This window comes from Durio zibethinus, chromosome 11 (assembly GCF_047325235.1).
Source record: "Durio zibethinus cultivar Kanyao isolate XHJ-2024 chromosome 11, ASM4732523v1, whole genome shotgun sequence".
Lineage (NCBI taxonomy): Eukaryota > Viridiplantae > Streptophyta > Magnoliopsida > Malvales > Malvaceae > Durio > Durio zibethinus.
The window spans coordinates 21,983,603-22,055,691 of NC_143172.1; the positions used below are offsets into that span (position 1 = coordinate 21,983,603).

Here is a 72,089-nt window from a genome sequence, read left to right on the forward strand (position 1 = left end):
AGAAAGGCCATAGAGCTACATAGCAGGTATAATTTCTTTTTTTCTTTTTTACATTAAAAGGTTAAATTCAATATAAAAGATCAACTTGTGATTGTGGCTAGAAAAAATGACTTGTTAGTAACCCAACCTATGAATACTTCCTATGTAGAAGTTACAGAAGAATCATTGGAGTGTTCTTATTGATCATTTAAACTTGTTAATGCTATAGGTGAAGGATCCAAGCTATACCAATTAGAGTTCAATAGAATCATGATCAGTCATATGATTAATAAAGGTTGGAACCCTGGAGTTATGCTGGGCAAAAGTCTGTAGGGGATAAAAAAATTACCAATGATTACAGATAATAGTGAAAAATTAGGCCTAAGGTATGAAGTTAAAGAATGAGAGATAAAGAGGATGCGAGATAATAAGAGAAGAAGAAATACGACGAGAAACATGCTAATGGTTATTCCGCACTTGCATGAAATATTTAGGCCTAAAGGATAAAAGTACCCAAGAGTGAAGGAAAATGCTAAAGAGGAATTAGGCAGTGAAGTTGCTTTCATTAAACTATCCATCAAGATGATAGGCGAAGAAGTTTAAAAAAGAAGAGGTGTTGGTTCATCCATATCCACCAAACTTTGAATTAAAAAATTAGAGTGTCATCCAAATACTTGCTGTCCTTGATGCCTTTTTAATGTAATTACAACTATCAATTGCTTATGCCCAAAAGCATTAGGATGGTCTTTTATGTATAGGCCTCTTATTATCTATTATCTCAATACAAAAATAAGAGTATGCATTTTATTCATTTCTTCTATTCAATCTATATTTTTTTCCATAAAAGCATTTTGTCAATACTTTTCATTTCATTTAATTTCAAGTCCTCAAATGAATATGAAGATAATCATGATAATAATTAAATATTTAATTTTAAAATTTCAATTAATGCTGATGAACTTGATACTAAAGAGGACTTTGAATAATATACTTTACCTCAAGATTTAATGAGATTGATTGAATAAGAGAATAAATCTATTGAGCCTTATTAGGAAGTTATTGAGATGATCAATTTAAGGGATGATGAGAATAAGAAGGAGGTTAAGATCGACACATTGTTTACATTTATTAATAAACAAAAGTTAGAAGATTTATTTCAAGAATTTGTAGATATGTTTGCTTGATCTTATCAGGATATGCCTAGGCTTAGCATTGAAATAGTGAAACATAGGCTACCTTTAAAGCTTGAATTAGGCTTGTTCATCAAAAATTGAGAAGAATGAAGCTTGAAATGCTATTAAAGATTAAAGAAGAGATAAAAAAGTAGTTTAATACAGGCTTTTTACAAGTGACTAAATATCCTAAGTGGGCAACTAACATAGTACCTATTCCTAAAAAAGATGAAAAGGTACAAATGTGAGTGGATTATCGTGATTTGAACAAGGCTAGCCCAAATGATAATTTTTTTCTACCTGATATTAATACATTGGTGGATAATACAATATAACATTCAATTTTCTCTTTTATGGATGGATTCTCAGGTAATAATTAGATAAAAATGACCTTGGATGACATAGAAAAAACCACTTTGGTAACTATGTGGGGTACCTTTTATTATAAGTTTATACCTTTTGGATTGAAAAATGCTAGGGTAACTTATCAAAGGGTTATGGTGACAGTCTTTCACAATATGATGCATAAAAAAATTGAGGTATATGTGGACGACATGATCACAAAGTCTCGAGAAAGAGAAAACCATGTAGTTAACATCAAAAAATTGTTTGAAAGGTTAAGAAAATTTCAGCATAAGCTAAATCCATCCAAATGTACATTCGAAGCCAAGTTAGAGAAGTTGCTAGACTTCATGGTTAGTGAAAGAAGAATCAAAGTTGACTCGGACAAGATATGGGCCATCAAGAACCTATCAAGTACAACAAAAAAAGTTTAAGATTTTTTAGGCAAATTAAATTATATTTCTCAATTTGTTTCCCAACTTACCTTCAAATACGATATCATCTTTAAACTCTTTCAAAAGAACAACTTTAGTGAATGGCATATAGCATGTTAAGAAGCTTTTGATAAGTTTAAGTAATACTTGTCAAACCCTCTAGTAATAGTACCACATGTTTCGAAGAAATCATTAATTCTATATTTGGTCATACATGATAAGTCAATGGGATGTATGTTGGGTAACAAGATGAATCTAATAGAAGGGAAAAAGTTATTTACTACTTGAGTAAGAAATTCACAGAGCATAAGTTCAAGTATTCATCATTGGAGAAAATGTGTTGCACTTTAGCTTAGATAGTTAGAAGACTCAGGCAGTATATGCTTTATCATACCACTTGGCTTATAGCTAAATTGGACCAATCAAGTACATCTTTGAGAAACCAGCATTGTTAAGGAGAATTGCAAGATGACAAGTAATACTTTTGGAGTATAATATTGTATATGTGAGCTAAAAGGTAATCAAATAAAGTGTTATTGCAAAATTCCTTGCGAATTATGTTATAAAAAATAATGAGCCAATGAAACTTAATTTTTTGGATGAAGAATTAATGGCCATCTTAAAAATAGTGGAAGAAAATGACGATGAAAAGTCATAAAGAATGTACTTTAATGGGGCTATTAATGCCTTAAGGCATGAAATTGGGATAATTTTGATATCTCTTGAATGGCGTTATTATCCCATTATAGCAAGGTTAAACGTTACTTGCACCAATAATATGGCTGAATATGAGACTTGTGTTATAGGTTTACAAGCTACTTTGGATAAAAAAAATTAAGATCCTAAAGATGTTTAGAGACTCAGCTTTTGTTATTTATCAACTAAAAAGAGAATGGGACAAACGAGATTTGAAGCTTATCCCATACCATAAGTATATCTCAAAATTATACAAGCAATTTGAGGAAGTCCAATTTGAACATTTACCTTGTGAAAAAAATCAGATTGCAAATGCTTTAGCTACTCTGGCTGTAATAATCGAATTGATGACAACATTAAAATTCAACTTGTTAGGTTGGATGTCAGGGACATGCTAGTACATTAGACTAATGTAGAGGAGAAAAAAATGGAAAGCTTTGGTACTATGAAATCTTACAATACTTAAGGAATCAGCAATACCCAAATCATGCAACAAAGAATGATAAAGAGTCCTGAGGAGATTGGCTATGGGATTTTTCTTAGATGGAAAGGTTCTTTATAAGAAAAGCAAAGATCAGGTGTTATTGTATTGTGTAAATGCAATTGAGGCAAAAAAGATTATTAAGGATGTGCATGATGAGATATGTGAAGCACATGTAAATGGACACATGATGACAAGATAGATTATGAGGACTGGATATTACTAGTTAACAATGAAAAGTGAATGCATCAATTATGCTTAGAAATGTCACAAATACTAGATTTATGTTGATAAAATCCATGCTCTGCCTATTGCTTTATATGTTTTGGCACCACCTTGGCCATTTTCTATGTAGGTCATAGATGTCATTGGTCCCATCACCCCAAAAGCATCAAACATGAATAGATTTATTTTTATGATGATTGATTACTTCACTAAATGGGTCAAAATAGCTTGTTTTACAAATATGACATGATCAATGGTCTATAGATTTATCAAGAAAGAAATAATTTATAGATATAGACTCTCTAAGAGGATCATTTCAGATAATACTAAAAATTTAAATAGTAAGATGATGCAAGAAATATATGCTCAATTCAAAATTAAACACCATAATTCAACACCATACTATCTAAAGATGAATAAGACGATAGAAGTGGCAAACAAGAACATCAAAAGGATTTTGGAAAAAATAACTGAGATGTATAGAGATTAGCATAAGAAATTATAGTTTGTTTTGCATGTTTATCGAACGTCAATACGTACTTCTATCGGGCCAATTCTGTTTCCCATGGTTTATAGGATAAAGGCTGTATTGCTAGTGAAAATAAAAATCCTATCTTTAAGAGTTTGAAGAGAAGTAGGATTAGAAAAAGCTAAATGGATTTAAAAGCGCTATAAGTAACTAAACTTTATTGAAGAGAAGAGACTAGCGACGCTATATCATGGTCAATTATATCAGAAAAAGATAATAAGAGCTCATGATAAAAAGGTTTGACTTTATCAATTTTGAAAGAAAAAGTTAGTGTTGAAAAAAATTCTATCAAGTCAGTATGATAATAGAAAAAAGTGGACTTCAAATTGAGAAGGGTCGTATATTGTTAAAAAGAATTTTTTTGAGAGGAACATTAATTTTAACGAAAATGGATAGAGATGATCTCCACAATCCCATAAGTTTTAATGTTATGAAGAAGAACTTTACTTTAAAAAAAAAAGAGAGAAAAAAAAGAGTCTAAGTCAAAAACCCAAAGGGTGTTTGAACTAAATAGAGGTTTATTTAAGTTAAAAATCTGTAAAGGTAACTTGGATAAAAAGGATACAATATCATTTGGGAAAACCAAAATTGGTATATTTTGAAAGACTTTGAAATGCTGAGGGCATCATATGGTTGAGTTTTTTTGAAGAAATTTGAGATATTATCATGTTTATCTGATTGTTTGTCTTGGAGCATTGTTATCCTAAATAACCATTTCTATATGCCTTTATCTTGTCCCGTTGCCATTATTTGTAATATGCTTCTTCTCCAAATAAATGATATTCATTTCATTCTATTCATGTCTCACTTTTAATCCTTGTTTTTTTTTTTTCTATTTAAATGCTTTACCATGAATAGAATAAATGTATAATTTGCATTTTATATTTTGAAATTGGGATAAAGATTAATAATTGAACAATATCATAAGAGACTATATATTACTTTGGGAGAGTTGAAAGAGACGAGGGTAAAAGATGAAATCTTCAAAGTTTAGTAAAGACATTATTTTTGAAAGTTCCTCCAAAAGATGAAAATAAGTGCCCGTTTTAAATGGATTTGATTTTGTTCCCCTCGTTGGAAATATAAAGAGTTTGGGATACAAAAGAAAGAATCTTGACAACCTTAGTACCACAATCAAAATTTCATTTAGTGACATCTATGTATTGGCATTAATTAGCATTTGCATAAGGCAAGCATTTTTGAATAATCAATGTTATTTGTTACATTTGCATCATTTGTAATATCATCTATTACATACAAAATTTTGAATTTGAAGAAAAGTGTCAAACTTGTGATTTTAAGAAAATTTTTTGCATTATTTTAAAACCTCCAAATAAGATCTGTAAGACGTCGAGGCATGTTTTTTGTTTTTTACCTTAGCTTGGTCCAAGTCATTTTAGTTTTTTGATCTAGTTCAATCTCGATAACTCATTTTTGACCTTGGCTCGTTCCAAGTCACTTTAGTTTTTCGACATGTGGTTGAGTCCTAGTCATTCATTCTCGACCTTGGCTTGATCTAAGTCATTTTATTTTTCAAACCTATAATTTAGTTCGGTCACTCGTTTCAACCTTGGCTCAGTCCAAGTAATTTTTTTTCAAATCTGCAATTCAGTCTCGATCACTCATTTTTTACCTTAGCTCGATCTAGGTTAATTCATTTTTTGAACTTATGGTTAAATCTCGATCACTAATTTTGATCTCAGCTCAGTCCAAAGCATTTTTATTTTCAGACATGTGGTTCAATCCCGGTTACTTATTTTGATCTCAATTCGGTTTAAATCATTTTATTTTCAAGCTTGTGGTTTATTCCTGGTTGCTCATTTTTTATCTTGGCTTGATCTAAGCCAATTTATTTTTCTGACCTGCGATTCAACCCCAGTCATTTACCTTCAGCCATGTTTCAATCCAGAACATTTAATTTTCTGACTCGTGGCTCAATCTCGATCATCTTCATTTATTTTGACAGCTCTAAATCATTTTTTTCTTTGACTCAGTTCAGTTGTTTTTACATTCTAATTTAACTTTGTTTAAATTATTTTAATTTTGAACTTTGATTTGCTTTTTTGATCATTGGTTGTAATGGTTGTCTATGTCTTTGCATCATTCATGTTTCATAAAAATACGTGAAGACAGAAAACTGTAGACACCCATTTTCATTTGGGATATGATCAATTTATTTATCTGGATCTCTTTGGGCTCGTTAGGCCTTGGAAGAATTCATGTTTGGGCTTTTACAACTTTTTTTATTTCATTTAGGCTATGAGCTTAATAATTGTTGATTGGATTCGAGCTTTAGCCCAACCAAATTGTATTATTATTATTATTATTATTATTATTATTATTATTATTATTATTATTATTATTATCATCATTATAATCATTATCATCATCATCATCATCATTATTTAATTATTTTTATTTTATTTTTAAATTTTCTTTTCTTTCATTCATTCACATATTATTCTTTAATAAGAAAACTGAAAGAAAATAAAGGAAAGTGAATCAAATAATTTTTTGGAATCCCGTTTGTGAATTAGGCAAAAAGGGTTTTGGAATCTATTTGCATAAAATCTGGAAACCACAATCAAATGGAAGGCATTGACCTGAATAAAACAAAAATCAAATCCCATGATTTGAGCCTTAATTGAATCGGTAAGCCCTAAAAATTCTATTAAAAAAGGCTATAAATCAAGCGCAAATACACATCAAACGGGGGGAGGAAAAAAGAAAGATAGAGAAAGGCTAATAGAGATTTTTTGCACTTAGGTTTTTGGGAATCGTTTTGATTTCTAGGTTTTTGCTTTTGAATTTGTTTTTTGGGATTAGGTTTTTTGGTAGGTATTTTAGGATTATTCAAGGATTTTCTAAGCTTTGTGTTTGTGAATCTTGTTGTTTAGGATTTAGGTTCTTCGTTTAAGGTTTATGGGTTTTTTTTGGGATTTTTTTAGGTTTTTAGGAAATTTTCAGTTGAAAATTCCAAAAAAAGGTTAAGATTTCTAGTGAAAAGTTAAAGATTTCAGTAACTGAAATTTGAAATTTTAGTCAACTTTTGAATTTTTTTGCCAGTGCCAGTTGAAGCTATAGAAAGAGATTAGAGGATTTAGGTTGGAGAAAGTATGGGAACGTGGAATCTGAAAGAAGAAAAAAAAGATTTGCTTTTAAAAGACCATCAAACGACACCGTTTAACTAGTCCAAGAAATCCCCATGTTTTTAAACAGATAACCTAGAACCTGCGCACCTGTGTGCGACTCGATTCCCTTTTAGCTAAGCCGTGTAGGGATTCAATCACCCCAGCCAAGCAACTAAAGCTTTTTGGTACCTGGAGCTGAGTTGTACTGCCTAATCGCCTCTCGAGCTGACTTCAAGTATTTGTTTTATTTGTTTTCCTTCTATTTATTTATTTATGTATGTATTATTTTTTTAAAATCTATATATTTTTACAGAAAAAACAACATAATTAAATAAAAGCCTTACCAATAGATTGGAAAGTAAATTTTTTAAATAGAGTTTTACCAACATATTGGAGAATCCTATAATTTTATGTATTTCAAAACAAATGGTATAAAAATTAAAAGCCTTACTAACAAATTAGAAGACCAATGCTTTTCAAAAATAAGGCTTTACTAACATTTTAGAGAGTTTTATAATTTAAAAAAAATCAAGTTTTAAAAATAAAAATAATAAAATAATATTTTTTTTATTTTTTTTCATATAATCCTACTAACAGACTAGATGATAATTTTTTAATAAAGAATCTTACCAACAGATTGTAGGATATCTTATGCTATAAAGTTGGTTTATAGTTTGTTTCCAGATGCAAAATTAAATGAATCCAAGACAGTACCTCTTCAAAGCGTGATAAATAATTTTTTTAAATACTCTTAAGGTGAAAAAATATTCTCAAATTATTACCAATATATTTGAGTGATTTAAGGAAATTTTCAATATTAAATTATTTGGTAAATTTTATATATGTTTTAAGGCTTGAATAATTCAAAATCAAACTGGTACCATCATTTGGATAAGCGCTATAAGGACACTATAACATTTCTCAAGAGTAACTGTACTCTCAAACCTAAAATCTGATTTTGTAGATTAGAATCTACTATTTAAAGAAACCTAAGTAACTATTGAGACTTCTCTTTAAATGGGATAGATTCTGTCAAGTGATCAATTACATTTAAACAAAAGATTGGTGGCGACTCCTATAGTCTATATCTAACAGTAAGTCATGGGATCTATACGTTATAATAAATAACTGCAATTTTAGATTTTTGAATTTTTTCAATTTAGAAAGCACTATGTTTATTTATATATGAAACATAGTAAAATAATTAAAATAATAACAAAATAAAATGAATATTTTCATATCAACAACATTTCTTATGTTAAAAACATAATAATTAATATAATATTATAAAATAATATTTATAATACTTTTAACTATGTTTTTTATACCAAAAAATAGTGTTTAATAACTAAGATTACATTTTTGACATAAAAAACATGATCTTTGAAAAGGCCACATTTCTAATATATATGTATACAATTACGTTTAATTAAAGATGATTTAAAAAAAAAAAAAACACACAAGTTTTGACTTTAATCAAAGATTACATTTGTACTATGCTTATACATTTGTACTATATGTATAAGCATAGTACATATATAGTCTTTGATTAAAGTCAAAAACTATGTTTTTTTATCAAAAAAACATCATCTTTAATTAAACGCAATTGTTTAATAAAGAAACGTAATGGTTAGTTGTTTTTAAACACAGTGTTTATTTTCATAGAAATATAGTATTTGTTATAAATATAGCGTTTATATATAAAAAAATATAATCTTTGATTATATTTGATTTTATAATTTTTTTTGGTGAAAGATTGAGTTTATATTTACAAAAACATAGTTTTTGACATGATTATGAAAGATATTATAATAAAAATTTTTTATTATATAATTTAAGATTTTACGAATCAAATATAAAAATTTAATATTATCATAAAAAAAATATCCCTTACAAAAAATTCACATTTTTTTAAAAATCACTCTTTCTTAAAATTTAAGATTTCATAAATTAAACATCTGCGTGACCTAAAAAAATTAAATATTAATAACCCAAATCAAATATTTATATGTATTATTTCAACTCTGGCATTGGTGTAGGTAATGCAGCCAAACAAATAATACAATCTTTCTATTATAGGTTACTTTTTTTTTTTTTCTATCATTTTTTCCCTTACCAAACCTAATAGGGTGGTCCATCTGACATCAAGGTGCAGTTGTTGAAGGACTACCCCCGCTAAAGCAAAGCTGTCGGCAATGGAGCGTGTGGTGGTTTTTGTATTAATTAGTGGAACAATCCATATAACTTTTATCATCAGCCATCCTAAAGCTCACTGTTGGCTTCCTTGAATATACAGAATGCACACCACATCAAACTATCAAGGCATTGAGATAATAATAAGTTTATTTAAGCAGCAGCCTTCACACACACAAAATACCTTGTCGCAAATTTCTTTCACATCAATATTCACTAACAATAAGAAGTTTGGTAGACAAATCTAATCACCCACTCTCCAATCTGAGCGAAGATCAAAGAGAGGCATCTAGTTTCATCTCTCCATTTCCTCCGACACCGCTCGGACTTTTTGTTCGATCTCGAAGGTCCGTCCGTTTAAAGATTTGAATAAAAATACTAAATTTGTTAAAGAATTTGAGCTAAAAATAAAATTCATTTAAAAAATAGGTCACATTTGATTTTGATATTCAATACTTGAGTATGGTGTAATCCAATTCCTTTTTTTCAATTATATATCTCTTTTCTATTTGTTTATCCTTCGTCGAATTTTTGTGAGTAAAAAGATTGATATTAGTGTATTTAATATTAAAATTTTAATTTCATTTTATAAATTACTGTTTCATAATTTTTAATATTAAAAGTAAAAAATTTATGAAAAATAATTTTGAAATATAAAAAAATAAGTTTAAAAGTGTTCTAAAATTGAAAAAAGGCATAATTTTATGACATCTAAAACAAAAAAAAAAAAACAAATAAAGAAAATGATATGGAAGAAGTAATATTATTATTTTTATATTTATGTATATTATATAAAAATAAAATATATAATATTATAATTTGAATATTAAAAATATATTAATTTATTCATGTTTTAAAATTTAATAAAAATAAAAATACTAAAAATTAAATAAAAACTATGTTTTTTTTTTTATTTAAAAAATTTGTGTGAGCAAAGACAACTTGATAGGAATTTAAGACCCTAATTATTGGACTCAACTAAATCTAATCAAACATATTAAATGTTTTTTAGCTTTGGTAATTGATATATTTATTTCGTATAAAATATATTATATTTTATAAAAAATTTATATATTATAATTTATATAAATCAAAAATATAAAATATAAATTTTAAATTTATATAATTTTTGTTAAAATTTTAAATTATATTAATTTTATATTTTTATATCATTTTTTATTTTATTATCATAATATATTGTAGATTGTCTATTGTTGTTAATCCCATATTTAGATGCTAATTTCCTCGCTTCTTTCTTCCTATTTCCTACCTACCTTCAAACTCAACCTAACCCCACTCAACGTACCTGTGACTTTAAAGTTCGTTTGGATCAGCGATTCCTTGCAGTGCGGCACGATTAAAGCACCCAATCGCGCTGAAAACTTGTTTGGATAACAGGATGTTGCGAGATTGAAGCTTGGCCATCGCACTGAAGCTCCAAGGAGCCACTGGACCTCAAGGGATCCGGTGGAAGTTTCTTCTCCAATTACACTCCACTTTTTTCCATTTTTGCCATGTTTCAATTTTTTTCCTCTTTTACCCTCCTCACTATAGTGTTGTGACAAAAATATCCTTTTCACTAACCTTTGTTTTTATTAGTTTAATATTATAATTATTTTATTCGTTCAATATAAATATTTTTATTTGTTTAATATAATAATTATTTTATTAATTTTAACACTATTTTTTGTTTTTAATTTTTATTAGCAAAACTATTAATTTATTTTAAAATAATTTAATAATTTAAATAATTTATTTTTTATAAATATTAAATAATTTAATTTTTTTATTAATATAATTTTTTATTCTTTTATCTTTAATAGTCATTCTTTTATTATAATTCATCTCACCATTATTATTATTTTTATATCCAAACACATATTTTATTACTGATTTTAATCTCATTACTACAGTATTCAATCTCACCATTATAATAATTAATCTTATTTCTACTACTATTTTTAATCTCATCGAAATTAATTTTATCCTCTATCTAAATAAACCATTAATTCACATTTAAATCTAAATATCAATTCTAATGAAATCAAATCAGTATAAATTTTTTATTAAAATTTTTTTTAATTACAATTACAATATTTTTTAATTATATTAATAATAAATTTTATTATTATTTTTAATCTTATTATAATCAATATCATCGTTCATTCAAATAAAACCTTAATATTTTAATTATCTTTTCGTGCCATCATTTTCCAATTAGCTCTAAAACCTTTTTTTTTTCTGTACACTCCCACCGTTCCCCTCTCTAAATACTCATTTATTTCACTTTTTATGTCTTTTTCTTTCACGTCACAGTTAATTTTTTTTTTTATTTTAGTATATTTTAATTTTATATTTTTTCTTACTTTCATGAGTTTAAAAAACTGATTTTTATGTTTTTTTAAGTTAAAATTTTAATTTCTAAAAATTTGTTGCTTCATAATTTTTAATATTAAAAAAATAAAAAATTATGAAAAATAATTTTAAAAAATTATGAAAAATAATTTTAAAATATAATAAAACCACAAGTTTTAGATATTAAAAAAAAACATAATTTTAAAGTTTTAAAAAAATAACGAAAGAAAATGAAATTAAAATTCATTCCACTAGTAATAAAAAAATTCTAACATATTTTCGTTTTCGCTAAAAAAACAAAAGAATTTCGGCCTGAGTCTGAAGGGACTGCGAGGGAAGCAAAGCAGGCGCAACTCCGCAAAATCTTTGTTCCCACCAACCATCTTCTGGACGGATTCCCCAAAGCTCTTCTTTTCATTTCCTTTCTCTCCCTAAATCTCCCATTTAGATCTCCCATCGAATTAAAACTACCAACAAAATGCAAAGCGCAGCGTTTTCTTTGTTTTCTCCCTCTTCTATTCCTTCTCTCAAGCTTGGAAAATTCGGCTCCAACCCTAGATTTGATCCTATTCGTGTTTCCTCTTCATTCTCCGATTCCAAACAGCCTGATCTTTCTGCTTCAAGCAATGCTGTTTCGATTCCTTCTTTGCCTAAGCGATCGTGGTCTCTCTCTTCCTCCTCCGCCTTTCCGCGCCGGGCTTGGACCTCGGTTCCTTCCGATTCCAAAGCGAACCTCTTTGAAGTTAAAGCTACGGCGGCGGAGAGTGCTGGTGAAGGTGAGAAGTCAGGTAGCTTGGCGAAGACTTTGGTGCTTGGATTGTTGTTTGGATTGTGGTACCTCTTCAATATCTACTTCAATATCTACAACAAACAGGTTCCTATAAAAAGCAATCTCTGATCTCCTTTTTCTTATATTTAGATTTCACGTTTTATTCATTTTTCCTTGGTTTTCTTTTTTGGTAGTTTTCAATTTGAATTCAATTTCAATTTGAATTTCAATTTATTACTATTTTTTAATTCTTCAAAGTTATTAGTATTTACTTTTGCATCCAATTGCACTTTCTTTTATCTTATTGCTCCTGAAAGCATAAAACCAACAACAAACCGCCTCGAAACAAATTCTGTTATAACTAAGCAATGATTGGATTGAATCATTTGGATGCTTCACATGAACCTTTAAGCTTTCATTGAATTTGCTTTTCCAGTAAAAGACTTCTTTGCACCTTAATTTTCTTTTAAATTTTTCTTCTAAACGAAAATTTCAGGAAATAGTAATAAATTGGGTTTTTTTTGGAGAACAAAATATATAGTTTTACTTTCATACATAGTAATCATGTTAGAAATAGTGTTGTATTCTGGTTATATGTTTATTTGTAATAAATTGCATGGTTTTTCTCTTTAGTATTTGCTTTACATTTTTTACACTTTCTAGGAAGCAACAAAATGCAACAATGCACAAACAAAATGGAACCTCCGGATATAATGAGGAGAATGAGTGTGATTGAATTCTGTTTCTTTGTTCGCAGGTTCTTAAAGTCTACCACTACCCTGTAACTGTCTCTGTAATTCAGTTTTCTGTTGGGACTGTTCTGGTTGTTCTAATGTGGACTTTTAATCTGTATAAGAGGCCGAAAATAACAGGTGCTCAGGTATTTGGACTTTTTTCAGGTTCAAATAGTGATTCTATTGGGGTTGTTGGTTCTTTTCTGAAATGATACTAATTTTTGGATTGTTTCTTCACAGCTTGCAGCGATTCTGCCACTTGCTGTGGTGCATATCTTGGGCAACCTCTTTACAAACATGAGTCTAGGGAAAGTGGCTGTTTCGTTCACTCACACAATTAAAGCTATGGAGCCGTTCTTCTCAGTTGTGCTTTCTGCAATGTTTTTAGGAGAGGTGTGATTTCTTGTTTAGTTATTTTCATCAATATTCTTTTCATTCACATTTTCATCTATAAATTTAAAAAATTGAGATTATAATTTATATCAATGATAAGTTATACCTATTTGAGTTTCTTTTATTATGTAATATCTCTCGAACTTGTTCAAATTGTTGATTTTATTGTTTGCATGAGTGATCATACTGCCTGTTTGAAATCCCTTTTTGTGAGAAAACTGATGCAATTTCTTCCTCTTTTTATTTGGATAAGTAATGCAATTTCATATTATAGATAACTTATTCATTGTTTATTTTTCACATTGGTTGTTCTAACTTCTATTATGATGTTTGGCTGTTACAGCTGCCTACTCTTTGGGTAGTTGGTTCCCTTTTACCAATTGTTGGAGGAGTTGCACTTGCATCTGTTACTGAGGCCTCTTTCAATTGGTAAGAATTGAATATGCTAACATGTAATATCAATATTTAACTGTGGAAACTTTTCTTTCATGTGCTATCCATTTCTGATTCTGATACAGATATCTTGATACCAAGTATTTGTTGAATTACTCTACATCATTGTAATATAACATTCTTTTTACCATAAAGGGCTGGATTTTGGAGTGCAATGGCATCCAATTTGGCAAACCAGTCTCGTAACGTTCTCAGTAAAAAAGTCATGGTTAAGAAAGAGGTAATTTTACTTTTCAATCTCTGGGATTTTGGTTGCTATGGTACTAACATTTGTTGGAGCTGAAATTCTGTTCACTGCTTGATTGATACACTGCAACGTGGTCTTTTACACTGCTAATCTAATTTTAGATTTAATAATGGCACATAACTAGCAGTTATTATGTGACAGGACTCACTGGACAACATTACCCTCTTCTCAATAATAACAATTATGTCCTTTATCTTGCTAGCCCCTGTGGCTATTTTGATGGAGGGTGTCAAGTTCACCCCTGCCTACTTGCAATCTGCTGTGAGTATTCCTGATGAGCTAAAGTTGCTATAATTGCCTGATTTCACTCTTGATAAAAAAAACGAATGTTGCATAAATTTCCTTGTAATGAGGTATACTATTATCTTGTCTAACAGGGTTTGAATGTTAAAGAAGTTGTTGTAAGAACTCTACTCGCTGCTCTTTGCTTCCATGCCTATCAGCAGGTGAGGTTTTTGCATGGTGATGGTTTTCCTGTCTTCCTTAAGAATCTCATGCATGAATACAAAGTCACAGATTACTGATAGAAGTGTGGAGAATGAAATTAAAAAGGGACAAGATTTAGGTAAGATTCTTAGGTCATTTCTTAGGTCAAGTTTGTGATGTTTCTTATTAAAAATAATCAAGAAAAAATTAAATTTGAAAATCAAAACCTATAGATTAAAAGATCTTGTTATATAGATGAAATATACAAATTTTCAAATAATTTGAACATGTTTTGATAATTTATTTAGATGGGTGTTTTTGTTGAGAATCCTAATGAAGTTTTCACCGTCAATGCACATCTATGAAATTTTATGCTTTGATGTTATTTTAATTTAATTTTTAACGTATCAATCTATCGGTTTTAATTGTTGTTTATTAACTTTAATGAGGACCTTAAGAACTTGACTTAAGTAACCTCACTGAAGTCTTTCCCTTAAAAAAGATGAAAAAATGATGGATGCAAGGGGAGTCCAGTGATTATGTTGGAAGTCTGAATGTCTCTTGTTTATTTTGAAAGTAACATCATTTTAAATTATGTCAAATTATTCTAAATGTAGCCTTAATCTTTTTTTTCTAATACATGATACTCAGTGCAATGGTGATTCAAAAAATTATGCAGGTGTCTTATATGATACTGCAAAGGGTATCCCCAGTTACTCATTCTGTAGGCAACTGTGTGAAGCGGGTGGTTGTTATCGTCAGCTCTGTTCTTTTCTTTAAGACACCTGTCTTACCAATTAATTCTCTCGGTAAAATTGCTTTTCAATAATATCTTATTGAAAGATGTCGGAGTTTTCATTCTATCGATATAAAATCTTATTGTGGTGATTTTTTTTTTTTGCAGGCACTGGGATTGCTCTTGCCGGAGTTTTCCTGTATTCTAGGGTGAAGCGCATTAAGCCAACGGCAAAGGCAGCTTAGAGGATATATGTTTCATGCCATTGATTGAAGGACTAGTTTGTAGTTTAGGCAAGAAACTTTAATAGTCAGTTTGGTTTGCATTTTCCCATTTTGATTTTTGTCCATTTTCGTCTTTGGGATAATCTTAATTCCTTTTGTGGAATGACCCTTGATTTTATCAAAGAGCCAATATCGCTGCCGAAACAGTTGTATTGGGCCTGATATATGTTCCAATGGTTCGTTGTACGATTAATTGGCTGTGGTGTAGTACAATAATTATGGGTAAGGAAAGGACAACAGGGGAAACATCCCTGTTCTTTTGAGTTAACGTACATCGATAGGTAGGCAATTTGTAAATAATTATTTCATAGCCCTCCTAAATTGTTACTCATAATTTCTCCTGCCAAAGGGACAGCCAAAAAAGAGTTGAAAATGGAATTTGGTTCCCTAGGCCGTCTACATGCCAGCAAGTCTTACATTAGGACTATAATCCAATCCAAGTCTCTCCCAAAGGAGATTTTCGGGCCAAAACGATATGTATGCTATGAACCCAACAGAAATGCACGGAATTGTGTTTTAGCAGATCAGCGGAATGCCCAGTCCCCACCCCCACGCAAGAAAGAGAAGAAGAAGAAGAAAAGAAGAAAAAAGATCCAACAGTACTGGGTATGCAATCTTCCGTGCATGCCTACATTGACATATACATTGTTACATTCATACATATGTATAAATTAACATGTTTGCATGTTACGAAATTTCCAACAAATTTAAGTCGCTTTATTTGTAATTACTATTATCCTTATTTTTAATCTCTTTCCGCAAATCTGCATGGCATGGCATGCACCTATATATTTTCTGTTGATACCACAATCTCTAACTAAGCCAAGATGTTTCTCATCCCTATATCCCTTAAAATATGCTTTTTTATTAAGAAACACTTGAATCAAAACCTTAAACCTCTTCTAATATGTAGTTTGTCTTTGTACTGGTTTTAGGGGCCCATTTAGATATTAACCTGTTGAGAGATCATCTCCACCAAATCCAGCTCCTTCTTCACTGGAGCCATATCCATCTCAAAGCTTTTCTGATCAGGATGATCAGCTGCATCAGCCACAGGAGCGCAAGGTATTTCTTCAAGAAGAGAGTCAATGCTGCAGCTCTCTTGAAGCAGTTTCTCATCAAAAGAAAACTCAGGGACCTCATTAAAATCATATTCTGGCACCAAACTATCAGTACTAGGGAAAAATTCCAAAGCTTGTGGCTGATGATTTGATGGTTTGCTTAAACTTTTCTCTTCTCTATCATCAATACCATTACAATAGTTTTCTTGGAATCTTGTGCTGCTTGACTCCAAGTTTAAACTCTTGATATATTCCTGCAAAATGGAGCCTCTAGGGTGCTTTGAACGACATTTTCTCTTTGAAAATTGCCTTCTTTTGGTTGCATTCCAATGGTTCTTGATGGAGTTTTCTGTTCTTCCAGGCAAGCTCTTTGCAATTTCTGCCCATTTGTTTCCTATCTCTATATGAGCCTGTATTAGGACCTTGTCCTCCTCTTCACTCCAAGTGTCCTTCTGTAAAGCATCATATAATGTTAAAAATTGAAGTAGAATTGACATTCTCAACTCATATATGTTAATATGTGCATCACGTAATTTACTATAAAATAATACAATAATATTCGAAAGATAAAGAACTACAGTGAACCTTGATATCCGGCCTTAGATGGTTGTGCCATCTCTCTCTGCATTGCTTCCCTATTCTTCCAGGCAAAATCTGAGCAATATGAGACCATTTTCTCATTCCATACCGTTCAACTGATCGAATCAAGAGCCTGTGGAAGCATGTATATGACCCAAGAGAGATTAGTAAAATCTGTTATATCCAGTGTAAAAAGGTTAATACATAACATATATACACTCACAAAAGATAGTCTATAAGTATTATTTTAGATAATCATATTTGAGGTGTACATACTTTTAGATGGTAAATTAGATATGAAAATAACACCATGCTGAACAAAAGGAGTGAATATATAGAAGACATTATATTTTAACGTTCTGATTGATTGAATTATTTGAATTTCATATGATTATATCTAAAACATGCGTGTTTTCAATCAATTTATATACGGAAATAACATTATGAATACTATACATTTTGAAAAAGAAATTAGAAACAAAAACCTCCATACCTGTCTTCTTCAATAGTCCATTGTCCCTTGACTACATTGGACTTCTTAGGACCTTTCCAAGCCCTTCTAGACGTTGAAGCCAATACACTATTCTTGTTCATGTCAACTTTCTTGTAGTAAGCGTTTTCTGCAGTCACGCACGAGACTGCAACTGGCACAACAAAATTCACAGGGTTCATTTCTTGAAAATCAAAGGGCATATAGCCAATATCTGATCCCATAACATCAATGGAGGTCCTCTGAGAAAGGTTTAACAATAATCCTCCACTCTGGAAATTGTCCATAACTTGTCCATGTCCTACATTATCTTCCAACTCCTAACACTCATAAAACTCAACATTATTCGTGGAACAGCCATAAAGGAATGCATCAAAAGGATCATAAGAAGCTGTTTGGACACAACAAACAGGGTTTAAAGATGATCCATTAACATGAATTTGATGATCAAGATGGTGAAAATACTCTTGCAAATAATAATACTTTGACGATGGAGTAGCTTCAAAGGGAAACAGATCATCTTTCATATAGGGTTTTAGAGAGTTCTCTGACAATAACATCGAATGGTGGTCTTGAGGGGTAATGTTTTCCCCAAGTTTTGGATCAAACTCCATGAGAATTGATGAACAAGTGTTTTGGCCATGTCATTTCAACTTTGAGTTCTTTTATTAAAGAATTTTTTTTCTCTGGTATATATTATTTAATGGGAAGATTTAAAAAATCTAATTAATCCAAAACACAATTTAAAGGATCCAATTTGTCAGAAGCTTAAAATATTAAAGATTTTTACATAATAAATGAGCATTAATTTGTAACTGAAAGCTCAAAACATTAAGACACTCATTAAATCACTTTGATTGAGGTAATATTCAGCATCATTAATGATAAAAATGCTAATTCTAATTTTGGTCGCACATAATGAAGGCAGAATTCAACCCATGTTAAAGCTCATCAGATTTTCATTTTTAGTTTTGTGTTGGGTTAAATATTTTCATTAGAAAATAGATACTATTAATAACTATTAATTGTTACATTACAGTCAGGGTAACGCACCCAGTTCCATTCATCTTAAATCCTTGAATTCAATAGCTGTATTTTTTTCTTTAAATTCTTTATCTAGTTTGAACTCTCTATTTTTATTCTTAAAATATATATATATATATATATGTTACACATATAGATTTTTTCGAATTTACAACTTTCAAATGTCATTTCTAATATCATACAATTGATTTAAAGATCAGTTGGAAATTCAAATAGCTGTTCTTAATTACATATTTTTATAGTAGTACTTATGAAATGCTTTAAATAAGTTAAAAAAGAAAAAAAAAGAGAAAAGCCTTAAATGTGTTAGCTTTTTAGGAAAAGAAACAATTTCAAACAAAGTAGTGTTAATGGTCATAAACACATGTATGCAGTGGAAAGCCATGCTTCATTGAAAGCCCTAACACCTTCCTGAAAGAATACTGCATTGCCTTTCCGGTGTCAGATACAATCCATTGCTGAAACAAACAGCAAAAAATTCAATGTTGGTCTTTCCATCTACTACTAGTGACCCGTTATTGTGGTAAATGTAATAAGAACAAGTTTAATCTTAGTGGTGAGTCTTCGGACAAAATTGAGAATTTATTTCTCAAGGGTTTGGTGTGCCTAATTCCCCAAGATGAAATGATTCCATTTTGATCACCCGGTACTCCGATTGCGCACACCATAGACTAGCTTTACCGCTGAAGCTCCCATTTCTGACGCCAGTAAAATGATTGTGTTGCGTCCTATGGATGCCCATGTCAGGCCGCACTGGACCAAGCTCTTGGGCCTTAAAATCTTATTTCAAGCTCGGTCAGTATAATTCATTGGGCCTCAGGTTTCATTTTACGTTCATACTTTACCCTTTAAGCCTGAAAGAGAGATGAACAAAGCTAAAATTTTAAGCATTTCTCATGCAGAACTTCGTTTTACTGATGACAGTGTCTCAATCTTGGTTTCCAGTAAAAGTACATAATTAAGAAGCAAACGTTGGAGTAATAATACCTTAACAACTTACACTTTCCCAACTTTTCTAAATTGTTGCAATATAAATAGGGATTCTTTTCCAACTTAACTTAATAATTTTAAATATGATATGATAATATAATGATTTAAAATTTAATAAAAATCATAAATAAATTTAATAAAAATAAAAATATATATTTTACATTTGATATGTTCATAAAAATTGTGACATAATTTTATATTTTACACATTAAATGTAAAATAAGCAAACGTGAATATTTGAAGATATTTTTATATTGAATAATTATTATTATCTTCAAGATAAAGATGTCTTAAGCTTGATTCTTGAAACTAGCAATGCTCTAATTAGAGTTTGTTAGGATAAAATTGGATTTCTTTTAATATTAAAAAAGTTTGTTGAAATGACATGAAGCATGGACACTATCAAACTCCTCATGTGTCAATGTCTATCCGTGTAGGATACTTTGAAATTTGTAACACGTTGAAATATGTGTTGAATTTAGTTAAATACAACAAAGAAGAAGAAAAGAAGAAAAAGAAAATCTCATGTGGATAATGAATCTATATGTTCTTTTATTGTTGTGTCTACTATTAGATTTTTTATAAGAGTAAATATCTTTTAAACATCAATTCAATATTTATTATATATTTTAATTGATAATTATAATATATAAAAAATATTTTTTATTATCGTATCTTGTTGTGTTTCTATTCTAATTTTTAAAAATTATCGTATCCTACTTGTTTACGTGTTCGCGTCAGTGCTTCATAGCTGATGTGATATGATTGTGGTGCTACTCTTGATCTTTGCCTACATGAATTTAGAAATAAAAAATCCTTCAGGGTTGATGAAGTTTCCACTACCTTTACATCAATTTAAATGGGGACCAGATAAGATAATCAAATCTGTCTTTATGCAAATATATCAATTTGACTCTTCCAAAAGCGAGTCTAATGGAAAGGCAAGCAAATACAATAACGGCAACAGGAAACAGAATCTGAAAGACACTTTGGTGACCCTTTCACTAAATAGCAACACGGTTCAACAAGTTACAAAGCCAATAGTTTCTTCATGTATGAACTAAAATTGGTAAACCAGCGGAAATGAAACTAAGAAATATTCTTCATATACTGGAACTCCTTTTCAAGTATGGCTACTTTACCGGTAGGAAATGCATAGTTGAAAGATGAACAAATAATGGAGTGACAAGACAAAAATAAGAACACACTTCGAGCCCCCCTTGTACAAGTAGCAGAGATTGTGGAACACAGAGTATACTTACCACTACCAAGTGTTCCCTAGCTGCTTAGCATATATTGCCACAGTCCAGTAGTCACTTCTCTGTGAATCATCCTTTATCTCCATTGTCTTCAGACTACGGTTTATGGAAAAAGTGAACAAGCAATAACAATCAATAATACATAGCAGGAACACGATTTAAGAAACTAGTACGGAATTCTAAGTTCTGTACTTGTTGCCACTAACTCATTTCAGCAAATGACAGCAAAAGAACATTCTTTGAAATGAGAGATGGAATTCCCTTGGATTTAAATCGGACAAAGCAGGGAACATTTAGCTAAGACAATAATTGGAAACCTAGAACCTGTTCAGCTGAGAACAGTGTTTGTTGGAAAGTTTACAACTGTTTATTGGATCGCTTGTCGGAGAATTTGATTTTCTCATCTGGCCACATACCAATGATATTTGCAATATTGAATAAACCGACACCCATTGTGCCTGTAATGATGAGATAAGTAATAAACATGCACATCCGGAATAAATGAAAAAAAAATAATTTAAAAGCCTAATAAAGACTATGGCACCTTCAATGCCTGCAGTATTTGCATCTGTACAAGGTAAAAGTGCAAAAAACTAAAGCATATGCTTCCTTTGCTACATTAAAGAGATTCCCACTCACTATTAGAAGACTGGTAGGTATAAGCTTATCTTCATTTGTCTGTACACTTCTGCATTATGAGGACTACTTTCTGCTAAAAAGTGTGCCCCCCCAAGAGAATCTCGATTATAGAGTAGTAGCTCAGAGACAAATGCACCTGTTCTGGCTTCTCTCTGCATCTGTAAAACAATCAATAATGCATGTTGGACCTTTACTTTTCGGCTTCACTTACTCGGTTGTCTTGCATGACTTGGCCTGTCCCTGCAATCTTAAAACTCTATAAGGTTAACCAGGAAAAACAAGCAAAGCAGAAGCACTATTAAAAGAATCTGGACAGTTTAAATTGTCACTCATGCCTGATCATCACCGCATTTTTGAGGTTCCACCGCAAAACTTTTCAAGTAAGAATGGATACTTCACTTGAAATTTTTGACCAAATATTTGCATAATTGTGCAAAGTAACTTCTCTAACAAGTAACGAGTATTAACATTACAAAGAAGATTGACCAAGTAGTGTATCAGTTATCTTCAAGGGAATACATCAGATTATCAGAACTGCAGTAGCAGAAAGTCTCATCATTTTAATGTAATTTGCTATATCTTAAGGTTCTCAAATCGATCTGACAGTCCAACAAACAGAATTTAATGTATGTGTTCGGAAACTTTTCTTTGATATTCTTTCTTTTAAAGCCTTCAAAGGCTTTGATGAAATAAAGTAAAAAGGAAAAATATAAGGAGAAATTCAAGCCAAAATTCGTAATAGTTAAATAAACATATATTCCATTATCGTAAATAGTCCTCTGCCCAGCCTATTGGGAGGCACATGAAAAAAACTGACAAATGACAATCACCCTAATTTTAGACAGAACTGGAAAGCACACTGAAAAGACTACTCTAGCTACATGAACTAAGCACAAGACCTCTCGAGTGCCATTGACATTTAAACTCACCACTAAACAGAATTACAAATGAGGTTGTTTAGCTTGATGATGAACCATGACTGCTTTGTCCAAGTGTAGATGGTCCAGGACTTGGAGTTTGCTTCAATTCAAGTCCCTTTGCAGTCAAGCTGGGGCTTCCTTCCCCCCTCAGGTGACTAATCCGCGGACTATATGCCTTTTGGGAGACTCGTGGGCTGTGAGGTCTTATATCCCCCAGTGAAGACGGAGTTGTACTTGATACCTTAGGACTCTGTGTATGCCGGATTTCTCCACGGCTTCTTGTGATAATTTCATCTAGAATTTCTGCACCATCAATATGAGTAGTCCTTGCTTGGCATTCCTGGTCCTGTCCAGTATACATAACACCGTGCATTAGAATTCTCAGGAAAGATCTAAGATCATGGTCTGATCCGTATATAAACTTGTAAAAGAGAGATCAATCCATATTGAAAATCATGATCTTTCTCAATGCTATCCAAGCATTTGCAACTGTGCATACAGCAGCATATACAAGGAACAACCATACTAGAACCTAAATAGAATTAGCCACAGTGTTCATTCAAGTACACTTACTACCCTTTCAATTTAAAAGATCCTCGAAAAATATGGCAGACGGCAGCTTCAAATCCAGTCCTAGCTATACAGAATTGCAAACTGAGCTACAAACATAGCCATGATAAACTAAGTGAGGTTCAGATAGCATACTTCAAATGTCATGTTGTAGGCAATGGCTGGAGCTTCCTCATATTCTGCAGCATCAAGGTCTTGAAGATGGGCACCTTTGAAAAACTTGGGGAGCAAATATTGTCTCACTGGCACAAGAAGCATGATCAAAAGTGGGAAAAGGACTCCAGCTATTGGGATCCATGTTATGCCAAAGCATAACAGCAAGTAAACCGTCTGGAACAAGGTAAAGGTGGCAATTGTTTTGAAAGGTACAGTCTCAACAAAGGTTGCATGATACTCCTCCAACACCCTGACACATCAGATACCGTAGTTTAGATGTCTAATCTTCAAAGAATAATAATTATAAGTTGAAGTATGGGCATAATAATTGAAAAATGATAGTGAAACTTTTCAGATTATTCATCTTTCATGAGCATTAATGTGAAAAATGACTGTCTATATACATGACAGTTTTTATGATAGAGCTGTAATGTGAAATGATCAGAGCAAAGAAGATTTTAGAGTAGAGCTGAAGACATTATTAACATAATATAAAATGGAGTTTATATCCTATAACCTAGGGCAAGAGTCCTAAAAAAAGAGGAACAAGAGCTAGCTTTGGCTGGCTTAATGAATGCAACCAACAGTACTCAAATAACTGAAATAAAAAGTTAAAAAAGGGAAAAAAAAAAAAAAGAAACATACTTGTATCTTCGACTTGGAGCAGTGAAAAGTAATAATATTCTTTCCCAAAATTGATTCCCAGGCAAGCTTTCAATGGCCATGAAAGCAAAATAACCCCAAAGAACAGAAGTGGGGATCTTCTTAAGAAGAGGCATAGCTGCAACACACCCACCAACCATCAATGCTTGAAGCAGGTTACTGAGACGTTGCTCTTTGACTTCAACAGGTAAAAGCTCATCAATTTCCTTATCCACGTCAAAAATGGTCTTGTCAACAGGTGCATCAATGTAGCCAGTACTTGAGGCTAGTTGGATGGTGGATTCTTTCAGTTCTTTCAGTCCCTATTTTAAATAAAGGTAAGGGAAACCAGGGGATGATAATATAAGTTGTAAATCAAAATGATGAATACAAATTAATCTACCAAAGTAGATGGAAGTTGATAGACAAGTGGAGTCTGCATTTCGTTATACGCCTCTTGCATGCTCTGATATAGTTGACTCAGGTTCGAATTCTTACTTATACTTTTTCGGGCTGTTGATACAAGTTTATTACGCAAAAGCTGTAACCAATAAAACAAAGAACCAATCAAAATGATATACATAAGAAAGCAGAACTAACAGAAAAATGAAAAGGCTATGTCTAAATTAATAGGAAATATTATTAGAAGACAACAAAATATGGTAGGGAACTCAAAATTGTGCTCCCAATATGTAAGAAAATTGTCCAAGCTCCTGTGCCTTACCCTCAGGAGGTCAAGAGGTGGACTTAATTCTAGTTTTTGATTTTAATTTGTGAAAGTTTTTAATAAAATAAAATAAAGAAGGATGGATAGAACAAGGAAACATGAAGAAGAGTTGAGTCAATTTATAACCACATATAGAAGGATGGAAGGAAATTTCAATTAATTGATGGTTGAGCCTGAAACACTGTACATTAATATATTATCCACTAGTACACTATCTATTACCTGATGCTTAAGGGTTGCTAAGCTTTTTGTGTGCATTGGAGATTGTGGAATAACACCATTGGATGGTGGAATGCCAATAAGACCACATAAAATAACCTAGTCAAAACCATATTAACTGTTAAGACCAAAAAAAGACAAAGAAAGAAAGAACTTTCAGCAGAAAAAACCTGCGTTTGCAACTATTATTATAACTTTCTTAATAGGTTTATCATTCAAAAAGAGTATCCCATGACAATGGCGCACCAGAAATCCCAAAAGAAGCAGGTCATAATGGTATGAAGGTGGCTTTTTCAGATTGAACTCTTTCTGTTGAGCAAGTTGAGATGCTACACTGTGGTCAAAATAATAAAGCACGGCAATCATGGTTGCTGGAATAAATGCTCCGACTATGTAAAGAGGGGGCACAATCACCATTTCCTGCACAATCGAAAAAATAAGTCTCTTGGCATGTGTGAAAGGAAATTTAACAAGAATTTAGCTCCCATGAAGGAAAGCGAGTAGACAAATACTAAACATTCGAAAACCACACAGGATTCACCTTGATAACAGTCCAATTAGAATATGCATCAGGAGACCATGGGTTTGGACTGAAAAGACGCCTTGGAATCCCTCTTGGAACATCATTAACAGGTATGTAAGAAATAACAGTCCACACAAGCACCATAAGTGGCACCCCGTAATCAGCTATAAAACCTCGAAGCCCGCCTATCAAAATAAGATGCATAAGTCAGTAAAATGAAATAAGCAATACAAAAGCATCGCCTTTCTCCAACCAGGCAGTTGAATAAAGCGAAAACTTAATTAATGAAAGTAAGAGCTAGGCCACAATTGCATGGTTACTGAACTATTCTTTCAATAGCAAAAACAAAGGTAACACCACGCTCTAATCCCTTGTGATAAGAATTAGAATGCACTAATCTAATACCTGTTCCATAGCGCCAGAATCTTGCTTTACGGCTCCTTAGTGCAGTGAGGAGGAGGCCAAAGGACAGAACTAGTGCAAACATTCCATTGCCAAATCGCCAAGAAGGCTGCAATGCTGTTTGCTCAGGATTTTCTCTCTGGGGAATGCCAAACTCCTCCACAACTCCCTGTGAGATAAAATTCATTATGTACTAAATGATAGTGTTTTATCACAGTCTTGGAAGGGAACATTGGAGAAAAGTGTCGGTACTTATTAATTTGAATTAACAACAAAAAATACTCAAATTAACTGATGCTAGTAAGGCATTTTCATAAACATTTAAATTATCCTGATTATAAGAATAGATCATTTCATTTAATGACATTAGTTACATGGAGATACTCACCCGAATAGCTTGCTGCATGAAGAGCATTGCAATTAATAGACCAAATAATTCACCGGCAACACGTGTAAATCGATTTATTATAGAACATGCCCCTAGAATTGCCAATAAGAAAAGCAAAAGTGCTGTCCAGACACAAACCCTGAGAACCCATCAAAGTAAAGAAAACAGCTCAGTGCCACCAGAAAATCTGTCTGGTTCAGTACTGAAGTATACTGAGAAAAGAAGAAATACCATCCTGTCCAGGCTAAGAAGAGTTTATGACCCAAATCTTTTCGGTCCTTTGCAAAGTTGAACATAAATGTATACATCAATACCGTTGGCTCTGCAACTCCAAGTATAAGCAGGGGCTGTCCTCCAACAAAAGAGTGGATGATGCCACAAAGTGCTGTTGATGCAAGAGTTTGTACAGCAGTCAAACTTCCATCTGAAACAACAACAAGGTATCTCTTAGAAATCATGGCAGACATAGTAGAACATTCAAGCATACATGTATAGTGTCCAGTTCCTACCTGTATTTCTTTCCAGCTGCTCCCCAAAAGATATAACTGGAATTGCTGAAGCAAAGAATATATATGTTGTTGGAGCAAGGATCCTAAATGATCAAAGAGTATATATTGATTACAACTTTAAAAGAAATAACTTATAATGATGTTCATAAACTTCAAATAAATATTTGTTTGGTAAAAATAAATAAGAGCATATTTTATCCCTTACATGAACAGAGATGAGCAATGAAAATCACAAACCTGATTCCAGCACTGAAGCCACCAGTCCAATCTTGCCTGTAGCATAAAAGCCTTGCTTTCAGATCATTCTTGATTCCACGGAATGGAACAAAAGTTTCTTCCATGGTAGCTCAATATTGTGCAAACAAGAACGTTTTTCTTTTCCAAGTTTTTTTTTTTTAGTTTGACAGACAACTGATGTAGACAGAATACAAGACACAACACACAAACAAAGATTAAAGGACTCGAGAGGCCAGTATGGTAACTAAACTTGCATAAGCTAAGCTAAGTTGGGGAAATTATGGGCAGAAGGACAAGAACTGGTTGGTCATTATTAGATTTAAGAAAAAAAAATTATGTGAATTTATCGTTTTTCATATGTATAATTGACCCTTGAAAAGGGCTATAACTAAATATTCAAACAAAAAGAAATTTACATTTCGAAGAATTTGTAAAGAATATTTGGGGTATATTGCTATGACAGGTGAAAGGAATCAAATTAGATACGAATCAAAGCACCTGAAATTCAATCTTTCTGTAAAAAGTGAAGGATGCTAACGAGCAAATTCCATGAGTGAATTTACGCAAGGTCTTAACGGAAAGAAAAGATGCTCTCCATATCTTCAGATCTCAACTAACGATCAAATTCAACAAAACTCAGATTTATAATCACTTCTTTTTACCTCATTGTTCCAAAAAGAGAAAAAAAAAAAAAAAGCTTCTTGACATCAACTAAATCGCGCCAGAAGTAAACCTACAATATCAAAGGCAGTTAGATTTGACAAATTACATGGTACAATGTTACATGCTAAAAACCAGGCAGAAATCTCAGACAAGCTAAAGTTTAAAGAGTTTGAAAGCAAGTACCAGAAAATTAACGAAAACCCATCATCCTAATCTCCATTGGTGATCGTTTAAAACAATTTGAAGCAAATGAGCATTAACAAAATCTAAGAAGAAAGCTTCAAGATCGAAATAAACCAGAACAAACTGGCAGTGGAACAAGATTAACGAGAATCCATAATTAGAAATATACCAGAACAAGTTTAAAACAGCTTTGACGAAAAGGACATTAATCAAACAGAGAAAGGAGGCAAAAAGGACAACTTGATCAAGATTACATTATAAGAACAGAGACCCTTTTCAAGAAAGAACACTAAAACACATATAAAAAGAAACAGACAAGGAGAACAATGAGAGTTATAGGTTGCAGTGACAAAGCTTAGAGGAGCAAGGGGGGCAGAGAAAAATATATAAAGAGCAAGGGAGGGCAAAGAAAAGATTTCAGAAGTAGGCAAGGAAAAGGTGAGCAATAGAATTAAGGAAAGTAATAAACAAAGAACTGGGTAGAGGTTTTTGGCTTAACAAACTGTGACAATGACGAAAGGATTTTTGGCGTGAAACGAGATAGTGTGCTGTGACTAAGCATAAATAAACTCCTTTTCAGGTATGAATAAAAACAAATCACCTTATCATGAAAGAAAGAGAGAGAAAGAGAAAGAGAGGTGAAATGCATTGTGGACTAACGGCTGCTGACTGAACTGGGATTGACAAGTTTTAAGCTTTAATGTAACTATCTGAAAGTAGGGAAAATCAAAATATTACTGAAACCAGGAATCTTTTATTTTGCATTTATGACTTGGTGAAGACATATTTGGAGTCTAGTCCTAATATTGAGAAGAGATTTTCTTGTAACCAAAAAAAAAAGTATCTTTTCTATTTATTAACCATACATTTAATATTAAATCTCCTTTCATCAGACCACCCCCATAAATTTGGTCTACAAGTTAATATATTCTGTTAGCCTCGATTTTATTTCTTTTGAAAGTTGCAGGGTAAAAAAATTTTCTCCAGTAAAAAAAAAAAAAAAAAACCATCTTTCTAGCAAATCAAAATGATGGTAACAGAAAAATCGAAATTTAATTCGTGTCTATAATTATTTTTTAAAAAATATTCTGATAAGAATGAAATTCAAATTTTATATTTATAATTATTTCTAATTTTAAATTACAATTTTTTTTAATAAAAAAATATGTAACATGAAATTTGAAGACGTTGTTTTGAGCAATTTTCTTAATAATCAAAATAATGTGTAATCTGCCTTGAGTTGTTGATCAAATAAGCAATTGAGCAGCAGAAACATGTGATCAGTTATTTTGTCAAATTTAATTTTACGCTGATTTCTGTAAAGAATTCTTGCGGTCTGGTGGAGATAAACGTTTAGGGGCAGACAAAAACAATGATACAACTGCAAGGTTCCTACCGTAATAGAAAAAGAGACTGTAAAAGCCCAGATTTGAGGAACAATTTAGACTCATTGATTTCTCCAAATTAGCCTTTACATCTTAGGGAAATAGCATCACAGCCTTCCCCCTATCCTCTCCGAGCGAGTGCCCCTTTCTTGAATTTAGATCTTAACAAATATCACATTTATTTTATGATAAATATGTATAAAATATAAAAATTATTATATCATAATTTATATTTATATATTAAATAAATTTTTTTTTTTTTATCAAAATTATATATAATTTTTACTAAAATTTTAAATTATATCATATTTATATATTTTTTATATAATTTTTATATCATATTATCATATTAAATCTAAAATTATCTATTTACCAAAACGCCCACTGTCCCTCTTAAAATAAAAATTACAAGTATATCAGCAATAGTAGCACAACTTTTTTGATCAAGTGGTCCAAACTTGGAATTCTATAAATTTAAAACTTTTACGTTACCAGGCTTCTTTATAAGTTATAACCATCAGTTTTACATACATCTTTTAAAAATGGCAATTGAGAATGCTCTCTAATTGAAGTTTCAAACAAGCACCACTTTCGCTTCCCAAATCAAAAAAGAAAGACAACTTTAAAACAGATGGAAGGACAACTTGGGAATCAAAACAGATGGGAAAAGTGGCACTCAATGCAAGGTACTAAATACTACTGATCGGAAAATGCGAATGTAAACTTTTATTTGCTCCCCTTTTTCAGCTGTTATTTGGAAGAGTTAACACGCAAACTAAACTAAAATAAAATAAAATAAAATAAAATAATCATGCCAATAATCAACAGATTTGGGTAAAAAAAATCTTTCTTCTTCTTTGTTTAATTTGATACCTTAAAAAAGTTATATAAAAAAGCTAACCTAACCCTTTGAGGTTTTGCCCGGCAAACAGCAGCTCCGAACAACTTTTCCTCTTTCTCATTGGATATGCATATAAATATTTATAGATTTATATGTGATATATTATTAATGTATATATTTTATATATTATCAATTAATTAAATAATATCATTTCATTAATAAAATTAATATGAAAATATCATTTTATTAATGAATAAAATTTTTTTAAAAATTATTAATTTTTGTATATTTATTTTAAAAATTGATATTTACTAATTAATAAAATAATATCATTTAATTTATTAATTGTATAAAAAATTTATATACTAACAATATATCATATACAAATTCTATATTTATTCTCTTTTAGCTATATATATACTATCATTATCCCCAAACATATTAATGAGCACATCAATAAAGTTAGATTTGTTAAGATTATATTAATTATTTATTCATTTCTGGTTAGATTCGTTAAGATTATATTAATTATTTATTCATTTCTTGTGCATCTTTCTTCACCATCTTAGCTAATTGTACTTATGGTCCCCTTCCTCTTTGAATATTTGGTTAATGTCAACATTTGTTAATGGAAAAACAAGACCTATACCTAAACAAATTCGCTGATGCTTGTATTTTGTTAATGAAGGAAATTCGCTATCTATCATTTTCGAACTTTATACATTTATATGTATCGTGTTTTTTTCTTTTAAAAATTTAAGTGCTTGCATGATAGTTTCTTTTTCTTTTCTTTAGTATATACAAGCTCAGGGTACCCATGCGGTGCCGCAATATAAAACATTTGTGTTATTTTTTAATACCGGATAAGATTAATAAAAAATATTTTTTATTATTGAAATTTAAAAATTAATTAATATATTATATATTAATTTAATTCAATCACACAAAGTATTTACCAAAAGTATGTCAATATAAAAACGGAGTCGAGATCGTAAATAAATTATTGGTCTAATGTCGCAAGTCTGACAATGATCTGACTTAAGTCAAGATTAAATGATTGAAATAATACCGCGAGTCGAAAGGTGACCAAGACCGAGTCGAGGTCGTAAATAAATAACTAGACTGATATCATAAGTCTGACAATGATCTGACCTAAGTCGAGATCAAATGACTGAGATGATTCCGTGAGTCAAAAGGCGACTAAGATCAGTCGAGGTCATAAATAAATGATTTGACTGATGTCGCAAGTCTGACGATGATCTAACCTAAGTCGAGATCAAATGACTGGGATGATGCCACGAGTCAAAAGGTGACCAAGATCAAGTCGAGGTCGTAAATAAATGATTGGACTAATATCACAAGTTTGATTATGATTTGACTTAAGTCGAGATCAAATGACTGGGACGATATCACGAGTCAAAAGGTGACAAAGATCGAGTCGAGGTCATAAATAAATGACTAGATTGATGTCACAAGTTTGATGATGATCTGACCTAAGTCGAGATCAAATGACTGAGACGATGTCGTAAGCCAGAAGGTGACCAAGACCGAGTCAAAGTCAGAAATAAATGGCTGGACTGATGTCGCAAGTTTGACGATAACTTAACCTAAGTCGAGATCAAATGACTGGGATGATGTCGTGAGTCAAAAGGTGACCAAGACCGAGTCAAGGTCGTAAATAAATGATTGGATTGATCATAAAAAATGATCTTGGTTGAGTCAAGATAAAATGAATAGATGATATGAGTGCATGTCTTATACAACTAAAACATCAATTGTGATACTAAGGCTTCTATATTTTCATTTCTGCACACTTTAGCAGAGAAACTATCATTTATTAGCATGAAGGCATATTTTTGACAAAGAAACCATCTTTCATCAGCCTGAAGGCATGTTTTTGGAAAAGAAACTTTTTTCATCCACCTGGAGGCACATTTTTTGTAAAGAAACCTTTTTCATCCACTTGTTTGTTTACCCTAAAGAAAGTCATGGAAGTTAATTTCCATTTTTTTAAGAGGTATTCATCATTCGCCTTTATCTCTTTTGATTCTTCAAGGTGACACACAACTTATTATGATTTTGTTTTATTAATCATTATCCTAGTTTCAAAGTGCAGGATGCAAGTTATGCATTTCTCCCATTCCCGAATAGGTATAAAGAGGAAGAGTAATGTATAGGATTAAAAGAATAATAAGATGGCTTTCATTTATTTGGATAAATAATTACAAATGATGGTATAAAGTTAAAAGAAAAGTATTTAGGAGTAGCTATTTGGGATAGCAATGCCCTAAGACAACTGATTAGATGATCATGACAACAAATCTTGGATCTCCTTTAAAAACTTAGTTAAAACTTGATGCCCTAACATTTTAAAGCTCTTCAAAATTTACTGTCCCTGATATGCCTTCCCAAGTGATGTCAATTCAGGCTGCCTTTTAGAGTTTCAATTTAAACCTTTTTCTTTGGATCCAAGTCACCTTTTTAGGTTTTTGACTTGAACTTCTTGTTTTTCTTCTTTTCTTTTTTTAGTTTTTTTTATTTTTGGGTTCAAACCATCGTTTTGGGTTTTTAATTTGAACTTTCTCTTTTTTTTTTGTTTTTTTATCAAACAAAGTACTTTTTTATTGCATCAGAATTGATAGGACCAAAAAGTTCATCTTCATCCATTTCTGACAAGATTAAAGCTTCTATAAAAAAAGCTCTTTTTACCACATATGGCCCTTCCCAATTCGAGGTTCATTTTTCTATATTATCATACTAACTTAGAAAAATTCTTTTTAACACCAACTCTCTTTCTCAGAACTGATAAGGTTTGACCTTCTTGTCATAAGCTCTCATCATCTTTCTTTGGTACAATTGGCCATGGCAAAGTGCCGTCAATTTTTTCTCTTTAATAAATTTAAATTGCTTATAGTGCTCCCGAATCCATTCAACTTTTTCTAATCCCACTTCCCTTAAGACCTTTAAAGATAAGATTTTTACTTCTACTGGCAACATAGCTTTCATCTCATAAACCAAAAAAAAAATAAGTTGCCTTAGTAGATGTGTGCACAGAAGTTCGATATGCATGTAAAGCAAAAGATAATTTCTCGTGCTAGTCCTTGTATATTTTAGTCATCTTTTTCAAAATCCTTTTGATGTTTTTGTTTGTAACCTTTACTGTCTTATTCATTTTTGAATGGTATGGAGCTGAATTGTGATGGTTGATTTTGAACTGATCATATACTTCCTGCATCATCTTGCTATTCAAATTTTTTGTATTGTCTGAGATTATTCTTTCTAGGAGCCTGTATCTATAGATAATTTTTCTTTTGATAAATTTGTAGACCAGTGATCTAGTCACAGTTGTAAAAGAGGCAACTTCGACCCATTTAGTGAAGTAATCGATCATCACAAAAATAAATCTATTTTCATTTGAGGCCTTTGGGGTTATAGGCCCAATGACATCTATCCTCCATATAAAAAATGGTCAAGTTGGTGCTATGACATACAAAGCACTAAGTGAAGCATGAATCTTGTCAGCATAAATCTGGCATTTGTGATATTTTCAAACATAATTGATGCAATCTTTTTCATTGTCAACCAGTAATATCCAGCTCATATGACCTATTTTACCATCATATGCCTATTTGTATGTGCTCCACATACATCATTGTGCACCTCTTCAATAATTCTTTTGTCTTCGAATGCACTTATACAACATAGTAACTTGGTCCTTACCTCATTTGTACAGAATTTTTTGTCTAGAAAAAATCCCATAGCCAATTTTTGCAAAGTTCTCTTGTCACTTTTTGTTACTTGATTTGGTTACTGTTGATTCTTTAAATATCCCATGATATCATAATAACAAGGGCGACCATCCTCCTCTTCTTTCAAGTTGACATAATGCACTGACATATCTTTGATATCCAATTTGATAGGCTGAATTTTATAGTGTCACCAATCTGTACCATTACGATCAAGGTAGCCAAAGCATCTGCAATCTGATTTTCTTTCTGAGGTAAGTGATCACACTGAATTGCTTTAAATTGTTTGCACAGCTCTAAAATATATTTATGATAAGACATGAGTTTGGAGTCCCTTGTTTCCCATTCACTTTTCAATTGATAAATGACGAGAGTTGAATTTTCAAACACCTTTAATGTTTTAATTTTCCTATCCAAAGCAGCATGCAGCCAGCCTTATGACATAAGCCTTATATTCAGCTATATTATTAGTACAGTTGAAATTCAATTTTGCTATAACAAGATAGTAGTACTTCGTTAGAGATATCAAAATTACTCCAATCTCGTGCCCTATGGCATTAGTGGCCCCATCGAAATACATCTGCCATGTGTCTTCTTTCTCATCATTTTTTTTTAATTTTAGGGTGATCATTAATTTCTCATCCAAAATATCAAGCTTTTGGGCTCATAATCATCAGCGGCCCTATCTGCCAAGAATTCAATGATTACACCTCTACTAATCACTTTTTGGCTTACATATACTATGTTATATTCTGAAAGCATCACTTGCCATCTTACGATTCTTCTTGATAGTGAAGGTTTCTCGAAGATGTATTTGATGGGATCTAGTTTAGCTATGAGTAAAGTTGTATGGTATAGCATGTATTGCCTATGTCTTTTAGCTATCCAAGCCAAAGCACAACACATTTTCTCTATTGATGAATACTTGGACTCATACTTTATGAATTTCTTGCTCATGTAATAAATAACTTTTTCTTTCTTACTAGATTCATCTTATTGGCCCAGCACACATCCCATTGAGCCTTCATGTACCACTAAATATAGAATCAACGATTTTCCTAGAATAGGAGGTGTTAATATTGAAAGATTTGATAGGTATTATTTAATCTTATCAAAAAATTTTTGACATTATTCATTCCACTCTCCAGGATTATTCTTTCGAAGGAGTTTGAAAATAGGGTCACATTTAAGAGTGAGTTGGGAAATGAATCAGGATATATGGTTTAATCTGCCTAAGAAACCTCGAACCTCCTTTTGTGTGCTTGGTGGAGATAAATCCTAGATAGCCTAAATTTTATCTGGATCCACTTCTATCTCCTTTTCACTAACTATAAATCCTAATAGCTTTTCGGAGTTGGCTTCGAATGTACATTTAGCTGGATTCAATTTGAGTTAAAACTTTTTCAACCTTTCAAATAATTTTTTAAGGTTGGCTGCATGATCTTCTCCCTTTTTAGATTTTGTAATCATGTCATCAATGTACACCTCAATCACCTTATGCATCATATCATGAAAAAGTGTTATCATAGCTCTCTAATAGGTTGTCCCTATATTTTTTAGTCCAAAGGGCATAACGTTGCAACAAAAGTTTCCTACATTGTGATGAAAATGGTTTTTTTTATGTCATCTGGAGCCATTTTTATTTGATTATAGCAAAAAAAATCCATTCATGAAGAAGAATATCGAATGTCAGGCTGTATTATCCATCAAAGTATCAATATGATATAAGAAAAAATTATCTTTAGGGCTAGCTTTATTCAGATCTTTATAATCTACACACATCATATTTTTTTATCCTTTTTAGGGATAAGTACTATATTAGCCACCCATTCATGATATTTAGCCACTTGCAAGAAGCCTGCATCAAATTACTTTTTAACTTCCCTTTTACTTTTCAATAACATCTTTGATTTTATTTTTCTTAGGTTTTGCTACATCGGTTTGCATTTTGGCTTCAATGATAGTCTATGTTTCATTATTTCAGTACAGAGTCTAGGCATATCTTGATAGGACTAGGTAAATACATCTACAAACTCATGAAACAACTCCTCTAACTACTAGTAGTCATTCGCTGAGAGTAAAGTACCAATCTTGACTTTTTTTCTATTTTTGGCATCACCAAAATTGATCAGTTCAATAATTTTTTGATGAGGCTCAATAGATTTATCTTCCTATTCAATTAGCAACGTGTATTCCTCAAGATCTTTTTTAGTATCAAGTTCATCTATATTAATTAAATTTTTAAAGTTAAACCCTAAATCATTGTCATGATTACCTTCACATTCATTTGGGAACCTGAAAATTGATAGAATAGAAAATATTGGCAAGAAATTTTGATGAGGCGATGAATGGAATAGAAGAAATGAACAAAAATGCACGCTCCTACTTTTATTGACATAATGAAAAATAAAGGCCCAAACATAAGAAATTACCCCAATGCTTTTAGGCATAAGCAATTAGGAGATGTGATTACATCGATGAAAAATCAGAAACAATAGGTATTTGGATAACACTCAAATTTGGCAATTCATATTTTGATGGGTAGAGGTAAACCGAGGCTTCCTCATTTTGGCTTTCATCGTCCACCATGTGAATGGATAGCTTGACAAAAGCTTCCTCCCACTTCGATTCCTCTATTGGGTCTTCTTCAGCTTTTAGTAACATGTATCCTCTATGAGCAAAAGTTTCATTTAAGTGAGGAACAACCGTCGATTCATTTCTTACCCTTTTGCTAAGGCTTGGAACTTTCTCCATCTCATAACCCAATCCTACTCTGCCACTATTGTCTTCAAGTTTTAAGAATTCTTTCACCTCTTGAAGATTCTTGCCTAGGCCAAACCCAATACTCTAACCCTTGTTAACCATCTAATTGATCACAATCTGACTGAATTTGAGCTCTTCACCTATTGCATTAATAGGTTCAAAAGATCTGTAATAACATCTTAGTGATTTTTTTACCGTTTTCAATTATGGGGCATTTATGGGTTGGGTTACTAGCAAATCTTCCTCTCCGGTCACAATCACCAATTGCCTTTTTACTTTGAATTTGATTTTTTGGTGTAATGAGGAAGGGATGATGCTTACCTTGTGGATCCATGGTCTTTTCAATAAGCAACTGTATGATAAAGATACATCTATGACCTAGAATTTTATATTGAAGACATATGGTCCAATTTGGATAAGCACCTCAATGTCTCTCAAAACTTTTCACCTATCCCATCAAATGCTCGGACCACAATCTAATTTTTTAGATATGGGACATATCAAAGGGTAACTTAGCTAAAGCAGACACGGACATGACATTAATAGCGGATCTATTATCAATAAGGACCTTAGCTACTATGTGACCTATACATTTGACAATGATGTGCAACGCCTTAGTGCTTCTTCTACTTTAAGGTAAAATATCATCATTACTGAAAGAGATGTGATGTGGCACCATTAGATTTTCTGTCAAATGATTCATATACTCCACAGATACATTATGAGACACATAAGCTTGATTCAATACCTTTAACAAGGCATTACAATGTGGTTCAAAGTTTAAGAGAAATGATAATAGAGAAATTCTGACTGGCATCTTATTCAATTACACTATCACAGAATACTCACTGTGCTTAACTAGCTTCAAAAATTCATAAGCCTCTTTTTTAGGCATAGATTTCGGAGTATCTTTCTCTGGGATCTTTAATTCAGTTTGCTTCTCCTTTTTTTTTCTTACTTTTTTCAAAGTCTCTGAAGTATAACATCTTTCATTTCTAGTTATGTCCCTTACTCTTGTTATATTAGTAGTTTTAGCTTTGGGCCTTTGCTTCCCTTGAGTCATCACCTCACATTTATATCTTCAAAATACCACTTTATTATCTTTATAAAAAAATGGGTAGGAAACTTTAAAAGCTATTGGTTTGGGGATAAATTTGCTCTCAGTTGATTGTGACTTTTTCTTATAGTGTATAGTGATAGGTTTGGGCACGCACCTATCTATCATAGTCACCCAAATGTTTTCTGAGGCTCTTGATGCCTTATATAACTCTATCTGGTAAAAGTCTATTAATTTTTATACCTTTTGGTGAAATTGTCAACATTTTTCAATGGAATACCCTGGAGCTTCACTGTGTACTTACATCTTTGATTAAAGATGCATCCTCCCATATAAATAGATGGAGTCATTAGTTGTACCAGCCCAGCTTCATATAAGGCATCATAGAGTTGGCTGAATGGCATTTTAATCTTTTTTTACCTTTCTTTCTACATGTCTTTTGTATTCATCCAGGGTATTGACTATATGACTGGGTAAGGGATTCCCACTAACATTAGGTGTCGAGCTCTCACTAGTATCAAAACTTATAAGCTTTTCTTTAATCAAATGCTACACTTTTGTTTTAAAAAAAGGCAATTTTCGGTAGAATAGCCCACTATGTCATAATGGTAGTTGCAATGGGCGGTGGCATCATATCATTTGAGATAATGAGTTCAGGTTGTTTGGCAGGGATAAGAGCAATTAGATGGTTCTTGAAAAGCTCTTGATATAACTCTATGTAGCTTATGAGTATGGGATCAAAAGTAGGTCTTTCACTAGTTCATGTTTTCATGGTATTACTTATAGCACTAATTGGATGAGTAGGAGATCTTGGTGAAGATGGATAAGATAGTCAAGTGGTTGATTGATAGGGAAATATAGAGGTATGGTTTACCATGTAATGGTATGTGAGGTAGGTAGGTCGAGAATAGCTTTTAAATTGTTGCGTCTTAAGATTCACAGCTTGAGTCTCACTTTTCTTTTTTTTGGGTGCTTTCTTGAAAGACTTATCTTCTTCAAGCTTACCATTTTTAATGGCATTCGAGATAATCTCCCCCAAAATCACCATATCGATAAAGTTTTTAGTGGTATTTTTTTTCATCTTTTCATAATAAGACGACTTCAGAGTGCTCACAAACAGCACAATAATTTTTTTTTCTGTTAAAAGAGGTTGTACTTGAGCAGTTATATCTCTTCATCTTTGAGCATATTGTTTGAAAGATTCAGACACCTTTATTTTTTCCATTGCTTTCAAAGAAAGACGATCTGGGTAATGTCAATAATATGGCTATATTGATTGATGAAGACCAGGTCAAATATTTTCGTGTCTTTATTCAGATCTCATCTAACTAGACATACCATCTTGCAGCAGCCCCAGTTAAATTGTCCTAGAACACATACATTAGCAGTTTCTTATTACTAGCATGTGCCACCATTTTGTAGTAGTACATGGTGATATGTGTGATAAGGCACTTAGTATCATCATATTTCTTGAACTTTGGCATTTTAAACATGGATGGTACCATTACGTTTGGTATTAAACAAAGTTCTATAGCATCCATGGACCCATAAAAATCCATTCCCTCTACAGCTCTTAATCTTTTTTCAAGCCTACTCATGGCCTGATCAATTTTAAAACTTTTTAAGGGCACAACTATATGTGGCTTCTCTTTCTCCGTTACTTCATTTACAGTAGGGAGTTGAATGGGCTCAGCTCTTTTTCAGTAAAAATAAGATTATTGTACTTTGGATATTCTCATGACCTGGTGCATAAATCACTTATAGGTAGTTGTATTTCAAAAAAATTACTTGTTGGGGTGGGAAAAGTGGTATGGTTTGATTTTATTATGGATCAAAGCCTGGAGGATATGCCAAATTAGTAGTTTCTTGTGTAACATCTTCTTCCACTAATTTTCTCTATTTATCTTTTCCAGGGCCTTTAGAATTTGGCTCAGCTTTCCCTTTAGTGCCTCTTGGGCTTTTTATATCCTTTCAAAGTGACTTGTATTATCCTGCTTTATCTTTCTAGCTCGAGCCCAAGTATTGTATTGATGAGTAGCTATTCTTACACTTTAGTTCCACAATTGAAGATTCAATAATGTTGTTATGATAATGAATGAATGAATGAATGAATGAATAAATGTGATGCAAATGCATGAAAAAGAAAAGAAAAGACAAGAATATATTTGCCCCTTAGAGAAAATCCAACAAAAAGAAAACTTTCATTTATTTAATAGGAGTTTATTTTACATCAAACCTAATATTGTTCCTTTATAGAAATACCTAACTTGCTCATACTGGTCTTTAGCTTCCTGAATAAAGTTTAACAGTTTCTGTCCATGCTCTCCTGCTAGTGTAATCAAAGCTCTCAATGCCTTAGCCTTTTCTGCCATTTCGCTTGTTTGGATCACAGCCTTACCTATCTGAGCAGTGAGATGTTCTATGTATCTCTGTCTTTCCAACCCTTCTCTTTAGCCACACCACACTTGATAGGATAACTCTCTGTGCCTTTCTGTAAGGGTCTTGACATGACTTTTTTATTCATTCAACTTTAATGTTAGGGTCAGAATGTAGTTTGAAAGCCATTGATTTTCCTGTTCAACCTTAATGAAAGTATTTTTTATTTGGTCACGCTCTTCTTTTAGCTATTTATTTTAATGATCCAGCTCTGTGTTATTTATTTATTTACCCTACACTTGTATGCGCAATCTCTTATGCTCTTGTTGCAGCTCTTTCAGCTCTTTGAGGGTATAATCCCGTTCCTTAGCAACTTTTTAAACCTTACTATATTCTTTGGAAATTCTGTGGACTTGGATTTCTAATTTTTCTATTTTATTTTACCACTGATCTTTTTTTTCTTGTAATTTCAAGATCTCTTATCTCAACTTTTTTTCTCCATCTCATGCTCTAATTCTAAAAGCTTTTTATCTGACTCTTGACCCACTGGTAAGTGATGATGTTGAGGCACAAATGCAATTTCCTAACCTCTCTTATTTCTTCAAATCAGATATCCTAGAGTGACTTGATTAGTGAATGGCCCTGGGCTAACTCTCTTAGGCTTCTTCCATGCCTTGATCATACCATCAATCTTTTGGAAAGTTTTGAGCTCCCTGTATGAGTAGTTAAATTAGCCAAGCTTACAGGTCATAGGAGTAAACTATTTAGCTCTATGTTGTCTCTTTACCATCAATGATGCATAACTTGTTAACCCCTATAGACCTAGAAGTGGGACCCCTATCTTATCTCCACATTGATACAACATAGGTTCCTTATTTATCCATGGAGCTAACCATTTTACCTAACCAGTTGTGAGCCATTGTAGCAGACACTTCCACTCTTCTGCTCTTTTTGGGTCTTTGCTTCTAACCAAGTGCTCTGACAGAATTCCCTAATTGGATTTCGGGTATGGAAATAGAGCTTGGTAAAAGTATTTTTCTTGCATTCAAAATGGCTTTTCATCTATACAAATAATAAAGGTATGCAACCCATGAAACGTTCTTTGCCCATCTACCTACAAAAATTCAAAGATCTGATAGTTTTTGCCAAGATAGCTAGTGAAGGATTACACCTCCTTTCAATCTGCTTAAATAAATCTACCACTTCCATCTCAATGTGTCCTAAGACCTTAGGGAAAATGACCAACCCATATATGACTAGAGCATATGCATTCATTCCCTAATCATCATTTGGATGCTTGATAATGAAATCCCAAAAAACCTCCCATAAAATACCCTTGTGATCTCCTTTCTTTCAAATATATGAATCTATAATCTCCTTTCCCACTCCTAACATCTGACCCAACTTCTTGTGACTTCTTGATTTTTATTTTTTCATATATATTCTGTTTGGATACAATAGATGCATATCCACCAGAGTTGAATACTTCTTTATTGTTGGTACTAGATCAACCTCATTAAAGATGAAGCATCGATATAATGGATCCCAAAATTGAACCATCACCCTGATAAGTGAGTAATCAACCTCCACTAACATGAGATATACAATATGCCCAAACTTATCACAAAAAGCCTCTTACCTTAAAGGGGTCATACTATTTCATATATCTGATAAGTTTTTCAGCGCATTATGTTTGAGGAGTATGCAGACTTCTCTTGTTAGTGTAGGAACATGACCAGGTGGCAAATAGTCTTCCTCTTCTAGCTACCTTTTTTTCTATTGCATCTTCACCTCTATGAGAGAGTCACATTTGAACAGCATGGATGAGGTGCAAACCTGACGTTCTATGGAATCCATTAGGGTTTTTGTTGAAAAGCTTTAGGGTAAAAATATTATACAATCTGTAAAAATGTTAATGAATGTGCAAGAAAAGAAATAAAAAAGACAAAGAGGTTAGTTAGTCACTTTAATAAAACATAGGGAAAACATCACATAATGGTTAACATAACAACATGACCTAGAATTTTGGATTATCTACAGAGGGTGGGAAAATAAGGCTCTATCTATGAAAGGGCCTCTAAAGTTAACTATATGTGGTTTTGGGCTATTTCTAAAAGATTCCTAAATTGTTCCCTATATCATGGTCCATTACAAACTAGTAAGGCACCCAAATCCTCACCCATCATAAGCTTTAAGCGAAAAGGGTTCAATCTGAGTGGGAGTGTTTCACAGGCCTATGTGGAGACATGAAATCTCATGAGGGCATAGATATTTCACTTTATCCTAAAAGAAGAGCCCGAGTGAAAGGCTTATGTTATGCAAATGAATGACAGATATAATAAGCAGATATTTAAGCAAATATAAGTAATGAATAATAGGTAAACAAATAAACAATTATGTAATAAATAATAAGGCAGGTATAAGCAATAAAAAGGAATAATTTCAAATTTGTTAAACAATACCTAGATAACAAGAAATCTTTTACTGGATTAACTCTCTAAATGTTCGCAACGGAGTCGTCAAGCTGTCATAATGTATAGATCTGTGGACTTACTGCTAGATATGAGTTAGAAGGAGTCGTCACCAATCTTTTTTGTTTAGGTGTAATTGGCCACCTGATTGAATTTGATTTGCAAAACAGATGTTAAGTTTGAGAGTCGATTACGCATGAAGAAGGTTGTAGCACCCCTATAGCGCTCATCCAAATGATGATACCAGTTTGATTTCAAATTATTCAAGCCCTGATCATTTTAATGATTTACCAAATAATTTAATATTAAAAATTAACCATAAAATTGTCTCAATAGTTTGGTAGCAATTTAGGGTAATTCTCTCACCTCATGAGTATTCATAGAGACTAGTGTCTTACTCGAAGAGGCTCTGTCATCATATTAATGTACTTTTATTCAAAAAAATTAGTAAAATCTTTTAATAGTTTGGTAAGGCTTACTTCAAAGCAATCTTCCAATAGTTTAAAAGGTAAGAAAGAATTATTTTGTTTATTAAAAAAAAATCCTTTCAATAAAAAATAAATATATTTTTAAATAAAGAAAATAATTATTTCTTACCCTCTAAACTATTGAAGGATTGCTTTGAAGTAAGCTCTACCAAACTATTTGGAGGCTTTACTAATTTTTTTGAATAAAAGTACATTAATCCGATGACGAAGCCTCTTCAGAGTGGATATTAGTCTTCATGAATATTCCTGAGGTGAGAGAATTATTCTAAATTGCTACCAAACTATTGGGATAATTTTATGATTAATTTTCAATATTGAATTATTTGGTAAATCATCAAAATGATCAGAGCTTGAATAATTTGAAATCAAACTAGTACCATCCTTTGGATGAGCGCTGTGGAGTGCTACAACCTTCCACATGCATAATCAACTCCCGAACCTAATATCTGTTTTGCAGATCAGATTCAATCAGGTGGCCAATCACACCTAAACAAAAAAGATTAATGGCGACTCCTTCTAACTTATGTCTAACGGTAGGTCCACGGATTTATACGTTATGACAAATACAATTATTAATTTATTTTTTAAATAAATTAAAATAATTTTTAAAATTTTTTTTATGTTATGAACATTATCGTATTTTAAGCGTGTCATTACTGTTTGACATGAACACAACACGAATATTATTGAATGTTAATCGTATCAATACAATTAAAACACAAAACACAATTACACTAAACTCATACATGATTTTTTCTATATTATTTTTGTATCATATTTAAAATTATCAAGTCTATTTCTAATAACATATTAGAATATAAACTCTGGTTTTAAGAAAATTGTTAATTTAACTGAAACATTTGTTTTTTGTTTTAACTTATCGCCAGTTGCAGCCACCCAAGGTGACGGATCTCGAGTGGAGAACGAGAAGGTGGCGATGGTCGCAAACACACCAGCCAACCGCAAATTGGATTGAGACAAAAGCGCAGATCACAGAGTGAGTCAAAGAGGAGATGAGAGGAATGATTAAGTTACGTTCATTCCGAAAGTTGTTTTGAAAAAAGGAAATGCAGATAAAGAAAGAAGTGTTATCAAGAAGGCAACACTCATGAAATAACAGATAAGTCTGTTACAAAATATCAGTTAGAGTCAAATACGGGGAATTAAATCCGCGCATAGTATTATACCAGGGGCGGCATTTGGAAGTGAAACAAGTGGATAGGTGGACCAAAAAATTTCAACATTGAAATAACAGAGGAGACGAACATGCATCGTAAAAATGATATGGAATAATTGGGCAGAGGACGATTTAAGGAAATAAAGGGAGCTGAAAAGAAAAAAGAAAAAAGACGTGCGGGTTGAGCAACGGAATCCCACATAATGCTATAGACTTGCAAAAGAGTCATGGGAGAAGAATGTCAGCTGAGAGGCCGTCGATAGAGGTGTCGAATGCCCAGTACGGCCTATTAAAAAATTAACCCATGTATTAATAGATTGTGCTAGTTTACCATTATTATTTAATATGTCATGCTTGTACGATCCATGAAAATTCAATGATTTAACACAGCACATGATTCATAACATTTATGGGTCGTGTCATGTCTGGTATGACCCTATGTTTTGTGTCATATCGGATCAAACACGACTTATTAATATTTTTTAAATTGTTATAAATTTTTAAGAATTTTTTTATTTTTTAGTTATTTTTAAAAATTAATATATAAAATTAATACGTGAGGTACATAATTTATATGATTTAATAATATATATATATGTTTATCAGTAAAGATTAAAAGAATCCACTAAAATAATATGTAAAAATAATTCTAATATTACATTTCAAAATTTTTAAGAAAATGAATATCACATTATTATTTTATTTTTCATTTCACCATATAATGATTCATTTATATCGTATATTTTTTCTTATTATTAGTTTTTTTATAATTAATATATACATTTCATTTTTTAAAAAATGATAAATCAAAATGAAAAAAAATTGTAATTTTATCTATTAATAGTTTAAATATTTTATAATTAGATTTAATAATACAATTTAATTTCTATAAAATGCTAATATAAATATAAAAGGGTAAAAGAACATCCTTCAAATGATAATAGTAACATAAAATTCAACTAAGGATCAATGGACTAAACTCATTTATAACATTTTTGGGCTGGCACAACATGGCACATTAGTGCTTGTATACGGTGCTATGCTAGCTCATGTCTCACATGTTGGCATTGGCCATTGATGGGTCATGCTGTGCCAGCCTAATAAACCCAAAATCTCTAGCTCAGCATGGCACAAGTATATAAGTCATGCTTGGCATAACCCATAGTTATAACAGTGGTTCTTGCCAAGCATGGCTCGTGTCGGGTTACCTAGCCTATTTAATACCTTTAGTCATGGAAATAAATGAGCCATACAAACAACTTAAAGATGATAGTTGTCAATCTACATAAGCGAAGACTGGTTCTTGTCCCCTGAGAATAATGATTTGTCTATCTTGGAACTACCATGCATCTTAGGAACCTACAAGTAGTTTGAGCACTTCACCAGTTGCTGAAAAAGGAATATCTTTATGTAGTTTTTCTTAATGAAACAAAACTACATGAAAAGAGATTAGATGAATAGAAAAGAAGATGTGGAATGCATACGTGCTTTGGAGTAAGTGCTAAAGGATGGAGTGGAAGGTTAGCAATGATGCGGAAAGAGGAAGTAATGCTTAATCTCATGAGTTACTCAAAATAACATATAGACATGGAAGTTTAAGACAATACGGGAGCTAGAGCATAAAGAATTATAGGATTTTATGGAGAGTTAGACATGAATCGAAGCTATGTGCCTTGGGAGTTGTTGAAATAATAAGGTTATATTTTTGAAATTTCAATGAAATTTTATGGACATATAAAAAAATAGTGAACTATTTGAGAAGGGCAAACCAAATAGAAGAATTTAGAGAAACCTTTGAAGTGTGTGGTCTAGAAGATTTACAATTCACAATATTTAGTACCCATGGAAGTGTGCAAATAAGGTCAACAACAACATTAAAGAAAGATTGGATAGAGGGGTTGCAAACAAAGAATGGTTGGATTTGTTTCCAAACTACAAGGTTTGTTACTTAACCACAAGCATGTATGATCACTCTCCAAATTAATACATACAAAAGTTTTGAGGTGTACAAAGAGGAATAAAACAAAAGATTATTATTTGAAGCCATATGGGTGAAGGAGGATGATTATAAAAAGGAAGCTAAAACTATGTGGGATGGCATCGAAGATTAATTGAATAAGAAGTTAAAGAAGGTGGGAGCTAGAGTGAAAGGATGGCATAAAGAAAAGTTCTTAATCGAACATAGAAAAGTTTTGTTCAAGCTTGCATCTCTAAAGAAGTAAGTGGTGAATGATGAAATTTTAGCCAATATCCAAAACATACATAAAGAGTTAAATAAGGAGATGGAAAAAGAAAAAATCTTCTGGCTATAGAAAGTGAGAATAAATTAGCTATGGGATGAAGATAAGAATATTGTTTTTTCTATGACAAAGCAAATCAAAAGAGATGGAACAACACCATTATGAGGTTGGAAGATGAATAAGGGCAACAGTGTGAAAAGGAATCTGAAATCTAGGAGATAGCTATTATTTTTTTTAAATAGCTTTTTCACTCAAAGCATAACACTTAATTTGATGATATCCTTAAGGCAATTAAAACTCGAGTATAGACAAGATAAATAATCTCCTTATTGCAAAATTCAAAGTTGAAGAAGTTACTTTAACAATAAAAAAAATGCACCTAACTAAAGCACTAGGACTTGATGGTATGCCTATTATATTTTATCATAAATTTTGGTATATTATTGAAACTGAGGTTATTAGCTATTGCCTGCCAATGCTTGATGGGGACGAAGATTTGTCATCAATAAACCATACTCACATTATCTTAATTCCTAAAATAATTGAGCCAACAAAAGTGGACTTTACAAACCTATTAACCCATGAAATGTACTATATAAAATTATAACCAAAATGCTTGTTAATCAGTTTAAGCAAGTCTTATCTTCTTACGTATGTTTTGAGTAGAGTGCTTTTGTTCTAGGTAGGTTAATTTTAGACAACATCCTAGTTGCTAATGAGCTTTTGCATTCCTTAAAATCCAAAAGAAAAGGGAAAGAAGATTTTTTTGCTCTAAAATTATACATGAGCAAAGCTGATGATAAAGTGGAGTGCCATTTTCTAAAAGCTATGCTAAATAGGCTAGGGTTTCATTCTCATTGGATCTCATTACTTATGAGATACATCACATTAGTTTCTTATTTGATTATTATTAATGGAGCTATCATTGATAAATTTTTCCCTGAGAGAGGACTTCGCCAAGGCAATTCTCTATCACTGTATCTATTTCTAATATGTAGTGAGGTTTTATCAACTCTTTTAAAAAAAGCTTAAAAAGATGGGTTTTTGTATGAAGCTTCTGTTAACTATTTTGGACCCAGAGTGATAAATCTTTTCTTTGCAAATAACAGTCTATTTTTCGCTAAGGTAAATAAAAAAAAAAGATGCAAGACTTGCTATAGAGTTATAAACATGGCTCTAACTAGCAAAAAAATTTGATAAGTCTACCTTATTCTTCAGCAGCAACACTAATATAGGGCAAAGAGACTTGATAAAAAAAAATTTTAATGTCTAGGTAACACCTGAAGAGATACCTAAGACTACCTTCAATGGTAAAGAGAGGAAGGAAAGAATCATTCAAGAATTTGAAAGAAAGTATAGGCTAAAATAAAGAGTTATAGCAACAAGTGCCTCTCGTAAGAAGGCAAAGAGATTTTTATTAAACTAGTATTGCAAGCTATCCCTACCTATGCAATGAATTGTTTTCTATTACGGAAGGCATTCTTCAGGGAGGTAAATGGGATAATAAGCAAATATTGGTGGTGACATGATGAAAAGGCTAGAATACACATTAGGTAAACTAGAAAAAATATATATCTCTTCATGTTTGTAGGTGGTACAGGGTTCGGGGATATAGAATAATTAAACATAGCTCTATTAGGTAGGCAAAAATGAAGATTGTTGATGGAACCAAACACCTTAGCTTATCAATTGCTAAAAGCCAAGTACTTCTTAAATGATCATTCTTTGAGACAAGACTAGGGTTATGTCCATCCTTAACATGGTGTAGTATATTAGGGCTAAAGGTATAGTAGATCATGGAATAAGCTAGAGAGTAGGTAACAGATAAGGAATCAAGATATGGATTGATAAATGGCTACCATAAGTACACCCTCTTAGAATACAAACACTACCACTAAAGAAAACTTGGACATATGAGTTAAAGAGCTTATCAATGTACACAGACAATAGTGAAATTGAGAAATTATAGCCTCTTTATCCTTAAAAAAGAAGGCAAACATGACATTTTTAATGCCAATAAGTTGAATAGGAATCCCAAACATCTAGGTATGGCATTAAGATAAAAAAGGCAAACATACTATCAAGATCAGATAGAATGTGCTATGCAATTTAGAAAAGTATACATAAAATGTTGATGATTCCACCATGACCATGTGGAAATGGCTTTGGAGAGTTGAGGTACCTAACAAGATCAAAGTCTTAGTTTAGAGAATGTACAATGCTATGTTGGGAATGGTGGTAAACTTAGAAAATAAGACATTAAATGTTAACAAAATTTGCTTTAGATACGGCAAAAAGGAAAAGACTAAACTACAGGCCATTTAGAACTATAAGAGTGTAATCGAAATCTAGCAACATGTAAAATTCCAATGGATTTTGAAGAGTAATAACATCTTAAGAGTGTCAAACTGGTTGAAACAATGCACTAAATGGCTAGACAATCAACAGTTACATGTTTTCATGATAGCATTATAAGTCATATGGATTGGTAGAAATAGCGAGTTGCATAAGGAAAGACGAAGAAACCCATATGACATAATGAGCTTCATAAAAAAAATTAGATAGAGTAAGCTCAAACATAGTAAAGGGAAGTAAGGCAAACCCTACAAGCTAATTCTAGGTAAACCCTCTTCTACAAAAATGTTATAAGGTCACCTTTGATGGGGCCTTGGACTTGCACGGTAGAAAAGGAGATGTAGGAGTAGTAATCCAAGACCATAAAAGTCAAGTCATGTGGTGTTACAACTGAGATGGGGTTTACTAAAATCATATTGAAATGAGATGCATTGAATGTTACTAAGAGCCTAAAGATGGCAGAGAGTGGCTTTCTCTTCTTATGGTAATTTTTAGTGAAGCTAGAGAGAAAATGAGACTTTTCCAAGAGTGTAATTTTCAACATATAGCAAGGAAAGGCAACAATATAGCTCATAATACTCGCTAAAGAAGATTATCAATACAAGAGGATCTTGTTTTGTTAGAGAAGTGTCATTAGAGATGTCAATGAGTAGAGTTTAGGGAGGGGAGGGTAGGGTAAGGTATACCCCATTTTCATCCCCAGATTTTTATATTATATCAATCCCTATCCTCATCCCTATACCCAATGATCTTTCAAATCTATCTCTATCTTTATCCCTGTGGGTACTTAATGGGTATGGGTAATCCTTATACCCATAGTTTTTAAAAAGAATTAAAAAATTATTTTTTAGCTTTTTTATTTTTATTTTTTATGTTTATGTAATTTTTTATAAATATATATTAATACATTTTTTCAATAAAAATATATTAATTCTAATTAATCTAAAATAATAATTTATATTTTTAATTAAAAAATCTATTTACTAAATATATATAAATATATATATGTAGGTTGAGTACAAGATTAGTCCTATATTACCATCCTTATCCACATACCTAAAAAAAATTTAAAATGATACTCATCCTTATCCTTATACCTATAATACAATATGCATCCACATTCATATTCAAGTAAGAAATCGAATTTCTCATTGGGTATAGATAAGATTGATATCCCTAAATGCCATGTACTACTATTTAGTGTTATCCAAATTGAATGTAGTTCGAGCTTTTGATGAAATAAATGTGACATTTGCTTTTTTTTTTTTTTAAAGTACATATATCTTCCTTTCAAGGAGTTAGATTCAAACTCTTTCATCCTCAAATAAAAAAAAAATTTATCAATCTAAATCTACATTCTTTTAACTTATCAATGTCAATTTTTAAGAAAAAAATTATTTATATGACATAGGTAATTCAATAGACATGTAAATTAATTTAATCACAAAATTGCACATAAAAATTAAGGGTTAAAGGGCTAGTTTGCTCCAATACTATATGTGGATATTGAATTTTCCCACAAAACTTTTGTTTTTATGATTTTGGGACCACACTTAATGAAAATAGAATATTTTGGTAGTATACTTAAAAATTAATTTTGAATAAAATCAAAATATAAGGTGTATATTCAACGTATAAAAATGTACACAAGATGTGGCATAATATAAAAAATTTATTATTTATTATTTATTAAGTTTATAATAAAATAAATATTTTACAAATTTTAATTTAAAATAATTAAAAAAAACTAATTTTAATTTATCAAGTATAAAGAAGTATGGTAAAAAATTTTTAAAAAAATAGAGAAATTAAACAAGAAGAAAATTGAGAGAAAAAAAATTGGGAAAGAATTAGGATGGATATTAGAATTAAAACATTTGTTAGTGGGGTTACGCTTCAAGTTATATTTTGTGGACAATGAATAATTCATCGTATAAGTTATAATTTTGTTAAGTTATATATTCTAAACAATTGAGTTGTAATCACTTTGGTTGCTAGCAAAAATTTAATTAATCTCCATCATATTTCTTTCTCCAATGCTCTCTCTTTTGCTATTTCTTCTCATTTAATTTATTTATTTTCTATTTTTCACCACACTTCTTAGTACTTTATAAATTAAAATTATTTTTAAATATATATTTTAAATTTAATATTTGGTGCATTTATTTTAGAATAAATTTCATAAAATTTTCTAATGTGGAACATTGTACATTTTTACGTGTTGAATATCCATATTATATTTTTATTTTTATTCAAAATTAATTTCAAATATACTAATAAAATATTTAACAGAATATTTCATTTCCATTAAGTGTGGTCCAAAAATTATAAAATTATATATAGTGATAAATTTGAACGAAATCAACGTACAATGATAAATTTCAATATCCACTTGTAATTTGTTGACAAGTTTGTCATTTAACCTTAAATTATGTGAAGAAAAGAAATTTTTGATAAATTGAAAATTATGCAATTAAAGTAGTGTAAACAAAAACAAATTAAAAAAAAAAAAAGAGATAAAGAAACGAAAAGGTAAAATGAAAAAAAAAAGGTTGGAGCATGTAATTATTTGAATTTACAAATAATTATTTAAATACAAGATTAAGTCAAGTTACTTGAATTTATAAAGCGAATTTATGCTCCCTTTAGTAACTATAGAGGTTGATTGGTTTGTGAATTCTTAAATTTTGAAAGGAAAAGTGATTCCAAGAGAAAGTGATTTTAAAAGAAAATGTGTAATTCCTTAGTTTTGTTGATTTTAAAAAATGTAAGATTTTTGCATTTAGTTAGAGGAATGTAAAATTATCTAATAAAATCTTTTATTATAATGTCTTTCATAACATGTGAATTACACATGACACATGAATAAACAAGTGATTTATTTAAATTTTTATTTATTTAACATGTAAATTGTTCATTTAATACAATAACAACACATTAAGCCTTATATCATATACTCTGGGAGTGGTTATATGAAAAACCAAATAAGAAAACTAGGTTAGGTTGTAGTTTGAATCTTCTTGCATCCTTCATTTCTATCAACAACTACTTTTTCATCTAATTCCTCAACCATTATATCGTTTTTCATTACTTGCATTTATATCTTTCGTGATCTATCTCTAGATGTTTTGATCTCTCCTAGACTTAGAGACTCAATTCTCCTAATCGGTGCATAGCTAGGCCTATGTTTCACATATTTAAACCATTATAAACGGCCCTCTTTCATCTTCTTTTCAATTCAGACTACACCTAATTTTTCATGAATCTCTTTATTTCTAATTTTGTCTTCTCTAGTTTTACCACATATCCATCTAATTGTATCTCCGTTACATTCATTTTCTTCTTATGTTATTTCTTAATAGCTCAACACTTAGTTCTATATAGTAAGGCAAGCCTTACAGTTGTTTTATACAACTTCACTTTTAACTTTAAAGGCATGTTGTGATCATATAAAACACCCAACGCACTTTGCCATTTCACCCATCTTACTTGAATCCTATGTTTGATATTTACTTTTATCTCAATATCACTCTGAATAAGTAATCCTAAGTATCAAAACTAGCTACTCTTTGACACTCCCTCAACATCCAAGTTGATTACACTAGTAGTCACTTTTTTGTGACTACTAAATTTGCATTCCATATATTCAGTTTTAGATCTATTCGATTTAAAACCTAGCGATTCCAATGTACTCCATAATTCTACTTTCGTATTAGGGCATCACAAGTTTTAGCAACTAAGATTATATTATCGACAAATAACATATACCATGGCATCTTATCTTGGATACATCTAGTGAATTTGTCCATAACTAATGCAAAAAGAAAAAGACTTAGTGCTGAGCCTTGATGTAATCTTAAAGTAATAAGGAAGCTATCTGTCATGCCTCTAACTATCCTCACATATTTTATCACTACTTCATAGATATCTTAGCTATGTTGATGTACTTTAAAGGGACTTATTTTTTCATTAAGGCCTACTAAAATACTTCTCGAAAAATTCTATTGTATGCTTTCTCCAAGTTGATAAATGCCATGTGTAAATCTTTTTTTCTCACCTGAAAATCCTCAAATAAAAGACTCAAAAAGTGGATCACCTCCATTGTGAAGCATTCTAGCATAAACTTAAATTGCTTTTTAAAAATAGTGACCTCACATCATAACCTACATTCAATTACTCTCTCCTAAAGTTTCGTAATGTGACTCATAAGTTTTATTTCTCGATAGTTCAAACAATCTTGTACATCACCTTTATTCTTGTATAAAGGTACAAGAGTGCTCTTCTTCCATTTTTTTGGCATCTTTTGGGTATGCCAAATTTTGTTAAAAAAATCTGTCAACCATTTTATCCTTATTTCACCTAAGCATTTTTAGACTTTAATTGGAACTCCATCTAGTCCTATAGCTTTCTTTAATCTTATCCTTCTCAAAGCCTCTTTAACTTTGTAGCTTTTAATATTATACTTAAACACATTATTTACATCTTGATAAGTATGTTCAACCCTCCTATATCATGCTCAAAACTGTTATTAAAAAGATTATCAAAATAACCATTTCATCTCTTTTTAATCTTTTCATCATTCACTAAAACTCTTTCGTCCTTGCCTTTGAAGCTAACGCCATTAAGATATCTACTCTTATTATCCTTCATCTTATCAATTTTAAATAGTTCTTTTTCTAACTCTTGTATCTAGTTTTCTATATAACTCTTCATAGATCCTATTATTTGAGTCTTGAATAGCCTTTTTGGTTTGCTTTTTTGTTATCTTATACTTATGATAACTCTCTTCATCCATATCATTTCATAAATTTTTATAACACTCCCGTTTAACTTTAATTACCTTTTCACATCCTCATTCTACCACTAAGATTCATTTCCTAATGGTGCCTTACCCTTAGATTTCTCAAGTGTCTCTTTAGCAACCCTTTGAATTCTGACTATAATATTTTCCTACATTACTTTTACATCTTCATCAGGTTTCCAATCAATTGCTTTTACTAGTCTATCTCTAAACATTGCCATTTCCCTTCAAGTTCCACCACTTAATATGTGGTTCATGACTCTGATGTCTCTTCTTTAACACCCTTAGGTGGAATAGATCGAGTACTAACAATCTATGTTGTGTGGCGACACTCTCACATGGTTTAACCTAACAATCCTTACAACTATTTTTATCTTTTTTCCTCATAAAAAAGAAATCAATTTGACTAGCATTTGGTCCACTCCTAAATGTCACCAAGTTTGATTCTTTTTTTCTAAAACACATGTTTATTATCATTAGGTCGAATGCAATAACAAACTCTAGGATAGTCTCTCTGATTTTATTTTTTTCTCCAAAGCCATATCCCACATATACCCTCTCAAAGTCATTACCATCGTTGCCTATGTGACCATTCATGTCTACTCCAATAAACAATTGTCTTCCATATGGTATGGCTCACACTGTCTCGTTTAAATCTTCTCAAAATTTTTGCTTACTCTCCTGATCCAAACCCATTTGTGGGGTTTAAGCACTAATGACATTAACAGTTTCCTTTTCTAAAATAAGTTTAACAAGCAAAATTTTATCTCTTTTTCTTTTAATCTCAACCACATCATACCTCGAATTCTTATCAATAATTATCCCTACTCCATTTCTACTATTATATTTTCCTATGTACCAAAGCTTAGAGCCTTATGTTTTTATCTCTCTAGCTTTTTTCCTTACCCACTTAGTTTCTTGGAAACATATAATATTAATTTCTCTTCTAGCTATTGCATCTTCTATCTCTACAAGCTTACCAATTAATGATTCTATATTCCAAGTAACTAAGCGTAACTTACCCTTATGGACTAGCTTTTTTACTCATGTTCATCCACCAAAACATGAGAACCTTTGCCTATTTGATAGCACACTCGAGCGACAATGTGGCACGTCACTTTCGAACGACAACCTAGCAACCCTTGCATATTTAACACAACATTTGGGCTCCAATGTAGCGCGTCGCTGAGAGGCAATGACCCAACAATAATTCGTGTTTTGGTCTTTCATCATGGTTTTGACTATATTTTACATTGGCTATCAACCTATCGCAACCTTTCTCCTTTAATCAGGCTTAGGACCAGTATTGTGACAACACACAAATAGAGTTAAATTATTTATTTAATATTTTTGTTAAATTATTTAAGTAAAAATTTTAGGTTTTATTGCCCATATAAGATATGTAATAATAAAATATTTTCATATTTTCAATAAAGATCACATTTTTATCTTAAAAAAGTTATCATCATTGAAATTTAAGAACTTTGAATTTTTTTTCATATTTTTAACAAAAGCTACATTTTTTATTTTAAATACGTTGTTTTTGTTAAATTTTGAAAAGTAAATTTATTTTATATTTTCAACAAAGACTGTATTTTTATCTTGAAAACACTATTTTTGTTGAATTCTAAAGATTGAATAAAAAGAAACATATAAAATTATTATATTTTTAAGGTAAATAACGTTATTTATATAATTTTAAAATGCAATTAAGTTAAGACAAATGGGATAAAAATTTACTTTTTCTTCATAATCTAAAAATACCTAAAAAGAATAGAGTTTTTTATTCCATTACTTTTTTTTCATTTTTGAAATTGTTGGAATTATAAGATTCCTTAAATGAAAGAAAGTTTTTAAACCAAACTAAAAAATTGGATAACAAAAAATTAAGTTTCGAAAAAAAAAATTTAGGGGAAAGTGATCCCAACCAACCGTCCGTTAACTCTTTTCTTTTCCCGGTCATCAATAAGTATAATTCAATGTTTATATGTTTACTACAAAATTAAGCAACCTAAGAGAACAAATTTCATCTCGTTTTCTATAACAAGTGAAGTTTGCAATTTATTTTTTTGGTACAAGAAGAAATACCATTCGATTTGTAAAACGAAATATATATATATATATATATATATATATATATATATATATATATATATATATATATATATATATATACTACCATTCGAAACTTAGTAACTCTAACACGAACCCATCCCATTTTTACCATTTGAGCAGCATTTTAAAGTGTTCATATTTTGATTTTAATCAAATTTAATTCAATTAATTAATAGAATTTCTAATTAATATTGATCGGTCATTTAAAAAATTATTTACTTTTATTTAATCAATTATCAAATCGAATTAATCGAAGTTTCAAACAAAATATAAGAAACTCAAAAATAAAATTAAAAATATATGAAAAGAACAATTTTATTTTATAAGTTGTTGGATTTTTTAGTTAATATTTTGATATTTAAACATTTTGTTACATAATTTATTTATTTTATTTCAAATATAAAAAATTTAGAAATTTAAAATATAATTCAATTTAAATTTATTTTATTATTTGATTAATTAAAAAATTCATTGATAAGTTAAAATTTCAAGACTAATAAATTTAATTTGATTAATAAAAATAAAAATTTTTAATTTAATTAATTCGATACATAATTAATGAAATCTATATTCCTATTACGCACAAATGCACTGAGAAAATTTTTTATAATTATTACACAAAATATTAAACAGTAAGAAATATATGCAAGACAAACAAATAGTGTGAAAAGTCAATTTAATGTAGAAGTCATGTAAGGAACGAAACCTACGTAGATTACCTGCCTCAAATTTTAATAAAAATATCTACAACTTCTGCTTTTAACTTTTTTAAGTGCGATGACCGATAACGCAACCGGCTAAATTGACTGATTAATTGCATTTTCTGTCATTTTCCAACTCTACACACACATCAAGTCTTTTTTCATCTGATTGGGTGGGTCTCAAGGGGGCTTATCCCTTGGCTCCATTACCTAATCTGCTTAGCCAATTTATTAAGACATCTAAACCACGTATTTAAAAGCCATTGAATTGTAACAAAAAAAAAAAAAAAAAACTGGTTTCATTCTATACGTGATCAACTTGTTAAATATAAAAAAATAAATTTATCTCTTCTCAAAAAGTTGACATGGAATCTCTTTGTTTCAAATATTTTTTTTTAAAAAAATGTTTTTTGGGTATCGATAATGTTTATATAAATGTATTAATGAATTTGGATTCATTTGATTTACTTTATATTTCAACAATTTCAAATATTAAAAAAAAAAAAGTGTTTTTTATCCATTAGCAAAGGCAACAATCTTGACTCTAGATTGAGTATGATCTAAAAACTCGATTTAAACCTAACAGTTAAAAATTACTACATGAAATATAAGATGTTTAAACAAACGATTGGTTCAAAATGAAAATCAAATCGAGAATTTTATAAAGAACCTATACATATTATTGCTATATAATATTGCACACAGTCTTATCTTTTTGTTTCTTTTCAAAGATTTAATTAGTATTAGTAGTGTGTTAATTATTTGAAAGATGAGGGTTGGAATGTTCATTTGAGCAATATAAACCAATTTAATATAGAAATGAGAATGATGCTACTTTCCATTCTTAGTAGTAGATACTAATAAGCATCTTTTTGTTATACTTTCCTTAATTAGTAGAATATATTAATTTTTCCAAGCATTTACATTAATCAAATCAAATGCAAAACTCATCGTTATCTACTCCAACTCTAGTTTACCTGACCAATTGTACTCTGAAAGCAACTAGATACTTTAATTATTTTAATAAAACATCAACGTAAGAACCTAAAAGAATTATTTTCTGCCCCTACTTGCCCCCAACCAAGCCTCTGGCCACAAAATGAAAGAGATAATCATACTCATGTATATATATATAGGGGCAAGTAGGGCTATCTCACCCTCCAAAATTTCAAACACTCTTATAGCATGGAATGTTTTCTTTACAATTTTTTATTATAATCTTATAATTATTTAATTAAAAAAATTATGAGAAATCTATCGCATATAAATGTAAATTCCGTATAAAATTTTATAAAATTTTAATAATTTTCATATAATTTTAAATTATAACTAATTTAGTATAATATAATAATTATATATGATATACTTTCTTTATCACAGCATCCAACTCCACTTAATATAATAATTGAGCTTTCTTTTCAATTGAATTTACTATTTAACATTCCCTTCATATACATGGCTTGGCTCCTGTATGTGGCGTAGGTGGTTGTAGATAGGGTCCTCTTTATTTTCACAATTCAGTTTTTTTTTTTTTTAATTTAAAAACTTAATGTCTACTTGAGATTTTTTTTTAATTCATATGAAAAATTGTCTTCAAATTTTTTATTTCCCTTAAACTATGCATTTAGATGTTTATCTTTTTCTACTATGCCATAAACAATATGTTGTTGATCTTAGACGTGTCCACAATCAAGGTATCCGACCATGCTTATAGGCTTGATTATTGATAGTTTAGAATATGATTTATCTTATATTAAATAAAAAAAAATCATTTGTATGTAATTTAAAAGAGATTATTACTTGTGTTGTTTAAGTAATTGAGCTAAGCAGTAAAGTAGGCTAAGTCATTTAGGCTTGTTAGAAAATTTTTTAGTGGGTCAAAAAATTTTAAAAGTCAAAGATGAGACATTTAGGTTTGTTTAGTAAATAAATTTATTTTTTAATTTTTTACTTATTAAAATTTTGAAATAAAATAAAATAATATTATTTTTATTCTAAATAAGCTTGTTTGAACATAAAAATGTGACTATACAAATTATCATAATATTTTGAATAGAAACTTGTGAGTATTCGTTTATTATAAATGTATCTTTTTATATGATCAATTTCATTGATTTTAATTTAGAGAATTTTAAGATTTTATTGTATCCTATAGACATAATTGTCTTTTAAGATAGTACTCTTTATACATCAAAGCCATATTTTATCTTTCTTATTATTTCTATTTTTTTAAAAATTTTTAACAATTTAAAGGCAATTATTATGGCTACTACATCTACTGTCACCCCTACTGATATTGATTTGGAATCAAGTATAAAGGTTCATTTTCAAAACCAAGATTTAATCAAACTCAATCATTTCAATGGATCGAACTACACTAAGTGGAAGGGAAAAATGATTTTCTTATTAACTGCATTGAAAATGCTTTATGTACTTGATTCAAATTTGAAACCAATTCTAGAACCAACTCTTGAAAACTGATGCTGTTAAGGCAACAAGAAGCAAACATGAAGAAAACGAACTAGTTTGTTGATGTTACATTTTGAATTCACTATCTGATCATCTATATGACTTATACAAAAATTTGAAAACACCAAAAGAAATTTGGACTACTCTTGAACACAAGTGCACGAGTTACAAAATGGCTTTTAAGTTAAGTGAGTTAGAAATTAAAATTCTTAATTCACTTTAAATTGAAGATATTTTGTCAAAACTTCCTTCTTCTTAGAATAGATATATGAAAAAAATTTTACATTTAACAGATACTTTCACTACTGAAGGATTTAGTACTCATTTACAGGTTGAAGCTAAAAATCATGGAAAAGATGCATTTTTCCTTGAAGGTTCCTATGTGAACTATGTGAATGAACAAAATTTGAAAAACCTTACAAGTCTTTTGTAAAAACTCAAAACAATTTTAAAGTCAAAAAGAAAATATTCATCCAAATTTAACAAGAATAAAATGTGTTTTCATTGTGGAAAGAAAGGAAATTTTATTAAAGATTGAGATTTAAAAGTGTTGAAAGTAAGATTGGTTCTAGCTCTAAAAACAAGGTAAATTTCATTGAGTAAGAAATCAAGGAACTTGTTACAATGGTGACTAACATGCAGATTAGAATGATCATCGAAGTTCATATGGCTACTGCAAATAAGTCATCTAATTGGTGGCTAGATTCTATAAAACAATTCATGTTTGCACCAATAAAGAGCAGTTAAGACTTATGAAGAATACAAGGCCCCAAAAATATACTTATGGGAAATCATGTTCTTGCTAAAGTGATTAGAAAAGGAGCAACTGAATTGAAATTCATCTCATGACAGAAATTAACTTTACTTAATGTTTTTCATGTTACTAAGATTAAAAGGAACCTTGTATCTACAAATCTATTATGTAAGAAAAGCTTTAAGATTGTACTAAATTCTGATTCATTGGAAAAGGATATTCCAATTATGGTATGTTTAAACTAATTATTAATGAAATATATAATGTTTCTTCTTATATTATTTAGCATTTTTCTTTTTTATGGCATGTTAGATTATGACATTTAAATTATCGATAAATGATAGTTCTCGTTATACTTTTATGCATCTAATGAGAACAAAAGATGAAACTTTTGATAAATTTAAAGAATATAAATCAGTTGTTGAAAATCAAAAGGAGAAACAAAATCAAAATTCTTCAAACTGATAGAGGTAGGGAATATTTTCCAAATTCGTTTTCTTTTTTTTATGAAGATAATGAAATTATTCATCAAAAGATAACTTTGTATGCACCTCAACAAAATGGTTTAGCTGAAAGAAAAAATAGAACCTTTGTTTATATGATAAATAGTATGTTGTTAAATGCTAAATTACCTCTAAATCTTTGAGAAGAAACACTTCTAATAGCATACCATATACATAATAGAATTATTTAAAAGAAATTCTTAAAAACACTTTATGAACTTTGGAATCATGGTAGAAAACCAAATTTGGATTATTTTAAGGTATGGGGGTGAATTGCCTTTTATAAAGTACCTATTCCTCATAAATTAAAAATAGGACCTAGAGGCATTAAAAGCATTTTTGTTTGTATTGCACATAATTCAAAAGCATATAGATTTCTTGATTTAAATACTAATGTTGAATCTATTCATGTAGAATTTTTCAAAAATAAGTTTATATATAATACTGAAATTGATATAGAGAAACAAATTAAAATGATTCATACAACTGAAAATAAAATAAAAAAAAAAGTAATGATTCTGTTGAACTTAGAAATGGCTAAAGAACTAAAAAAAAAAGAATTTTTTTGCATTTTGATTTATTTTTTCAAATTTTATTATCTTTTTAGTAGATGAAAATAGAACCAAAGTGCTTAATAAAATACTAATTATACTAAATGTAAAAGAAAACCCTAAAACATTTAATGAATCTATGACTTCATGAGATATTACATTTTGGAAAAACGCTATTAATAATGAAATAAACTCAATTATGTCCAACAACACATGGGTCTTGATAGATTTACCTCCATGCTCTAAACCTATAAGATGTAAATGGGTGTTTAAAAGGAAATATAATAAAAAAAATTCTATACAAACCTTTAAAGCAAAATTAGTTGCAAAAAGTTTTAAACAAAAGGAAGGCATCGATTATTTTGATACATATGCTTCAGTAGCTAAAATAACATCCATTAGAGTTCTTATAGCCTTGGCTTCCATTTATAAATTACATGAGCATCAAATGGATGTTAAGATGGCCTTTTTAAATTGTGACTTAAAGGAAAAAGTATACATGAAACAAGTAGAAGGTTTTATTCTTCCTAGCAATGAAAATAAAGTCTGTAAATTAATTAAGTCATCTTATGGGCTAAAGCAAGCTCTTAAACAATGGCATGAAAATTTTAATTCAACCATATTAGCCAATAATTTTAAACATAATGGAGCGTATAAGTGCATTTACTCAAATTTTACTAAAGAATGTGGAGTTATAATATGTCTCTATGTGGATGATATGTTAATTTTTACTATTAATATGATTGGCATAAATGAAACCAAAAGGTATTCAATTTATAATTTTAAAATGAAATATTTAAATGAAGTTGATACTATTTTAGGAATTAAAGTTAAGAGACATAACAAAAGTTTTGTACTTAATCAAAATCATTATGTTGAGAAACTACTTAATAAGTTTAAGTATCTTAATATAAAAAAAAAAAAAAGTAATACTCTATATGATACAAATATAAAGTTAACAAAAAATCAAGATCATGTATTGCACAACTTGAATATGCTAGTGCTATTGAAAGTATTATGTATGATATCCATTGTACTAGGCCAAATATAGCTTTTGTTGTTTGCAAGTTATCAAGACATACAAGCAAGCCTAGTATAAGTCATTAGAAAGCCATAAGAAGAATTGTTTGTTATCTCAAAAGAACTAAAGATTTTGGTTTATTTTATTCAAAATATCAAGTAGTTTTGGAAAGATATTTGAATTCAAGTTAGATTATTAGTATAAGTGATAATAAATCCACTTCAGGTTGGATGTTTACTCTTTGAGGTGATCAAATTAGTTGGTATCCAAGAAACAAACTTATATTTCACATTCAATAATGAAATTTGAATTTATAGCTTTAGCTGCAGTAGGCAAAAGAATAGAACGGCTAAAAAATTTGTTAATGGATATAAAGTTATGGCCACAACCAATGACAGCCATATTCTTATACTATGATAGTGAACCTATTATGTCTAGAGTTTATAGTAAAATTTATAATGAAAAATCTAGACATATTAGTTTAAGAAAACAACTATATTAGAGAATTGATAAAAAAAAAAAAAGATAATTATCATAATATATGTTAAGTTTGGTAACAACTTAGCAAATCCTCTTACCAAGATGCTATCTAGAAATTTGGTATGAAGCACCACAAGTAGAATGGGTTTAAAATTCCTTTCAGATACCAATAATGGGAACTTAGCTTTGAATTAGTAATTTCTAATTACAAAGTTTTATAGATGCCAACAAGTTATTATTATGTATCCATAAACACTAGTCAATCCATTTTAAATATTTGGAATATTTGTGTAAACCATTGCATAAATTGAGTTGAGATTAAACTCTTAACGGAGTCTATAATTAAATATCTATAGCAATGGAGAAATAAATAAGAAACTTTACCTATAAACATTGAAATGGTGCCGCTTTAACAAGAAAATTGGAAACTTTCTTGCAAATGTTTATAAATTAGGATAAACATGTGGCCATAACAGTGCTAAAGCAGTTATAAACCTCTAACAAAAGATTAAGTATTATATTATATTTTCAAATTTAACACTAGGTGTTGAGGTTTAATCTACGGATACTATCAACTTCGTTAAAATTCTAAGATATATATGTTAATTAAAAATTTAAATCGAAAGACACTTTCTTGTATTCATAATATTTATTTGTGTGAAAAGTTAAAGATTAAGCATCAACAATCTAAACTAATGAGGGATTGTTAGTAGTTAAAAATATAGTGTATCTTACATTAAATTGAAAGATCATTTGTATTTAGTTTAAAAAAGACTATTTGTGTTATTTAAGTAATTGAGTTAAGTGTTAGAGTGGTCAAGTCATTTGGGCTTGTTATGAATTTTTTTAGTGGGCCAAACAATTTTAAAAGTAAAAGATGGGGCACTTGGACTTGTTTAGTAAATAAATTTATTTTTTAATCTTTTATTTATTAAATTTTTGGAATAAAATAAAATAATATTATTTTTATTTTGAATAAGTTTGTTTGAATAGAAAAACGTAACTATTCAGATTGTTGTAATTTTTTGAATAGAAATTTTTGACTATTCATTTATTATAAATAGATTTTTTTAATAACCAATTTCATTAATTATGATTTGGAGAGTTTTAAAGTTTTATTGTATCTTACACGCATAATTGCCTTTAAGATAGTGTTTTTCTCATCTCAAAACCATATTTCTTCTTTCTTGTTATTTTTATTTTCTCAAATTTTTCTAACATCGACTTGATTGAAATTGACCTTTGACATGATGTTTAGGCTTGAGCATAGTTTAATTAGAATATTTATTTAATAAATAATATATTTTATTTATTTTAATTCATATATATATATATATATTTTTAAAATATTAAAATATTAACGTAAAATAATATTGCTTAGTTTATAAATAAAAATAATATATGTAAATAGGTTGCTAGATCTCTAAAAAAAGGCATGCTAGATTGAGCTTGTCTTTGTAAAAAAAGAGGTTGGTAAACTTGGTACATGGACGCCTATCTCTACTTACATAAACAATCTTCCTTTTGAAACTTAAAGACTTCATCTTAATTCTAATCTTCTATATAACATGTATTTTTCTTCTTTCGTTTTAACTAATGTGAAAAAATTGTGGTAAAAAAAAAAACTAATATGAACATTTATTTTGTACAAAGAAAACCCAACTCTAAAGAGAATTGAAGAAAAAAAATTTATAAGTACTAAGAAAAAATTTACAAATGCTAAGATCAAATCTTGGCCTTGTGAAATCCATTTTTTTAAAAAGATAAATGAGCTATTAGAACTAAATTTCAAATTTATTAATATGAAAATTTCAATTCCAAGAAATTTCTATTTGTATCCCTTAAATTTTACATTTACGTAAACCTGACAATTCGTGTAATCGTATCATGTAAAATATTGATAATTCGTGTTTTCATGTTGTGTTTACACTAAAATTACATGTTACAATTCATGTCAACATGAAATATGAAATATATATTTTTTTATTTTGTTAAATATATTTATGGTTTTTGATAAAATTTTAAACAAACCATATTCATGTCTTTTATTTATATCGTTTTTATATTGTGCTAGGAAAAGACTTACATGAACTTTCATAGGTAAAAGTCGTAAAGTTCCTTATTAGTAATTAGTAAATAAAAACTAAAATCAAAAATCAAAATTGATAGATTAAAAGATCTCATCACGTAAATCAAGCGTACAAAATTTGAAAAAAAATTTAATAAATTTTGATATATTTATTAAATAGATATTTTTAGTAAAAATATTACAAAATTTTTACTATTAAATAAATATCGATCAAATTTTAATTATAAATAATATTTTTAATAATTTTTTTACATATTATTAATTTTCACATCAAACTTTATCAATCTATAAGTTTAAATTTTTTATTAAAGTTTTCATCAATTCATTTCTAATAAAAAATTTAATGAACTTTACCTATAAAATTTCATATAAGTTTTGTCTATCATATTTAAGAGTTTTAGGTCTACATTTAGGTTTCTATATTTATCTTCCTTGCCATAAATAGTCGGCTGCTGATCTTTGCATTACGTAAAGATGAACGTTATAAAATTCCAAAGATGTACGGAAACTTTTGACATTAAAAATTATATGCCTTGATCAAGCCACGACTCTAAGAAAACCTTTTGTTGCTTTGGGATAAAACTAAATAATGAGATGATGGAAGCAAATACCTAATATGCTGGATCATACATGTTCATTGGTTGTGCATAATATTTTCAGTTTAGATAAAGCTAATTATGCATAAGGTTTTCGTTGGCATGCACCGAAAAGTGACGAGATGATTGACCTTATATCAAAAAGATAAAAGACTTAATTTATACTTAAATTTCGATTAAATATACAAATTGATACCTAAAAATGTATATATAATTTCCATCTTGAACAAATATATATGGCATTTGACCAATAATGCTATCTCATTTGTACACAACATGGAATTATATATCAATATTCTTTTAAATACCAATTGAAAAAAAAACAATTTTCACCCGGACAAAAACCTATTGATGAAGATTGAGCAATTGCTATCACGTGACATCCACGTAAAAACTTCACATAACATTTATATATTTTTGAATAAATGATGCAATTATATTAGTTAAATGAGATGTTAATGAGTTAGATAAGGTTAGAATTTGAGTTTAAAATTTAAAATGATGTATTATTTAAAAGTTTATAGTGTAAATTATATAATTTTTTTTCTTTAGGTATTAATTTATAACTATTTTACTGTAATTCGGGTACAATGTGTAATTAACTCAAAGATTTAAGGTACAAAAAAAGATGGGTGCGCATCGTAGGTTTCTTATAGGGCAGCTAGGTTTCTCCAGAAAAAAAAATCTTAATTGTTTTATGATCATAACTTTCTTTTACCAACAGTTTTAATCTATTAATAAAACAAAAGATAAAGAGTTTTAGATAATTAAACAAACTATAAGACTTTTAACTATATATTATTGATGTTCTTTTTGATCAAGTGGTTGAAGATGATATACATATACATATATATATATGTAGATTCCACCATAGATCCATATTAATGTAAAATAATAGTAACCACGCGTGAGTTTGATTTTGATAAAGACCAAATTGTCTTTTGCAACTTGTTTTTTATTTTTGGGCTATGAATTTTTAATCATTTAGGTTAATTATAATGCAATAAAGAAGATGTTTTGTTTGCCATCCTTTTCTAAGCTTTAAAAAATATTAACAGTTGAATTAAGGTTTGAGTTTGACACTTAAAATTTTGTACAGCCTCTTCAATAATAAATTAAAGAGAGTTGACAAATGATCATTGCAAGAAAATAACAATTATAATAATGAAGATCTTAATGATAAAAAAATATTGATTAAACTTTGATTAGATGGGGGAAGGACAGGAAGCACATAATGCATGGCAAAATATTCATGAATATTAAATAGTATGTTAATTTAATAGGTTAAGATTTATTTTTTTTTATAAAAAAATTTTAAGTTTGAATTTTATCGGTGATCATTTGTTGAAATTATTTTAAATGTACGATTTATAATTATTTATTTTAAATTATCAAATATAATATATCTTATTTTAATTTAAAAAATTAAATAACTTATCTGCTACAAATTTTTAGAGCACCAAAAAAAAATATTTATGAATAATGAAATTCATATATAAAATACAAAGCATCACTTGGTTTCATCTTTTTGCCGGTTGTCCTGCAGGTTTTCTGTATCAGCTTTTTACCAAATTATTATAAAATTGAAGGTAAAATGTAGCCGCTTATACACATATAAGAACAACTTGAACTCCATCAACCTACATCATGCTTTACTAATTATGCCTCAACCCTAAAGGAAATGTTGCCTTTCCATCTTAGAATACAATAAATCCCTACGTCATCTAGGAATCAAACAGCTACTATTTTTGTTTCTATGGATGCATTTGGAATTGGAAGTGATGGCGCAGCTGTCTAGCTAGAGAATAAGGTCTGGATATCGGAGAAGATCGAGGACACTCAAACTCAATTGTTTCGTATTATATATGGCTATTAGCTAGTGGGAGTTGTTAGGTCAATGGTTAGGTTTGTAAGAACTCGTGGAACCCACCTGGTCTGCTGCAAAATTATATATTTATATTTCCTTGGCTTATCCAATATTATTAGTACTATTCTTACTATTAGTCGAGCACGTAATGCTGTTAGAGCCTCAATAAAGAAAAAAAAAAAAAGAAGATAATTGTGACGTGATTAATCTTGGATAATGATCATCAAGTCCAAATAATCATGACGCAAAGCCCAACTCAACGTTGCTCTTCTATTCCTTTACGTTCCTCCCGTGGGCGAAGTTAGATTCTTTTTACTTTGGGATTGATATAAAGTAAGATAAATTGATAAAGAAATTTTATGAAGAAAATTAATATTAACTAAAATAATAGTGTAATTAAATAAAAAAAGTATAATATTTTTTACGATTAAAAGAATTTATTAGATTTTTAAATAATAATTAAAATTTAACTAATAATTTTTTCAAAAATAAAAAAATAAAAATAATACATTAAAAGATCGATTTTAGAAATGAAAACTTGGTAAAAAAAAAAAAACTTATAATATACAATTAAATTTATCATTTTATGCGACAACGTGCATAGATAGTTGAATTTTTTTTAATCGTATTTTTCTGTTTGTATAAAAAGAACTATTTTGATATAATAATTAATACTAACATGCTTGTTTAATTAATTAAAAGGAAGTTTTTATATAGGGAATTAAAAATTTTAATGAAATAATAATGATTATATTAAAAAGGGTAAATTTTTTATTGAAAAAAGAAAGAAAATCAAATTACTTATTGCATCTACAAGTAAAAATTTTAATATTATGAAATTTGCCATATCATTTCAATTGTTTTTAAATTTTTAAAAGTAGGGCTAAATTATTAATTTTGGGGAAGGGGAAGGAAGAACATGATTTTACCATTTTGTGAGTGAAAATATACTTATGAGACCTAATCTCAATTTTAAAAAGTCGTTTTTATTAGATTAGATCAGATCAAAATCTGTCTAATAAGATTTTACATTAATAATTTTATCAATAAAGTTCATACATATTTAAATATAAAACTATATAAATAATAAAAATATATATTTTATATATACTCCAAGATAAGTCGGAGTAAAGCATTCTAAATCCGCTTCTAACCCATCTACGTTTCATATTTTAAAAAATTTAACTTGCCCCCACCTAATCCCAGTTTAAAAAAATTATCCCATTTTAGTTTGAGTAGATCAAAACCTATAAGATGTAGATTGTTTAGCCATTCTTATTTATCAATTCCTTTGTTACAAAATTTATTTAATTAAAAACAAAAAAAAAATAATAAAAAGGCAAAAATATATAAAAAAAAAGAAAGTGAAATGTTATGTTACATAGATATTTCTATTGGTCTTATTTTTTTATAAATTTATATAATTTAAAAGAAAACAAAAAACCTAAAAAACTAAAAAAGCATAGCAACCTAAACCCATTTTCGACCATAATTTTTTTTAAAAAATCACCCTGCCCTAAGCTAATCTTGACTTAACAAGAAATTGCCTCTATTGAATTGACATGGGGTTGAAACCCATCAAAAATGGATTATTTTTATCATATTTACCTGCATTTACTTTTTTGCTTTCAAAATTTATCTAATTTAAAAAAACCCTAAAAACTTTAAAAAAGGAAATAGCAAAATAAAGAAAAAAAAAAAAGAAAAGAAAAGGAAGCTAAATGGGGTGGCACATAGATACTTCCATTGGTCTCTTTTTCTTACAAAATTTAATGTATGGATCTTAAAAAAAAAACAATTTTACCCAAAAATAAAATATTAAAAGCAAAAAAAACTAATAAAAGAAAGGGTCGCAAAAAAGGAAAAAAAAATTGGATTCCAATCTCAATTATTACCTTTTTCTTACAAAATTATCTATTTAAAAAAGGAAAAAAATTAAGAAAAGACTAAAAAAATTAATAAAAATATCAAATAGATCCCACACAAATTTTAAAAAATTAAAAAGAATATTATTTATTAAATATGAAAAAGAAAAAATTGAAAATAGAAAAAAAAAAGAAAAAAAGAAAAGGAAAATTAAAATGAAAAAAAATAGTTTTGGTTACCACATGACACAAAAATAGATAGATAAAGAGATAGATAGATAGACAAAAGTATAAAAATTGTTGAATCAAGACATAAATTTGATCAAAATTAAATTCTAATTAATCGTGAACTCTTAATTTCTCTTGGATTTTTATATTTTATATTTTATATTAACTTTTTATTTTTTTTAGAAATCTTTATCAAAATCACATTTGAATTCATTATGGAGAACTTTTAACACTATAATACATTTTATTTTGATAAATAACAATTAAAAAATAATTTATATTGATTCCTATGGTTTTTTTACTGAAAGAAAAAATAAAGTAATTATAAATTTGGTTGTTTTCTTTACTAAAATATAGACTGAAATCCTTTATTGTAAGTTTTAGCAAAAAAAAAATTTTTTTTTGAACGTTTAACTCAATAAATAATCTATAACTTTCTTATATCAAATAGAATATTTGAATCCTTTTCATCCATTTAAAAAAAATAGTAAAAAAATACATACAACTTTAAATGAATCAATTTCAATTATGACTTTAATTAATGATATAGTTTGTGGATCCCTCATTCGTTAGGTTTTAACTTTATTTATTTTTATTTGCTAATAATAGAAATTCAACTTAAATTTTTCAGTGATAGACTTTTACATATAAACTCAAAATACAGCTCCAACAGTCCAACTTGAAATCAAATTGTTGTATTATTTATAATTAATTCTTATATGAATCGTTTCATTCCATTTTAAAACTTTTGTTTTTAATTTCACTTTTCAACTTTTTTTCTCTCACTAAAGTCAGACCTTCCCTCTTTAGGTGATTTCAGGCTACTGAGAATTATCATGCTAGTCGTCATCCATTATCGGCATCGGCTTTTTTTAGCCAAAAAATTCACCATAGCTTCACCTCAACCTCCTTTTCGCCATTGCAACCTTAGATTTCCCAAAACCTATCCCTAAAATCCTATATCTACAATCAAAATCTTGACCAAAACACCCTTAAGTCTTCAGCCTTCCTTATTTCAAATGGAATAGCCATCCAATATATTCCTTTCCTTTAACTATCCCTTCTTCTTTCCCAATTGAAAGTCTTGAAACCCCTTAGATTTCCCAAAGCCAAAACTCGTTAACCTCTATTTGGCTATTTTTGCTTCTTATCGTGTTTGGATATTGATTTTTTTTCTTTTTGTTATTTTTTGCTTGCGTGGCTTTCCTTGCAGTAATGATGCTAGTAGTTTTATTATTATTATTATTATTATTATTATTATTATTATTATTATTATTATTGTGTAATTTTGATGTTGGCTTTTTGGTGAGTTTTGGGTAGGTGGGTAGGAAATGGTAGTGATAATGGGATGGTGACACTATGTAGAGGTTGTGGTGACACTAGTAGAATTGACGAACAACAACAGAGAAAAGGCAGTGGAGAAGTTGTTCGTTTCTTTTTAAACGGTGCATTTAAGGGAGAAGGAAAGAAATAAATCTAGCAAAAGAAAAGAGAGGAAAGAAAAGGAAGAGTTTGAAGGTGCCACGTGGATGGGTCGAGAAGTGGTCAAATTCTAGTTAGAATGACAAAAATTTACATTTTACATATTATAATGATAGTTCAATAAAATGCCTTTAGAGCATATTTAATACAATCCATTCTTTTAATATAATTTAAATGATAGGATAATGCATATCATATTGGATGTGGATTTACATGAAAATATCCACCGTCCTACATAATAAAATAAATCATAATTTCAACTATATGACATATCATTATGAATTTCTAAGATTATATGTCACGTGATCATGGATGAATGTCCATATGCTCATATAATAAAAGACTTAAAATGTTTAAGGGTTTGTAGGAATTATACTTGAACCGATATACTTGATACAAGATCTAACATGACAATGGTATGTAATTTGGGTATACGAGCTTTGAGCAAAGTTTTGCTTTACTAGAACTCTTCAAATTATCGGTTGGAGCTTTAGTTGGATCAAGACTCTTTGAAAGAATTTTAGTTTAATTGGGATTCTTTGAATAGGGTTTTTGTGAAACTTGGACTCTTTATAGAAAGATACTTGTGGACTAGCAACCTAGAGTGATATATCAACCATAAAATGATGCAAAATTTTGTTATCAAACAATTACAATAAATAAAGTAGTTCATGCTATTATATTACAAAGGCAAGAAAAAGTAATAAGAAAAACATGTAATGTAACCAAGTTTAAATGACATATTATAATGACAGTTCAATAAAATGCTTTTAGAGCATATTTAATAAAACTCATTATTCTTACCTAATCTAAATAAAAGGACAATGCATGTCATTGTAGACATTGATTTACATGGAAAATATCCAACACTTTACACAATAAAATAAATCTTGATTTCAACGATATGGTATATCATCATGCATTTCTAAGATTACATGACGCATGATCATGGACAAAATGTCAATATGCTCATAATTTAATAAGAGACTTAAAATTCCTAAGTGTTTGTAAGAATTATGCCTAAGCGGATCTACCTAATTCAAAATCTAATATGACAACTATATCTAACTTAGGCTTGTAAGCTAGGTTAAATTGAGATATTTTTAAGAAAATCACATTTATCAGTTGGATTATCTCTTTGTGAGATTTATTTCAAATTTTTATTCCTAAAAAGTTAATTATCAATTGCTAATATAATTTTGAGAAGATACATTTTGAATATACAATATTAATTATGAATTTCGGTCAAAATAGGGTGGGTCAATTCCACTTTTGATTGTCGATCGGCACTTCATTTCTAGTATCGCGCACCTAACTTCAAATAATCATAACTTTCTTATCTTATATCATAATTGAATGATCTTTATACTATCGAAAATCTTAAAAAGTTTAGATTCTAATGAAATTGATTTTATTCAAAAATTCAAAGTATTACAAGATATACTAAAAACACTAAAGGAATGTTAGATTTTTTAACATATTTCGTATTTTAATCATATCTTATTTAATACTAATCATATTTAAGTTTATAATATATCAAAATAATATTATGAAGTGATATTCTTTCCTGTTAAATTTTTGTCCTAAAATCATCCAAAACTAAGTTTACTAGTGAAATTCAATTAAAATCAAAGTCTAGTGACAAAATTCACTCAAATTAAAATAGAGTGACAAAATTCAACATTGAACTAAAATAGAGTGGCGAATTTGTGATTTAACCCTTGATTTATTAATCTCAAGTTTAAACTAGCAACATTAGTTTATTGTGTAGCATCACCATTAGTTTATTGTGCAGCATCAGAGACATGTTAGCTTCATACTATAAAATAGAAAAAAAAAACTTATAAATATATGCATTTGAATTAGTGATTAGTACATGAATTCTTTT

General features: G+C 29.9%; 2 protein-coding genes, 1 long non-coding RNA gene and 1 pseudogene across 8 annotated transcripts; 1 reads left to right on the forward strand and 3 right to left on the reverse strand.

Annotated features, from left to right (window-relative positions):
- The first annotated feature begins 11,857 nt into the window (after positions 1-11,857).
- LOC111290164 (triose phosphate/phosphate translocator, non-green plastid, chloroplastic-like) lies at positions 11,858-15,847 on the forward strand. 3 transcript variants are annotated; one of them, XR_016346493.1, is made up of 9 exons: positions 11,858-12,411; positions 13,064-13,186; positions 13,281-13,433; positions 13,777-13,862; positions 14,022-14,106; positions 14,275-14,394; positions 14,511-14,698; positions 15,239-15,368; positions 15,464-15,847. XR_016346493.1 is itself a non-coding variant. In XM_022881522.2 (9 exons), exons 1-9 carry the CDS (start codon positions 12,016-12,018, stop codon positions 15,538-15,540), a joined length of 1,239 nt encoding a protein of 412 aa, XP_022737257.2. In that variant the 5' UTR covers positions 11,858-12,015; the 3' UTR covers positions 15,541-15,847. The 3 variants fall into 3 exon arrangements, 2 of the variants coding, with proteins under 2 accessions (XP_022737257.2, XP_022737258.2); XM_022881522.2 differs by having other exon boundaries at positions 14,511-14,579; XM_022881523.2 differs by lacking the exons at positions 14,275-14,394; positions 14,511-14,698.
- A 668-nt stretch (positions 15,848-16,515) lies between these two features.
- Positions 16,516-18,323, reverse strand: LOC111290257 (transcription factor MYB98-like; annotated as a pseudogene).
- A 2,914-nt stretch (positions 18,324-21,237) lies between these two features.
- LOC149516191 (uncharacterized) lies at positions 21,238-21,881 on the reverse strand. The gene is made up of 2 exons (XR_016346494.1): positions 21,642-21,881; positions 21,238-21,460 (listed from the first exon to the last, which is right to left on the reverse strand). It is a non-coding gene; the product is annotated as an uncharacterized LOC149516191 (long non-coding RNA).
- Positions 21,882-22,377: 496 nt separating this feature from the next.
- Positions 22,378-28,137, reverse strand: LOC111289410 (boron transporter 1-like). Of its 4 annotated transcripts, none has more exons than XM_089768313.1 (14): positions 27,781-28,137; positions 27,433-27,547; positions 26,935-26,970; positions 26,698-26,780; positions 26,420-26,612; positions 26,189-26,327; positions 25,804-25,969; positions 25,417-25,583; positions 25,122-25,295; positions 24,879-24,974; positions 24,333-24,470; positions 23,933-24,252; positions 23,267-23,537; positions 22,378-22,907 (listed from the first exon to the last, which is right to left on the reverse strand). In XM_089768313.1, exons 5-14 carry the CDS (start codon positions 26,494-26,496, stop codon positions 22,599-22,601), a joined length of 1,857 nt encoding a protein of 618 aa, XP_089624439.1. In that variant the 5' UTR covers positions 26,497-26,612; positions 26,698-26,780; positions 26,935-26,970; positions 27,433-27,547; positions 27,781-28,137; the 3' UTR covers positions 22,378-22,598. The 4 variants fall into 4 exon arrangements, with proteins under 4 accessions (XP_089624439.1, XP_089624438.1, XP_089624440.1 ...); XM_089768312.1 differs by having other exon boundaries at positions 27,433-27,667; XM_089768314.1 differs by lacking the exon at positions 27,433-27,547.
- Between the last annotated feature and the right edge of the window lie 43,952 nt (positions 28,138-72,089).

What these genes read in the sequence shown, in the direction of transcription:
- LOC111290164 (XM_022881522.2), top strand. Translation starts at nt 12,016, where the DNA reads ATGCAAAGCGCAGCGTTTTCTTTGTTTTCTCCCTCTTCTATTCCTTCT. An exon ending in CTGCAATGTTTTTAGGAGAG is followed by an intron (nt 13,434 to 13,776) that starts GTGTGATTTCTT and finishes TGGCTGTTACAG; the next exon opens with CTGCCTACTCTTTGGGTAGT. An exon ending in GCTTCCATGCCTATCAGCAG is followed by an intron (nt 14,580 to 15,238) that starts GTGAGGTTTTTG and finishes AAAATTATGCAG; the next exon opens with GTGTCTTATATGATACTGCA.
- LOC111289410 (XM_022880430.2), bottom strand. Translation starts at nt 27,038, where the DNA reads ATGGAAGAAACTTTTGTTCCATTCCGTGGAATCAAGAATGATCTGAAA. An exon ending in TAGCAACCCTTAAGCATCAG is followed by an intron (nt 24,471 to 24,878) that starts GTAATAGATAGT and finishes TATTGGTTACAG; the next exon opens with CTTTTGCGTAATAAACTTGT. An exon ending in ATCAACTTCCATCTACTTTG is followed by an intron (nt 24,253 to 24,332) that starts GTAGATTAATTT and finishes TATTTAAAATAG; the next exon opens with GGACTGAAAGAACTGAAAGA.